The 72089-nt window shown below is 42.6% G+C and overlaps 1 protein-coding gene, 1 long non-coding RNA gene and 2 pseudogenes across 4 annotated transcripts; 3 read left to right on the top strand and 1 right to left on the bottom strand.

The window, feature by feature from the left end:
- Window positions 1–22608: 22608 nt before the first annotated feature.
- On the top strand, window positions 22609–44882 carry Oxgr1 (oxoglutarate receptor 1). 2 transcript variants are annotated; one of them, XM_063274175.1, is made up of 2 exons: window positions 22609–22769; window positions 42272–44882. In XM_063274175.1, exon 2 carries the CDS (start codon window positions 42346–42348, stop codon window positions 43357–43359), a length of 1014 nt encoding a protein of 337 aa, XP_063130245.1. In that variant the 5' UTR covers window positions 22609–22769; window positions 42272–42345; the 3' UTR covers window positions 43360–44882. The 2 variants fall into 2 exon arrangements, with proteins under 2 accessions (XP_063130245.1, NP_997471.1); NM_207588.1 differs by lacking the exon at window positions 22609–22769 and having other exon boundaries at window positions 42346–43359.
- Window positions 33632–39557, bottom strand: LOC108352979 (uncharacterized). 2 transcript variants are annotated; one of them, XR_010058269.1, is made up of 5 exons: window positions 39410–39557; window positions 38071–38410; window positions 37478–37718; window positions 36412–37358; window positions 33632–34914 (listed from the first exon to the last, which is right to left on the bottom strand). It is a non-coding gene; the product is annotated as an uncharacterized LOC108352979 (long non-coding RNA). The 2 variants fall into 2 exon arrangements; XR_001841465.3 differs by having other exon boundaries at window positions 37478–37577.
- A 3073-nt stretch (window positions 44883–47955) lies between the features above and the next one.
- Zcchc9-ps1 (zinc finger CCHC-type containing 9, pseudogene 1) lies at window positions 47956–48848 on the top strand (annotated as a pseudogene).
- A 10540-nt stretch (window positions 48849–59388) lies between these two features.
- Window positions 59389–61654, top strand: Gapdhl5 (glyceraldehyde-3-phosphate dehydrogenase like 5; annotated as a pseudogene).
- Window positions 61655–72089: the final 10435 nt, after the last annotated feature.

Raw genomic sequence — 72089 nt, 5'->3', positions numbered from 1 at the left:
GAGCAGACAGTTACAGTTATAAAGGAGCAACACAAATAATTTTTATGGTTGGGGGTCACTACAACATGAGAAACTGTATTGAAGGGTCACGGTGTTAGGAAGGTTGGGACCCGCTGACCTGGAACGCCCGACTGGTTAATTAATACAAGGAGTGAGAGCCACACTTTGCCACAGGTGTAAGGTTCTATAGTGCTGTTAAAGAATATCGGTGTAGGAAAATGGCAGTCGTAGGTTCTCCTCTAGGTTCTGTGGCCTCAGTAGCTGTGGGTAACCCAACTGGGTGATTTTGCAGTGTCAGGTATGAATTTCCTCCTACTGAGCGGGCCGTGAGTACGATTAGGTGGGCGCGGGTTTCCCCTGAGATCTAAGCACCATTACTGCACCTTTCAGAATATGCTGTGCTCTGGTCATTGTCCTGGTTCATGTGTGTTGCAGCTGGCTGGAGCTACTGATCGCCTGTTTCCCTTGTCAGCTTACATGACTTCAGATACTGTGAGAGCCAGTCGCCAGGGAAGGGGTTTGCGGTTCTGATGTGGATTGATTCTCCCAAGTATCCTGTCCACGGTGCGTCCTATCCACTGTGTGTCCTATCTGCTCAACAGACTCTCTCCTTCTTTTCCTAGAAGGAACTTTCTCATGCTTGACACTGGGGGTGTTGTTAAGCAGTCTGTGGTTAGTGGGGAGCATTGTCTCCTCAAGTGGTGGAACCTTATTTCCTTATTTATTATATATATATAACATATATATTATATGCTTTAAATTACACACATATATTTTATACACATAAACACATATGTAATTTTAAGTAAACAAAATAATCCCCAATGGCCTTTTCAAATACTCTAGTGATACCTACCCCTTACTTTCATCCTTCCCTCCATTTTTTCCTTTCATCTTATAATAGTTTTAAATGACAAGTAAATGATTACTTTGTCATGCAAAACATATAAAATAAAAATCTGAAGGAACTCCTTTGTGAACACTGGCTAAGAATCTGTAGGAAGGAGAGAGCACACTGAGATTTTCATATTTATCAAAACGAGGCAAGCATGAGACTGTTGAGAAACATTTATTTTAAACGGATACCTTATTTTTGTCTTGCATTTCTTGATTTAAAAGCTTCATTACACTGACTGTCAGAAAGTCGGTTGGTGACAGTTCGGGAGGGAATACCTGGACTGCGGAAAATCTCCTCTCCTGGATGCCAAGCTGCAGAGAAGTCATTTAGTGCTTTATAATGTTTCTTCAGTGTGGTACGATCTGTCAACCTTGTTGTAAAACTCATCTTAATGTTCACTTTATAGAAGACACTAATACCTTTCTGAAGGCCATTGTTAGAAGAGGCATTTAAAACATTTTCCACCATAAAGGCAGACAATACGCAGTATTAAACTTCAGACATGAGCCCGCGACACAGCTTAGCTTCAGACACGGGCAGCAACATAGCTTAGCTCTACAGCAGTTCCCCAGCATGTGTGAAACCAGGGCCCAATTCTGCAACCTCAAAAGCAGGCACTCATTGGTAAGGAGGAAACTGAAGCTTTACAGAGCATAAAAGAACGGGGTCAGGGCCGGAATCTAAACCACAGTCTGATAGGGCCATTTCGTTAGGGTTCCATCAGAATTGCCTGTGTTCTTAAAGAGACCTCTCTACAGTACACCTCCCAAGTGCCAGACAGATACTATGGAAGAGGAGGAAGAAAACGGCAAGAGACGGAGGATCAACAGAATTGCCAAGAAACACCGCCTTCTTGAGGTGCGGGCGTTATTGTATTCACAAACACACAGCAGCTGTGGTTGCCTGGTTAAGACCTACCCGAGATCAAGCCAGTCAGAATTCAAGCACAGCTGGGTAGAGACTTCCCAGGTTCCATGCCCTAAGGTCTAATTTTAGCTGCGTTGTTATTGGCAGTTGAATGTGGCCTCTTTTAGTTTGCCTGCATTGGAATGAATGGCTCCACTCTCCTGTACATATGCGCAGCCCTGATTGGACCCCATCCATTAAAAGAGAGGCCGTGAAGCTAGGAAAGTGTTTGATGTGGAGACACTGGGAGGGGTTGGAAGGGGTAGTGAGTCTTATCCAAACCATTGTGCACATCGATAAACTGCTCAAAGAACATAGAATAATTGAAAACAAAACAAAAAACCCAAAATGCTAAACTTGAAAAGCAAAGCTACTTCTGCCAGGATCACCAGGCAGCCACAAGGGGGCAGGCAAAGCTAATTTTGCAACGGTGCCTTCTGGACCCAGGCTGGAAGTCAGATTCTGCAGACCTGATCAGGATTCAGAAACACACCGGAAAGTAATGGAAAGTAACAAAAGCCTCAATGCTCAAAACCAACTTCCCCTCATGGCGAAAGTTCTTAAAATAAGAGCAAGAGCGGCAAAGATTGGCGAGAGCTTGCAGTTGAGCTCAATTCGGTGGAAAACGCTGAACTGTTGGCCGTTCTTGTGTGGATGTTGGGAGCAAAACATCCCAGGGAAGTGTCCCATGTGCCTGGAAATCCCATCTGAAAAGAAGAGGGTACGTAGACACTGACCTGACAGAAGTTTCACACTCAAGAAGGTGACCAATGAGGACAGAACAGCACTTTACATAACCATATGAAAGTCCCATGCAGAAATGTAGCCGGCTCTAAAAGGTAGGGCGATTCTATATGTTTTACATAGTGCATTTGTATAATCTTTATTCTGTTTAAATATATAAATACTCTAGTTGTTATGGGTTGCATTCTGATGATTATGCAAAAATTTTGAAATGCTGTATATCAAAATGCATTGATTATTTCTTTTTTTTGTTTTTTGTTTTTTTTCCTTTTTTTTTTTTATTAACTTGAGTATTTCTTATATACATTTCGAGTGTTATTCCCTTTCCCGGTTTCCGGGCAAACATCCCCCTCCCCCCTCCCCTTCCTTATGGGTGTTCCCCTCCCAACCCTCCCCCCATTGCCGCCCTCCCCCCATAGACTAGTTCACTGGGGGTTAAGTCTTAGCAGGACCCAGGGCTTCCCCTTCCACTAGTGCTCTTACTAGGATATTCATTGCTACCTATGGGGTCAGAGACCAGGGTCAGTCCATGTATAGTCTTTAGGTAGTGGCTTAGTCCCTGGAAGCTCTGGTTGCTTGGCATTGTTGTACTTTTGGGGTCTCGAGCCCCTTCAAGCTCTTCCAGTTCTTTCTCTGATTCCTTCAATAGGGGACCTATTCTCAGTTCAGTGGTTTGCTGCTGGCATTCGCCTCTATATTTGCTGTATTCTGGCTGTGTCTCTCAGGAGCGATCTACATCCGGCTCCTGTCGGTCTGCACTTCTTTGCTTCATCCATCTTGTCTAATTGGGTGGCTGTATATGTATGGGCCACATGTGGGGCAGGCTCTGAATGGATTATTTCTAACGTCCTAGTCTTGCAACACAGCGTACTGTGGGGTATGTGTTGCTTCCCCCGATGATCCAGAGCTGGACTAAGAGCCATGGCTTCTTCCCATTGTCCAGCCTCACTACAGAGTAACGAATCACACATCACTAGTTTGGGAATGATTAGATTTCACAATCCGAGACCTTGCTTCTGTTCAACACATTCTTCTTTCACACTGTGGCAGTTTGTATCTGCTCAGCCCAGGGAATGGCACTATTGGGAGGTGTGGCCCTGTTGGTGTAGGTGTGTCACTGTGGGCTTTAAGACCCTCATCCTAGCTGCCTGGAAGCCAGTATTCTGCTAGCAGTCTTCAGATGAAGATGTAGAACTCTCAGTTCCTCCAGCCCCACATCTGCCTAGATGCTGCCATGTTCCTGCCTTGATGATAATGGACTGAACCTCAGAATCTGTAAGCCAGCCCCAGTTAAATACTGTCCTTAGAAGAGTTGCCTCGGTCATGGTGCCTTTTCACAGCAGTAAAACCCTGACTAAGGTGTACACTATCATAAAGCGAACTCAAATCACAACCCAAACCACTCATAGACAACGCCACGATGGTTGATCTGGCTGGACATAGCATTGCTGAAGATATTGGCGAAGGCATGAATTTTTGTATTTCTGCCAAGGCCTTTCCACAGATAATTAAAGAAGGGCCATGCAGGCAATAGCATCTGTGCACTGGGGAAATGTGCAGAATAAAGGGAAGAGCAGGACAAAGATAACTTGAATTCGTTTCTCCATCCCCAGGTCTCTCACAACACTAACTGCTCTGCTCCATCACTTACCCCTCGCCACGATGGATGGAGCCTCCTCAAACTATGAGCCAGAATAAATCTTTCTTCCCTTGAGCCATTTCCGTCAGATACAGCGTCACAACAACAAGAGAAACATCCACGTTGATTGGTAATTTCCCCTTTAATATCACCCCAAAATTATTTATTGATCTCTACTTCTATAGGTCCAAACATACTACATGAGGTTTCATTCCTGCATGGCTTAAAACCTGGTAGAAGAGAGAGAGAATGAGATAGCTACATAGATAGGCATGTATGTTTGCATATATGTAAATATGTGTGTCTACATAATTCAGATTACAACTGTGAACAAAACGAAGAAGACGAGGCATGGAGAATTGCTGGAGGGAGGTGTTTTAGGCAGCGGAGTGGGTATAAGCTCGTTGACAAGCTCACTTTTTTCCTATTCTGCAGGAGAAGACCTGAAGGCCATCCCAGCAGCACAGCATAGTGCTGCGTATGAAGGCCTTATGCTCTGACTGACGTCACCAATACAGGATCTCAGGGCAGTGCATCCACGTGGGCCTGGGAAGGCAGTGCAAATGGAGTCTAAGGAGATCTTGTCATCCAGTGTCACAAATGTTGAAACACCTGTTTCATTTTGTTTGTTTCTTTGTTTCCTGCTGCATGGACACTGTTCCGAACCTCGGGCTACTCCTTTGGGACTGGGGAGCATGAGATGGGTCACAGGCGCAGGAAATTCCACTATGGCTGCAGTGGCACTGGAGAGATGGCTCAGTGGTTAAGAGTGATGCCCCCTTGCAACTCCCATAGGAAGAACAACAATATCAACCAACCAGACCCCCCCAGAGCTCCCAGGGATTAAACCACCAACCACAGAGTACACATGGAGAAACCCATGGCTCCTGATACATATGTAGCAGAGGATGGCATTGTCTGGCATCAATGGGAGGGGAAGCTCTTGGTCCTGTGGAGGCTTAGGCTTGCTGTCCCAGTGTAGGGGGATGCTGGAGCAATGAGGCAGGAGTGGGTGAGTGGGTAGAGGGGCACCCTCATAGAAGCAGGGGGAAGGGGAGAGAGAGGATGGGATGGGGGGTTATGGAGGGGTAACTGGGAAGGGGGATATCATTTGAAATGTAACAGAATAAAATGATAATAATAATAATAATAATAATAATAATAATAATAATAGTAATAAGTGGTGCTCCATTTTAGAGGACTTTAGTTTCCAGTACTGACAGCTTGTAACCACCGGACTTCATCTCTAGGGAATCTGACAATCTTTTGGCCTCTGTAGACACCTACCTGCATGTGTATACACACAGATACTTAAGTAAGAAAGTGAATCTTCCAAAGAAAGAAAGAGAGAAAGAAAGAAAGAAAAAAAGAATAAGAAAATAAGAGAGTTCATGTTGTTATGTGAGTGTCAGGCAGAGTCATTAGATCAGAGTAATGGCCACAGACGTCACAGTGACAAGGAGTGTTTTCACCAGGCTACCAAGGTACACAAACTTACATGCCTAAATGCCAGACCTTCAAAATACATTAAGCAAATGAAGCAAGTGATAGAAAATACAAATTCAACAATTAACAGCACTTTCTTGAAATTTTACAAAACCAGGCAAAAAAAAAATTAGAAAGCATACTTAAACTCTTAACAACGTTGGTGACCTTGCCTCGTATCCTCACTTCTTAAAAACAGCTGATCATTTAAGACTGTCGGAGCTCGGAATGTAACGCAACAGTAGGCTGGGTGCCTGGCAGTCTTGAGGCTTTGGTTTTGAGTCCTAGCTATGCAAAACAGATGCTGTAAAATGTTCAACAAGATAGACCCCATTCAAGTCCTTTGAGAAAGTGAAAGTTCGGAACATCAAAACTTAGTTAAAACAAAAGCCAACGATGAGTAGGATGGGTCTACTGGGAAAGGCAATGTTTTTTAAACCAAGGATTCAAATGCATCTGACAAAGGTAGATACTGAACATATCCAGTTCACGTATGAGAAATGAAATGGTAGAAATCAGAAATCAGTATAAAGGGAAAACATTAGTTGTGTATTTGGTGGAACAGAATAGCTGAGGAAAGCAAGTTAAGGAAGGAAGAGTATTTTGGCTTAGTTCAAAGGTACAGTTCTTCACGAAGGGCTGCTATGGTAACCAGCACTTGAGGGGGCTGCTCACACTGGGCTTGCTGTTGGGAAAAAGGGTTGAGTATTACTGCTCAGACATAGTTCTGTTTCCAATTCAGTCAGGTCCTCTGAGTGTCCCCCGCCCCGCCCATGGAATAATGATGCCCACAGTTAAGGGGGCCCCACCTTAATCAGCCAAATGCAGACAATCACAGAAGTCATGCCCTAAAATTTTTCTCTGTGGTGATTCTAGATCCTATCTGGTGGACAAGCAATATTAATCACCACGACCCAAAACTGAGAAAATTCAAGTCGAAGTAAAAAGAGGTGTCTGTGTGTGTGCTTGTGTGTGTGTGTGTGTGTGTGTGCCTCTGTGTGCATGTGTGTATGTGCCTGTGTATGCATGTATGTGTGTTTGTGCCTGTATGTGCATATGTTTGTGTGTGTGTGTGTGTGTGTGCATGTGTATGTGTCTCTGTGTGTATGTATGTGTTTACGTGCATGTGTGAGTAGGTCTTTGCATGCAAATGGAGTTCATAGAACAACTTCCAGAAGTCTCCTCTTTTCTTTCACCATGGGGGTTCTGGGGACCCATCTTTCCACCCCCTCCCATTTCCCAATTTTTAAACAGTGCCAGAATTTATTATATTCCACTTCACTTTTTTTAGTAGAATGGCTTAGTTAGTGTTCTATTGCTGTGAAGAGACACAATAACCCAAGGCAAATTATAGAAAATATTTAATTAGGGGCTTGATTGAGTCTTCATATGGTTAGTCTGTTAGCATCATGGTAGGGAACTACAGGTAGAGAGAGAGAGAGAGAGAGAGAGAGAGAGAGAGAGAGAGAGAGAGAGACTGAGAGAGAGAGAAGAAGAAGAAGAAGAAGAAGAAGAAGAAGAAGAAGAAGAAGAAGAAGAAGAAGAAGAAGAAAAAGAAGGAGAAGGAGAAGAAGAAGAAGAAGAAGAAGAAGAAGAAGAAGAAGAAGAAGAAAAAGAAGAAGAAGAAGAAGAAAAAGAAGAAGAAGAAGAAGAAGGAGAAGAAGAAGAAGAAGAAGAAGAAGAAGAAGAAGAAGAAGAAGAAGGAGAAGAAGAAGAAGAAGAAGAAGAAGAAGAAGAAGAAGAAGAAGAAGAAGAAGAAGAAGAAGAAGAAGAAGAAGAAGAAGAAAAGAGAAGAAACTGGGCTTGACCCAGAGTTTTAAAACCTCAAAACCCAGCCTGAGTGACACATCTTTTCCAACCAGGCCACACCTCCTAATCCTTCCCAAAGAGTTTCACTACTTAGGGATCAAGTATTCAAAATGGCCCATCAGGGCCATTCTTATTCAAATCACCACAGAGGGCATAAGAATTTTATCATTTATAGGTCCTAGAGGGTATATACCAAGTCTTGTGGCCACATAGGTCACTAGGATCTAGAGAGTATATAGGGGAGTAAGGAGGGGAGGGGGAGGGGTGGAGAATAAGAGATAGAAGGAGAGAAAGAGATGGAGACAGAAACATGGGTAGGAGGCATATCTTCTTGACTGGGAGTTTACTGCTGGGTGTCAGCATGCAGGCACGAGCTGTACTGCACATCACATCTGCCATGGTGTACTCTGAGGATGATGCTTCTATTCTGTGAAGATAGCCAACTGGCCTGACACAGCTAACCCAGAATCATCTCCTCATCTCTGTATCTGTGGTTTGTCTGGCCAAAGAACACAGTCCATCCGGAGCTCTTTGTGATTAGAACAGGTCATTATTCTATTTGCCACAAATTCTTTTATTGAGAACGATATGCCACTCACTTCCTTTTGTTGAATTTGTTTTGTATTTTTGTTCCTTTACTCTAAATTTTTTATTTCATTTTGTTCCAAGTATGTCTTTATTTATTTATATTTCAAATGTTGTTTCCCTTCCTGGTCCCCCCTCCACAAGTCCTTCACCCCCTCCTCTTCAGTTCTGAGAGGGTGATTCCCTCCCATCTCACCCCACTAGCACCCCTCTTCCCTAGAGCATCAAGTTTGTACAGGGTTTGGTGCATCCTTTCCCACTGAGGCCAGACAAGGTAATCCTCAGAAAAGTATACAGCAGGGGCCGAGGACCAGTCTATTTATGCTCTTTGGTTTGTGGTTTAGTCCCGGGAAGCTCTGGGAAGGGGGGCATCCAGTTATTTGACATTGATGTTCTTCCTATGGGGTTGCCATCCACTTCAGCTCCTTCAATCCTTCCCCTAATTCCCCCATAAGAGTCCACAACCTTAGTCTAATGATTGGCTGTAAGTATCTGCATCTGTCTCAGACAGCTGTTGGTATAGCCTCTCACAGGACAGCCATGCCAGGCTCCTGTCTGCAAGCATAACATGTTATTAGCAATAGTTTTGGAGTCTTGTGCCTGCACATTGGTTGGATCCCAAGTTGGGCTGGTATCTGGATGACCTTTCGTTCAGTCTCTCTTCCATTATTGTTTCTGCGTTTCCTTTACATAGAAACAATTCGGTGACAAAAATTCTAAATATAGGTGGGTGGCCCCATCCCTCAACTGGGGGCCTTGTCTATCTACTTGAGGTGGTCTCTTCTGGTCCCATCTCCCGCTGTTGGACATTTTAGCTAAGGTCATTCCCATTGGTTCCTGAAAGCCTCTCACATCTCTGGTGTCTAAGACTTTCTAGAGGTTCCCCCCACCCAAACCCCCCGACTGCTGCATATTTCTATTAATTTTCTTGGCCCTCTGAGCTTTTCTCCTGTCCACCCCCATCTGATCCTGCCCTCTTTCCCTTCTCCCACCCAGATCTGTCCCTCCCTCTGCCTCTTTTAGAAAGTTCACTTAAAATTTCTTTTCTTGAATAGATAAATGTAATAGTCTCTCAGATTTATTATTTTTTGAAATCATTGTATAGAAATGTCCTTTTCTTTCTAGACAAGTTTTCTCTATTACCATCTCAATTTTCTGAAGCTATTTTCTTCTCTTGGGACTCATGGAAAAGTTCAAGTAGAGAAAATTATGATCTGCAAAATTTTTATCATTTCTTTTTTTTTCTTTAAAGACCAAGTGTTAATAGTTCCTGGAAATCTGACTCTCTTTCCAGACACAGGACTATATTTATTTGGACACTCAATCTGTTTACTTGACTTTATCTTTTTCTAAGTATTTCTAATTTATTCTTTGAGAATTTCATACATGTATACAATATATTTTGATCATGTCTATCCTTCTACAACTCCCAGCCACCTCCAACATGCAGCATATCTGCTTTCTATTCTGTATATCCTGTTCTGATTTTAAAATATTTCACTGAATTCAATCAGTGCTATCCATGTGCACATGAGTGTGGGCCATCCACTAACACATGTAGTGCTTCCATGTGTACATGGGTGTGGACCATCCACTGACACATGTAGTACTTACTACCTATGTGCATATGAGTGTGAGGACATGTGCACATGGGTGTGGGCCATCCATTGGAATGTGTAGTGCTACCTATATGCACATGGGTGTGGGTCATTCACTGACACATGTATTACTACCTATGTGCACATTGGTGTGGGCCATCCATTGGAACATGTAGTGCTGCCTATGGGCACATGAGTGTGAGGCCATGTGCATATGGGTGTGGGCCATCCACTGGAATGTGTAGTGCTACCTGTGTGCACATGAGTGTGGGCTATCTAGTGAAACATGTAGTGCTGCCTATGTGCATATTGGTGTGGACCATCCACTGACACATGTAGTGGGTGTGGGCCATCCATTGACACATGTAGTGGGTGTGGGCCATCCATTGACACATGTAATGCTTCCATGTGCATGTGGGTGTGGGCCATCCACTGGAACATGTAGTGTCATTTATGTGCACATGAGCGTGGGCCATCCATTGGAACATGTAGTGCTGCCTATGTGCACATGAGTGTGGAGACATACAGTGGGAAATGGACAACCTGCCAACAGCCACTCCCCCTCTTCCAGGTATCAGAAACTGTAAATAGATTCATAGGTAGGTGTAGGCCTTCCTGACTTATTTCCTCATTATGTTGGAATGACTGCTGTCTTGATCCTGTACAGGTCTGGTTCAGCTACTGTGAGTGCGGTAGTTTGAATGAGAAGGGTCACCATAGACTCATATATTTGAATGCTTAGTCATCAGAGAATGAGATTGTTTTTGAAGAGTTAGGGGGAGTGCTTTGAGGTTCCAAAAGCCCATGCCAAGCCCATTCTTGCCCCCACCCCTGTGCTACCTTCTGATCAGGATGTAAGACTCTCAACTACATCCATGTGTGTCTGCTTCCTACCATGATGATCACGAAATAGCTCTATAAAACTGTCAGCAAGCACTCAATTAATTGCTTCCTCTTATAAGAGTTGTCTTGGTCATGTTGACAGTTCCCAGCAGAAGGACAGCGATTAAGATAGAACCTGGTATCAGGACCTGGGGTATTGCTATGTGATAAGCCTGGCCATGCTGGTTTTTGGGGGAAATATGGAGGGAGCTGGGATTTCAGAGAAGAAACACTTTAATAGGACTTAACAGTCCCCATAAGTAGCATCATGCAAGATGTGCTGAGGGCACTGTGGATAATGCAGGCCTCGCTCAAGAGGTATCAGAGGGGAAGCTCAGAAGCAGCTGGTATTTGTGGGCTTTGTGGTACTTAGCAAGGAGTATATCTGCTTTTTGCCCTTGTTCTAAAAATATGCCTGAGGCTAAATCGAAGAGTTTTTGGATTGATGGCACTGGCAGAGGAGATTTCAAGACAGCCTAAAATTGAGTCTATTCCATGGTTATTAGCAGCTACACTTACAATAGATCTGCCATGGAAAGGATCAAGCAGGGCAAAGGGAAATACAAAATAAGACAGTTTGAGGATAAAAGACCATCTGGAAATCTAATGTTGGAGCCAAGTCCTGTGCTCAATGAGATAAAGTTTAAAGAAAGACCTGGTTTACAATGGAACAAAGGGAGTAGGGCTCTCAGGGCAAGACCCCACTCGGCTAAGCTCCAACTCATGAAAAGGAAGTAAAGGAAGGCTTAAGAAGCAAAGGGAACCATCAACAGTGGAAGAACTAGCTGCAAGCAAGCCGTCAATTAAATGCGCCCCTTGGTCACGGTGTCTCTGTGCAGCAAGAGAACAGTAACCAAGACAGTGAGTTCATGATTACAGCAGCCTGGGCATATCCACACTACAGTGTTTCCCAGCTCCCCTCGCTGTCTTCTGGCTCCTAATTATTTCTGCTTCTTCTCCAGAGAAGTCTCCCAAGCTTTGCGGGTAGAGGTGGATCTAGATGTCCCATTAGGGCTGAACAGTTGCCTTCCAAAGAACAAAGCCTCTCCAACCAGAGATGAGAGCTGCATGGATGTATGGGCATGGCCACAGATATGTAGAATGCAATTTGATGACTTGATTCTTTTCCTTTAGAAAAATAACAATAGCAGGGTTTTCCTGTGTAGTAAAGTCCATGACCTTCTGCTCCATAGGCTTTTGACCATGTCTACAGTATCAGTCATGAGTTCTTTCCTATCAGTCATGCCTCAAATTGAATCAAAGAGTGGTTGGCTACCCACACGACTTGACGTTAGTCTTGAAGTCTCAGATTTAAAATCTATGAGAATGGTGAAAACTGTGTATCTACTGGAAAGACAGGTGGAACATGAAAATACAAACATCGCATATCTGAGAGAAATATAGAAAGCCACGGGCTAGTGCCTAAATAGAATTTAGGATTACGGTATTAGCTATGCTCACTGTGAGAGTGCAGCTTTGGGTAAGATGATTTGTGGCATTGAGGAATTTCTTCTCTGAAGACTGGAGAGGTGATTAAGTACTTAAAGGCGTTTACTGTGTAATCACAAGGACTGGGACTAGAGCCTGGACCCCAGCATCCACCCACAGAACAAGACGTGCATCATTCATGTCCTTGTAATCCAGGTTCCGAGCGCAGCAGGGGCCACAAGATCCATGTTGAACACAGACAAAATTGATTCCAATGTTGTACTAAAACTTGCTCTCATATTTCTTTATCTACTCTCATTGATGTTGTGTAATGAAAAATTACAACTTTACTTGGATTACCCATTGCAAAAGCTATGTAATTGTTGATTTATATAGTTTCCTTGCAAGTCACGCAGGAGAAAGAAGAACTGAAAGAGTTAAAATAAGAATAGCTCAGTGGTAAAGCGCTTGCCTAGCAAGCGCAAGGCCCTGGGTTCTGTCCTCAGCTCCGGAAAAAAAAGAAAAAGAAAAAGACAAAGGATAAATGTATGCTATGTCTTGTATTTGTCTGTGTATATAAGTGAGTATTGATTGGAAATTCTATTTCCACTTGAATCCAAATAATAGGCCTGATAGTCCTAAGCAATATGATAGATCATAATATTGTTTCTGCTTTCCCCCATAGCATTTATGTGAATAATTCATTGATAAGCAATGGATATACTATATCAAAAAGCCATGCATTGACATCCTGCAAACATTTATTGATGTTCACACTGGGCATGGAATACTCAGATGCAAAGTCTCTCATCAGAGGACTAACCTGCAGGGAAGAAGCCAACAAGTCAGGAAATCCCAGGGTCATGTTTTAAGTGAATGTTTAGATGTAGATACAATGTATTGTGGGAGCGTACATTACAGCTCTAAAATATCAGGGAAAACTTCCCAGAGAGAGTCCAGAGAGACCAGAAAGTAGGAAGAGAGAATTAAACAGGCAAGAAGTTATTTTCTAAATGATCACCTTGGGTGCTGGGAGATTGCTCAGTGGGTAAAGTGGTTTTCAGTATAGGCATGCGGGCTACAGTTTGAACCCTCAGTACCTACAGAAATGTTGGGTAGGCACAGTTTAGAAGTCAGAAACAGGGGATTACCAGAGTAAGATATCCAGTAAGACTGGCCATTTTTGAGTGCTCTGGGTTTGATTGCCAGAACTTGCATTCTGATAAGGTGGACACATGATTGTGGGTAATTTTTAAGATCAACCTTGCTCTCTCTTCCCTCAAACATGCATACACACATTCATGTATACTTCAGAAACATACACAAAGCATGTAAAAGAAACAATGTATACAAAATACACATACGCACACACATATACACACACATACAAAAAGGAAGAGGAAGAGGACTAGGGCAAGGAAGAACTTGGAAATAAAAAACCAAGACATCAATTTGTCTACAAATAGAAACTGATGCCTATGGAAGCTAGTGTAGGCAAGTAGGAGTCCTGGGAAGAGAATGTAGGAGGATGTTAGCAGCACGTTGTGACTGTGGGAGCAGGAAGGCATGATATCCCTGAGTCGTGAGAAACATGTGGGCAAACCATTAGCTTGCTTCGATTGTAGAAGCAACTGGATGTGGTGATTGGAGGTAAATGGCAAGGGCAATGAAGAACAAAGCCTGCATGATGTCTGTCCTTTGCAGGGCATGAGGTACATTGTCCTCAACGAGAGGAAACCAAGAGGGAGGAGCTAATGGAGAAGTGGCTGGCCGCAGTTCTAGTATACAGACTTTGGTAGGATCAGAGCCAAACCATCTGTGTGGCAAGCTGGTAGCTCTGCCCAGAGGCCTTCTTCTAGTCCTACTTTGCCTGTTAGAGACAAGTACATACTTTCCTGTGTGCCAGGCCCTAGGAATATCAAAGATTTAATGAGATACGAATGACTCCTTCCCTCATGGGATTTAATTCCACCTCCAGGACAGAGAGACAGACATCATGATGAAGCACATTAAGTGGCCTGGCTCCATTAAATCCCAGGAGATTTGCTCATGGGCAGGGATCTAAATCACACCAAATTTTCAGGGAATCAAGGACTTTCCTTCTTGTCCTTTTGGTGAATGAACTTCCAGAAGGACAAGACCAACATGGGTGGATGAGGATATTAAAACACAGGTCAGATGAGAGGCCCAGGGGGTATGGGGTGTGGTACCAGCTCCACATGGCTGGCTCTGTAACAGGGTCAAAATACAACTCTAGAGAGACTGTAGACCCCACAGGAGACCCCACTGAGGTTGATTTGCTAAGAGGTCATGGAGTCGAATTTCCTTCTGAATATTTATATTTGTCTCAATACATTTGAGCGACCCTCAACTTCGACCAGAGAAGCGTCTTATTGTAGAGTGTTGTGGTTGATGCCGAGATTCATCACCAGCCAAAAATAAGTGACTGTGCGTGTTCAGACACAGACGGAGCGTCCACATTACCGCCGCCGCCGCCGCCGCCGCTGCCGCCGCCGCCGCCGCCACCACCGCTTGCCTGAGCCACAGACGGAGCATCCGAATCATCACCACCACCACCTGCTTCAGGGATGTCACAGAGAAGACAGACGGAAGGCAGTCTCTGGAGTGTGGGAAAGAGAGACGACATGAAATGGCGTCCTCTGGCCACTATGTGACTCTTGCACACAGGACCTCACTGCTGCTGCTCAGTGGAGTGGTTGAGGCCTTCGGTCAGAGTCATACTGAGCATCGAAGTCCTGGGGAAGAGGGCAGAAAGTCATATATGACCTTCGTGCCTTCAAGTTTATTCCAGGACAAAAAGAGGCGGCCGATCAAAGACACTTGCCCTGTCAACAAAACAGGACAAACAAACCAAACAAAACAGCAGCAACAATGCTCCGACGATGAGCTGACACCTGAAGTTTATCCAGTATTTCAGAAAAGGGATGGAAATAGGGAACTTAGTACTTTACTATCTTGGTTTTCGTGAGGGATTTCGTTTTGTCTACACTCAATACAAACATCTTGATTGCATTTGTAAAGTTCTTCATGGTAACATACGAGGTATGTTGGTGTGTGAATTGTGAGTTTCCGATGACACCTTCTCAAGGGGGAGGAGAGGAGCAGATATGAGGTCAGCGGCAAACACTGACTTGAAAGCTCAGTGGGCACTGCCTCCTCCAGCAGAAAACCTCTCAATTCTGCAGAACCACAAATGGCTGATAAATATGGAACAGCTGGTAAAAACCACTCCCTAAGGAAGCAAATGAAATTATCCCTAAGTGAAGTGCCTGACCATATACAAGCTCCCGGCCCCTTTGTGCATCTGGCTGGCTCCCCAAAATGCACAGAGACGGGAGAGGCTTGGTGCCGAGGCAGCGTTCATTGGTAAGAAGGCCTGTACCTCTTGATTCCAAGCATCTACTTTGGGTAACCCACAACTGTCTGTAACTATAGCCCTGGGGAATCAGATGCCATCTACTGGCCTCCATGGACAAGGTACTCACTTGGTATACACACACACACATACACACACATACACATATACACACATACACATACATACAAATACACACACATATATACACATACAAATACATACACACATATACACATGCATACACATACACACATACACATATACACATACACACAAATACACACACATAAATACACATAAATACACATACATACACACATACACATACATACACACATACACACATGCATTCACACACACACATATATGCACACATACACACATATATGTATACATACACATACACACATACACACATATGTATACATACACATACACACACATACACACAAATACACACACAAACGTACACACACATACACACACATACACATATACACACATACATACAAATACACACACATATATACACATACAAATACATACACACATATACACATGCATACACATACACACATACACATATACACATACACACAAATACACACACATAAATACACATACATACACACACATACACACATGCATTCACACACACATATATGCACAAACACACACATATGTATACATACACATACACACAAATACACACACAAACGTACACATACATACACATACACACACATACACATACATACACACACATATATATGCACACATACACATATAAACATACGCATACACACAAATACACACACACAGATACACATGCATACACACATACATACACATACACACATATACACACATACACACACATACATACACACATACACACATACACACATACACACACACATACACACATACATATACACAGACACACATACACACATACACATACACACATACACACATGCATACACATACACACATACACACACATACACACATATACACAGACACACATACACATACACACATACACACATTAAAAATAATGAAAATATTCTCACAAGAGAGATGAGAGACTAGTAGTAGATGTGAATATATTGATGAAGCATTTAAAAAACAACAGCCAAAACAATAGCAGAGAACCTAGAGCTTTATATGTGCATGTTTTAAATCGTCATATGCTGAAAAGTTAGATGTCGAAGATACGTTTCCAGCAAAACGGACAGTAAAAACCTGAAATCAAAAGCACAGATGAGCCAAAAGGCACCTGGAAAATTGATGTTGTAATAACTGGAAGCCTCCGGCCAGAGCCTACGGAGACGTGTCTCAGAACGTTTTAAGGAATACATAATCACTGTCTCCCACCGATGAGAACCAGTGCAGCTTTCACAGTGCCACGCGGCCACCTTTGAATCTCTGCTGGAAATCACAAACGGTCTAAGTCGTAGTCCGTGTCGAAGACTGCTTCAGTTTTCCCTGCAGCTGGCACATCTGGATCTGAAAGCCTAACCCCGTTCTGGACTTTTGCTTCCAGATGAAGGAGAAGGCCTGGTTCACACTGGGCTGCCTAGCTGCAGGCCCGATCTCAAAGCCTGTGGCTGAGCCCACAACCAGGTTTCCTTCTGGCGCCTTCCTGACCTGCACACAGAGATGGCAGGAAGGGGGAAGGCTCTGCTCATATGCAGCAGGCTTCTCTCGCTCGCTGTGTGAGCTCGGCCAGCCTTTCCAAACACAGGGCAGCAGTCCCTGGCAGCTGTGCGGCTGAGCTCTGCTTAATTCACACGTGGATCAATACTGACAATTCTCAAGACACTACTTTAAGGGACTTACTGTGGCCACAAAAGATGGTCTCCATTGTCTGAATCAGGCTGTTTTCTTATAATGGGATTTTCCCCGGACCCGATTCATCGGACATCGCAGAGAATGTGTGTTATTACTAACCATTAGGACGCCTTCGAAGTTATAAACATTTACTCATTCGGTTCTTTTATATCACCAGCACTAGACCAAAGAAGAGTTCAAGAAGCCAGGGAAAAGGGACAGGGGACCTGGGAAAGGCCCTTTTCCCTCAGATATTTATATCTTAATTTTTTTTGCATTTCAATGCTTTTTTTTATTGGATATTTTTTGTTTACATCTCAAATGTTCTTCCCTTTCCTGGTTTCCTGGATATAAGCCCCCTATCCCATCCCCCTCCCCTTCTTCTATAAGGGTGTTCCCCTCCCCATCCACTCCCTTCCATCCCCCTCAACATTCCCCTACACTGGGGGGTCCAACCTTGGCAGGACCAAAGGCTTCTCCTTCCATTGGTGCCCAACAAGGCTATTCACTGCTACATACGCAGTTGGAGCTATGGGTCAGTCCATGTGTACTCTTTGGATGGTGGTTTAGTCCCTGGAAGCTCTGGTTGGTTGGTACTGTTGTTCTTATGAGGTTGCAGGTCCTTTCAGCTCTATTAATCCTTGCTCTAATTCCTCCAACGGGGGTCCCGTTCTCAGTTCAATGGTTTGCTGCTAGTATTCACCTCTGTATTTGACATGCTCTGGCTGTGTCTCACAGGATATATCTTAATTTCTATCTTAATAGAAGAAAACCGAATGTAGCAATCAGTAACACAACTTCAGATAATCCTTAAGGTTAAAAAAAAAAAGATGTAGGACAATAAGAGAGTGATGTAGGAAGAGACTCAGTGATGTGGGAAGAGTTAAGGAAAAGAGTAAGAGGAAAATCCTTCAGAGAGATTGAGGGTGGGTCAATGACACAGGCCTGGGAAGTCAATGTAAGCAATGTTGTAGGAGACGGAACGTGTGATTCTGTGTGTGTGTGTGTGTGTGTGTGTGTGTGTGTGTGTGTATGTGTCTGTGGTGTGTGTGTGTCTCTGTGTGTGGTGCGTGTGTCTCTGTGTGTATATATGTGGGTCTCTGTGGTGTGTGTGTGTGTGTGTGTGTGTGTGTGTGTGTGTGTTGCTGGGATTGAATCCAGAACTGTGTGCTTGTGTGGCAACTGCTCTACCACTGAGACACATATCCAGTCCCTGTGTTGTGTCTTAACACTAATGTGTTTCTAAAACAACTCATTATCTCTCAAAAATTATTGCAAAGAAGACAAGGTTCTAATATTTGTTCCTAGTTTTTAAAATTTAAATATTTTACTTTTGAAAATTTTATGCATGGGTTCTATTTTTCTATCATTTCTCTCTCTCCCCCTTTTCTGCTTAAACTCCTCAATTAGCATCCCCCAATTCCCTTCAGGCTATGACCTCTTCTCCTATAATACTGTTGTGTGCACACAGCCACAGCCACAGCCACACCCACACCCATAACCCTGGCCTACAGAGCCCATGTACTATTGTTGTTAGGTACATGTGCATAGGGCTCCACTTGGAATTGGACAATCTACCTGCAAAGCTCTTTTACTTGAATTCATTAAAGTTAAATGAGGGACAAAGATAGAGCCAGTGAAAATCCTACCATGGACAGGAGGGGCCTCAGAGGACTGAAAGGCAGGCTATGGCTGCAGAAAATGGGGGAGTGGCTTGCTTTAGGGGGTGTGGCCACATACAGGTCACTCATGCCTCACTGGACCACCTCCCAGTGCATATGGGCAGCATTAATTGGTCTTAGATGCTTATTCTTATTAATAGAGAAAGCAAAACTAAAAGGAGGAAATGCGGTCAAGGGGGAGAGGGGCTTGGGGGAACAAAGGGGAGTCAGAGGGAGATGGTGGTGAATAGATAAGATCGAGTCACATTCTGTAGATGTGTGAAACTGTCTAAGAACCTGGAAATATCTTGTCCAAAGGAAAGACAGGGACAAAAGAATGGAGTAGAGATGGAAGGAAAGGCCACCCAGAGACTGCCCCACCTAGGGGTCCATCCCATCTGCAGACACCAAACCCCCACACAATTGCTGATGCCATGAAGTGCTTGTCAACAGGAGTCTTGTATACTGTCCCCTGAGAGGCTGTACCAGCCCCTGACCAATACAGATGCGGATACTCACAGCCAACCACTGGACTGAGCCTGGGGACCCCAATGGAAGAGCTAGGGGAACAAATAAAGGAGCTGAAGGGGATTGCAACCCCATAGGAAGAACGATATCAACTAACTGGACCCCCAGACTCCCACCCCCCAGGGACTAAACCACCAAGCAAAGAATACACATGGAGGGAGATACATATGTAGCAGAAGGTGGCCTTATCTGGCACCAATGGGAGGGGAGGCCCTTGGTCCTGTGGAGGCTTAAGCTTGATGCCCCAGCATAGGGGGATGCTAGAGCAGTGAGGTGGGAGTGGGTGAGTGGGTGGAGGAGCACCCTCATAGAGGCAAAGGGGAGGAGGGAGAGGGGGATGGGATAGGGGTGTTTGTGGAGGGTTAACTGGGAAGGGGGCTATTATTTGAAATGTAAACAAATAAAATTATATACATATACACATATACATCATCTACATCTATATCTACATCATATATATATACACACATATACATACATATACATCATATACATATACACACATACATACACATCATATACATATACACGTATACATACACATATACATATATAGATAAGTCATCATGAAGTAATTATCACAAGATTGACAAGATTGCTGGGAAAAACTCAGTATCTCACAGGACACTTAGTCAATGATTTTAGGTGATCATATGTTTTATCCATGTAATAAGCAATTATATTAATGTTTTTCTCTAATAGAAGTCTTTTGCCTCAATGATACATATCAAAATGATACACATCGGCTACTTATGTATCTGGAGTCCTGGTTCCCTCCATGTACACTCTTTGGTTGGTGGTTCAGTCCCTGGGAGCTCTACTGGGTGGTCCAGTTAGTTGACAGTGTTCTTCCTATGGGGTTGCAAAACCCTTCAGCTCCTTTAGTTCTTCCCTTAGGTCTTCCATTGGGGTTCCTGTACTCAGTCGGATGGTTGGCTGTGAGTCCTGAAATTCACTTAATGGGTGCAAAACCCAGAGTTTTCACTTAGAATTATGGGTAATCCAATAGCCTTACATGGCTGTACATTTTCCTTACCACTGGCGATATTGATTGAGCTGTTAATGTTCTCACACAACCACATCAACACTTCTCCAGCGCTCAGAGATTTCTTATTCAATTCTGAAAGGAGATCAACAGTTCAAGCATCAGTTCCATTTTCAGGGTTTGCAGACACAAACACTTTAATGCAGTCCTTCTCCTGAGGTCTGATCTTTTTCGGAGTGCAGCAGAGAGAGACTGGAAAGCAACATGATACAATTCATGTGTTAATAGAGTACTAGCTGCTTGCTGTCTGTTCAGTGACTAGTCATGGTCTACAAGTGAAGGCAGGGAGGCCTGGCGGGAGCCGGGCAGGGGGGCTTAGAGGAGGAGGCAGAGGTTCAGTGGTGGGGAGACATGGGATTTGGAGAATAAATACAATGACAGTGGAGTCAGTGTGACTTTAGGGAGGATGGGATGGGGATGGGGCAACTGGTTTAAGGACTGGAAACAAGAATGACACCTATGATTGGGGTTTGAACAATTGAAAATGGAGAAAACTCTGCAGAATGGTAAGGGAAACAGAAAACATTCTTTTTAGGCACATAAACATTGAAATAATATGTACCAATGCTATGTGTTCAGAAACCGAGGGAGGAAGGCTTTCTAGAATGCATTCACACACGGTGAGATTTTCCTAGGGGCGCGGGATGCCGACAGAGAAGATGGCTGAAGATTTAACCCTGGGTCCTTTCAGTCATGGAAGAGCCTCAGAAGGACCCAACGGTTGCAAAGACAAAGTCAGGGATGCTAAGCTCATTGCCAAGAAGCCAGTGTGTTGCTGCAACAAAAGAGCCAGCAGTCGGGTGTGTCCTTCAATCTATGTGCACAGTGCAGGCGGCTTGTGTGTTCTGCTCCCTGCAGCCTCTCGGGTTCTCTTTAGACATTGCTGTCATGTTGACAAGACAGGAGAATGTACATGGTCACTTGTTAGAAAACGAAGCTCTCCTTGGAAAGGACATAATATTCTTCCTTCATTGGCCAAAGACAGCCATGACACCAGTGGTATTGGAAGAGAAACCCCGGGCAATGGTGGTAGTGTGGGCAAGGAACCTGCCACCCCATTCTTTAAGGAATGGAGACAAAAATGACTCTGAAGTTTGGGGCTTGAACAATTGAGTGGATGCTGTTGCCAACCAATGAGATGGAGAAAGTTATAGGTATGGAAAAAATTAGAAAATATTCTTTTCAGAGTGCTTTGGGGTATAGATGAGGAGAGAGTGGGATGTATGTAGCAATGGATAAGACTCTCAGAGAAGCGTTTACAATTTAGTTGATCTGTTGGGCTTCCAAATTAGCAAGGGTGGGTGGCTTTCTTGATGTCATCACCAGTGTGCTTTCTCCTATGACCCAACTCAGATGTTCATCTCAGGCACACAGATAAGAATTCCCAGGCAATCAACCATCCTTGGGCACAACCCAGTGCTTGTTTTTGTTTGCCTCTAAAATTTTCTTTATTATTTTTTCTTTATTGATTTAAAGGAGTATGGAGATACTACATAAATTATTAGCAGACTTCGATAGAATTCTCTTTTAAAATGGGTGTACACTGGAGACATCTAGAGTTCTACATGCTATTTATACATTTGTTATAAACCACATAAGGTAACACTTTCTGAACATAGCCCAGAAAAGTCCCCAAATCATGGTTCTTTCTTACATTTTCTTGGGAATTTCATCATATGCTTCCACAGAGATGAAACCAAAGGGAGTGTGTGCTGACCCACTGGCAGGGTAATATCTAGCCTTCTTTGGTGAAAAGAATAGCATAGGATAATTCTGCATCTGGGGATGAGAAGGAAAATCTGCAATCCCATAAATAAACTCAAATCAAAGGATGCACTTTTAATATTCCTCCAACTTAAATCCGAAGGAATGTAAATGCTTAGTATTTTCAGTACCCTTAGAAACACATTGAGAAGTGAAAACAGAACACACAGTTAAAAGGAATGTTATAGCACAATGTTCCCTGACAAGCATCAACAGCACCAATAGTAAACCCTGGACTGCAGTGTTGCACACAAGCGCTTTCTGCTGCCTCTAACCTGTCTGTGTTGGAATCTTTTATTGCTCTCCGGCCACACAAAGTGAAGGGTCAACGGGGGTAATTTATGCTGGTTTTGTTAAACAGGCTGGGTTTTAAAACGAAAATAATAAAACTGAATATAAACCAGGATCCATTCTAGAAGACAGCCAGATTAAACCAGAGCCCGTGGCTCCAGGAACTAGTCTTTAGGAGGCTACAGACATGCAGGGCAGTCCCATTTCTTTAAGCACATGATTCTTCAGAACTCATAAGAGTTGGTCCGAAGAAGAGGGAGCAGCAGCTTGAAAAGCCAGAAGTCTGCCAAGGTACTGTGCAAATTACAAGGCAATTGATGGGTTCTACTGATGCCTTAGCAGTGTGATCCCCTAATATGTCCACTGACTTCTTGCTTTAACTGCCCCACCTTGTATGGCTAAGGAGTGCTAAGTAATGGGACAGGCAAAGAGAAAAGAAACTCAGACCAGTGTGTAAGACAAATCTTTACTAATCATGAGATCACCTAATCTTTGTCTTCCTTTTCTCCGTCTAACCCCCTCCTTTCCTCTCTTCCTCCCTCTTTCCTCCCTGCCCCACATGTGTGTGTGTGCATGTGTGTATGTGTGTGTATATATGTGTATGTGTGTGTCTGTGTATGCATGTGTATGTGTGTGTGTGATGTATGTGTGTGTGTTTGTGTGTGTGTGCATCCATCATGCATGTGTGTAGAGGTCAGGAGTCAATCTCAGTTGTGACCTCTTAGAGCTCTCTCTGTTGATTTTTTTTTTTTTGAGAGTCTCTCACTGTAACTTCGGGCTCCCTGATTAAGTGGCACTGGCCGGGTCAAAGGCCACAGGGATCTACCATCTGCTGCTTCCCAGCTCTGGGAGTCTGATTGAACAGACCTGCCTCCAGTATCTCAACAGTAAATGAAAACTCACGACAAACCTCATAAAGACATTCACAGAAAATGTTCCATTTTCTGATATCAGGAGTTTTATGGGGTTTCACAGTTGCTGTCCAAGTTCTTAGAATGTTTGGAAGCGTGACTGAGCTGAGATAAAGATAGTCATCAGGGGAGTCTAAAATGGGGCATCATGTCAAGGATGTGCTGATTTTAGCAGAAGTCACCAAAAGACATCAAGTTTTGTCACATCCTACTCCGGAAGAGTCTTACTGGGTCAACTGACATTTTTCTTTCTTTTTAAAAGGTTTATTCTATCTATCTATCTGTCTATCTATCTATCTATCTATCTATCTATCTATCTATCTATCTATCTATCTATCTATCTATCATCTATCTGAATGTTTTGCCTGCAAATAGATATGTGTACCACATAGCAATCTCCAAGGTTAGATAAGAGTGTTGGATTGCTTGGAACTGGAGCTACAAACAGTTGTAAGCCACCATAAAGGTGCTGGGACCTGAACCTGGGTCATTTTCTAGAATGAGCAAGTGCTCTTACACACTTAGCCATCTCTTTAGCCTCAGGTCATCTGTCTTTATTTGTATGACAATTGGTTTTTTGTTTCTTTTTCATGTGTGGCACAAATTTCTGCTTCATAGGATCTATGCAATGGTCCAGAGCTTTTGAGTAAGAACTCATGGGAAAGCAAGTCTCTATGGGATAATTTACTAAAAATGGGATGAGTTGACTGAATACCCTGAATAGATGGGCTGTTGTTGTCTATGTCACAGTTTTTTGAGACATTCTTAGAGAGGTTACCTCCAGTAGGTTTAAGAGTAAGTACTCTATCTTGGGGTTGGGGATTTAGCTCAGTGGTAGAGCGCTTGCCTAGGAAGCGCAAGGCCCTGGGTTCAGTCCCCAGCTCCAAAAAAAAAAAAAAAAAAAAAGAACCAAAAAAAAAAAAAAGAGTACTCTATCTTCAGTGTTGCATGAAGGCGGTCACAAAGACCCATGCATTTTGACAGGCTGACAGATGCAGAGAAACACAGTGAGGATTCGCTCTTATGCTTGGGCTACCTCAGCGCCTTAGCCTACCGCTAGAATAAGACACCAAAGGGGAAGATGCTCAGACAGAAGTCTTGGAAGGCCTAGCACATTGCTCTTTTCAGAAGCAAGTCCGAGAGTCATTGTCTGGATCATACATTTAGTCACAGGAAGAGGGCAGGTCACAAAGCCAAAGTGAAGTCTGAGCTCTGGACTTGGTCTTCATGGGTTTCATAGATTAGATGTATCCTATTCAGTCCCAGCGTGAGGTTATTCAAAGTTTTTGCACCTTATTACCTCACATGTAAGATGAGAGCAGGGATAGACCCAACATCACAATATAAAGTGTATTTGTAGTTAATAATATATACTATATTGATATGAAATAAAATTATGTTGTGTATCAGATATTTCTGGACAACTCTATCATGAGTTTGTTATAGGCAGGCATGGAACCTTGCATGCTTTGATTCCCTATGGCCTGGCTCAGTTATGGACACATGGCATTCTCATGGTCCTCAAAATGGTTTCCGTATGCTGTGTTTTAATATCTGTGGTTTTAAAACGTGTTCTGTCTCTCTACAAAGCAGAAGGAAATTATTTTTTCTTAAGAAAACAGTAATGCTCAGGATTAAATGACTTGCGTAAGGGTCACCCCACTAGGAAAATGCAGCGCCCAACACAATAGCATCGTAGGTTTCTTTTCAACTCAGCATCGTAGGTTTGTTTTCAACTCAACGCCTTCCTTGCTCAACTCAACGGCTCCCTTGCTCGAGTTACTCAGGTACTCTTCAGCAGGATCAATATGCATGACCCACTTTATCTATGGGACAATAGGCACAGAAAACACAAGGTATCTGGGAAGTTTCCCCCGTGGGTTCACAAGACAGAATGCAGATACAACCTTTCTACAATGTCACAGAATCAGCCCTGCTCACTGAACTCACTCTGCTTCAGACAAGGATTCTTTGGTACCCTGCGCATGCAAAGTATAAGTCATACAGAGAGACTTGTCAGGGATAGTGGGGGTCTATGTTAATCTATGCATGCATATGTAGTTAGGGGGTCAGTGCACAAAGGCACAAAGAGGAGGATGGTCAGTGGGACTTTCACCTCGAAACCTGCTCCTATCTGGTGCTTCTGAGAGGGGATGAGGTTTTGTGTCCCATGCTGTTCATGGTGCCCAGGGAAAAAGATGCAGATAGAATGCAGCTCCCAGGAGGAACATGTACATACATATTACTCCTGATTATCTCTATTGATGAGTAGTGAGGACATTCTGTGAAATGACTAAGTACTAAGTCCTTGGTGACTGTCTCACGGTGTCTGAGGACTGATGATTTGTTACATCGCAGTGTCTTCCTTAGTTTGAAATATTTAGTTTTTAAAAATCTTGAATCACAGCTGGGTGTGATATTCCATACCTGCAACTTCAGAACTTTGGGGACAGAGGAAGGAGGACCAGTAACCCATATCTGTCATGGACACATAGGAGTTACAAGGACAGGCTGGGTCATGTGAGACTCTGTGTGTGTGTGTGTGTGTGTGTGTGTGTGTGTGTGTAATGGAAGGATTATAAAACTCCCTTTGTCATAGACTCTGCTTTGGCATATTCCAAACAGTCACTGTGCTGGCCTACAGTGAAGCGGCCATTAGCGTGTCAGCTTTTCAACATGAGAAAAGAGCCATTTGAAGCTTTTGTGAATTGAGAAGCCAGTGGTCGGTTATCCCAATAGCCCTGAGCTTTTCAGATGATTCTGTAGCGTAAGGAAAGGAACCAGAGGTGACAGATGCTACCCAGACAATCTCAGTGATGACCACTTTTTATGTTTTTTTGGTCTACAGAAACAATGTTGCGTGCTTTCCCCACTCGATATTTGTGAAAATGTAAAAATGTGCTTAATTTTGATAGATTCGCTCAGATCAAACTTAAGTCAGCCAAACATGATTCCTTAACTCAACCTCAGGGCTAACTTACTGGTTGTGCAACCTGATCCCAAAGTACTGTGATTAAAATGGTTCTTTGCTTGATTTAATGTTCTGATGCTGTTGTCTGGAAATTCTACATGCTGTCATCTTTTAAGTTAAATATGATGGGACAGTGGGGCATAAGCAGACAGAGCAGGTGAATCCAATGTGCATATCTAGCCCAGTTCTTTACAGCCCTGTTCTCAAGAACCATTCACTGTGCCCAGCGAGCAAAGAGTTCTGATACCACAATGCTTTAGAGTTCAAGGAAACACAAAGCAATTCCCAGGTTAAATATGTGACTTAAGAAGGTACACAGACAGTCTGCACAAGCTATGCTTTCTGTGTAATCCAGTGCTTTCTTTAAATAAAGAAAGAAGCTAATGTCATCTAAGAAATCTTTGTGAGCAAGGATCTGTGTCCTAGCCTGTCTAACTTGTGAGTTCCCTGACTGGACAGGTGATTAACTTACAAAAATAATGGTGACATGGATGAAGGGAAGAATGGAGCAATTTGGAGCTGATGTTGCTTTCAGATTTTATTTACTCATCTGTAAGTCAAAGATGGCCTTAGTGGGGGATGCAAATGTGGAAAATAAAAAAATTCTGCATTGATCTTACATAGTTTTCCCATTATACATGCGTGTGCTTTGGAGAAAGGCTTGCCGTGGTGAGAACATGGTGGTCGTTGGTTAAATGCTTGCATGACAATTTGAGGGTCTGTGTTAGAGGCCCAGGGGAAACCCCAGGTGAAGAACATGGTGCAGCACCAGAGTTGGGGATGTAGAGACAGGAGCATCCCTAGAGATCTCTAGAATGGCAGTGTATCTAGTCTAACCAGTGAAATTAGACCTGGGAGGAACTCTGTGTCAAAGGAGGTTCATAGCACTTCTAAGAGCGACATCCAAGGACCGGCTTCCACTTGCATGTATACATGTACCTGCACAGTTATGGGCATCTGGGCACACAGGAATGCAACACACACACACACACACACACACACACACACACACACACACACACACCAAGAAACATTACTCGTATCATCTTGAGAATATTTCCTGTAGGTTAAACAAGTGGTATCCTATGTACATTTAAAGATGGCACAGCATGGTAGAAAGCTGGGTAGTAAATCGAACATTAATAATTTATAATGCTAGCTTTTCTTTAGGTTAGGATGACATAAAATAAACCAAAATGGGGAAGTGAAGCGCATGATGACCGGAGCCAAGACAGACTGTGAAGAAGAGAAGCTTTGTATTTGATTCTATGGAGATACTCTTCTGGACATTAACCTATGAGCTCACATCTTCATTTCGAAGTTACTTCACTGACCCTGCTCAAGGAAATGCACGGGTCCATGGTCCAAAAGATACCACGTGTAGTCCATTTTAATGTCAGACAAGAACGCTGTCCAGAGCTCAGTTCCTTTGAAGGGAAAGTGGCTGAAAGCCCAGGGTGCCCAACATCACAGACCGATATTTCCCTTTTCATCGTGATTGCTCTGGGAGGTTTTCAGGAGGACACTCTTGCCCTGCTCCCTTTCACCTTCACAGACTCTCATGCTCACTGCTGTCCTCCCTCATGAGAGTCACGGGGACAGAGCCACAGGAGCTACAGGAAACCAGGTTTGAAAGCAGGTCCAAGGGAACAGAGCATCGGTGTAACCCTTTTCAAATGAATACATAATGCAGTAACAAATAGGAATCTGTTTCTTCAAAGAGTAATGCTTTGGAGATTCAGCGACCTGGCCGCCCTTAGTTAAAATTAAAGATTGAAAGCCCAGGTACAGAAGCTAGGAGTACTTCTGAGATCACAGGCCATTAGTCTGCTCTGACATGGGAGAAAGGGTGAGGGAGCTCGGAAGTGGCCAGAAATAAACCATCTTTGGAAATGGGCTTATGTGCACGAGTTGGTGTTCTCTGAGCATAGATTAGCCAAATGGAGCACACACTATGTCTTCAATTATCATCACGCAGGCATAGTCTGTGTCTTCAATTATCACCATGCACTCATGGGCATTTAGCAAAAGTCTGGATTCAGTTAAACTCATAATCTGGATCAGAGCAGGATTTACAATTTAAAAGGATATCTTAAAAAAAAATCCAATTTAGTAAAATGCCGTTCAGAAGCAATGAGGGAGGGAGGAGCAATAAACAGCTTAATAATTATAATTAACAATCATATGTCAGTATTAAAATCAGAAAAAGGGGGTCGAGACTCTAGAGGACATGGGAGAAGTCAGAGAAATCAATAAATGGCTACTGTAATTCAATTACTTGTGTTTATTCGACACATGAACACTCAGACAAACTGTGTTGAGATCGAACAGGATGCTATCTTTCCTTCTGAGTTAATACCAGTCCCTCTTCCAGTCGCCTCATGTTCACATCTGCTCATCTACACCCAAATGGAGAAGGCCACATCATGAGATGGACTTGGCAGGCATCTTGTTCATAAACTCCAGGCTAGTTGAAAACTATTTTGAGTTTCTTACTCAGATCAGATTTCAACTTTGATTTTTCAAAGGTTAATAGGTTGGTACAGTGGTCTGTTATGTCAACAGAGCCCTGGGAAAAAATTAATCATGAAAGCCATACGAAAGGTCAAGAGGAAGAGATTGAAAACCCCCCAACAAAGAAACCACAGACCAGGTTCTGCGTGCCCTTGAACCATTTTTATCCAAATGCAAGACTCGAGGCAAAGACGGTAGTGATGGTGAGATCTGGCTGTGGTCACTGAGGGTGAAAACTAACAGAATGTTAGTTGGGCAGAGAAGTACATTTCAACAGCATGACCACGTGCTCTCCGAAGAGGCCAGTGCAATAGAAACAGAGATGGGATCTCTGTCAACAAGTCTTATTTCAATGTTAGATGAACTTCATGTAGTAGGCATTGGCTACTGTTAGAAAATACGAACACTGGTTATTCTGCACAGGAGGATCTGAAGCGCTGAGCAGCACACAGCGCACAGTGTATTTGGTGGTCTGTTCCTATAGCAACAGGACAGGTGGGGCTACAGAAGCTAGGATGGGCAGCGCTCTGCTTTTGTTGTTTAACTTTTGCCTTTGCCATCCTGCGCTGTGTTAGTAATACAGTTTGTAGCTCACGAACGTCACACATTACTCTTTGTGTATCTTGGTAACGGGAAGAATATGGAGTCAGGTCAACACTGGTGAATGTCTGGGTGTGTAGAGGGTCCTGGAGGCAAAAGGAGGACTGAGGTCTGTTAGTGTTTGTCAAGCTTCCCAGGTAGAAGACAGATTAGCATTGGCTAGTGAATCTGTTCCTCTTCCATTTAAACTAGGTGATGGTTTAAGTAATCCAGACCATTCATAGTTAAAGCACGTGCTACCGTTTCAAACGCCCCCAAAAAGAAAGTAAGTAGAGAAAATGTTAGACCAGTGGAAGGTAAGACACTGAACAGATGACTAAAACACAACATGGAATCTCTATGACTCAAAATGGAAGCAGTGGAAATATACGCATAAAATTATAAATGCAGAGGAGTTGTCTTCGGAATGACAGACGGTCTTAGCTCCTTTTTCATTTCCTAGGACATTGGTGTTCCTCAGCAGAAACTTGCCAGTACAACATTTGAGTTAATAATGTGCTCAGCATATACTCTAGTGGACCAAGAGGTGCTAAGCACATTTGAGATGGCTTTGCTATCCTTCTCCGTCCCATCACTTCTAGGGGATCTCTGTAGACACACTGATGGTCTTGCTGTATCCCCGAATTCAGGGATAATGCTGGCTTCACTGATACTCTGGCTTATACCAGGCTGTAGTCAAGCTGTTGGCTGGGGCTGGGTTTCTGTCAGTGTGGAGGGCGCTGCCACTTAGTGCTCTATGTGTTGTGGAAGGATTCATGACAGTTTAGCTTTTATTGCCAGGATGAGGTGAGAGAAAAAAAAAATCAGTCTTCAAGTTTTCATTGTACCTTTAGAAACTGTCTCTCATAAATGGAAAACATTATTTCCACTTTAAGCTTTCATGCTTTTGCTTAAATCAGTATTGTATAAATCTGCTATCTATCTATCTATCTATCTATCTATCTATCTATCTATCTATCTATCCATCCATCAATCCATCTATCCATCCATCCATCTATCTGAGACAGGGACTGTTCCTATAACCCTGGCTGTCCTACAACACAGTGTGTCGACCAGACTGGCCTCAAATATGCAGAGATCTACCTTCTTCTGCCTCCTGTGTGCTAAGATAAAGGTGTGTGCTACTACACCTGGCTCTGAAATTTCTTTCTTAAAAATCAACTCCACTTTTGTAAAGCCTCTTTAAGACCCATCTCCGATGCATGTTGGGTTCTACTTGTACATGTAACATTTTGGTAATATTTTTAATAAAAAATATCTATCTTTCCATCTGTTTTTGGTCCATTTCAAAGTAATCATCTTTTAAAAAGCACTGGAGGCTACCCAAAACGCACACATTGGTCCTTGGATTGACCAGAGACTTCAAATTCCTTCCTTCTCTTCCTCTTGATTTCCCAAGCTGGTCTATTTACACCCTAGAGCTGTAAATCCTCTTCTCAGGTTGATGTGGACACCTGTCTATTCTGGTCATCAAGTGACTGGTTTTCCCAACTTCTGTCTTTGTGAAAAAAACACAGCTACCCTCATAGTCTGTAGATCTCCTACCATTGATCCCTACCCTCTCTGACTGAAGTTTCAGCCTCAGGTGAGCCCTTTACTCTGTAAGTGCCCTAATGTTAGAGTAGGAGAAAAACCAGAGGGGATTCATTGATATGCAAATCCCTAGGCTTTATTCTGGTGCCTGCAATCCACAATTATGCCTCTAGAGACAAAGCTGTAGACATTTAACCTTGCTTTCTAATTCCAAACCTTCCTCAGTTTCCACAAGTTTCCTTGCCCCGTCTGCCTCACTCAGTTCCCACAGACAATTTACTAGTTCTCACATCTCCATATACCTGCCTGGGAAGCTGGTAGGAATCCCCATATATACCATCTACTTCCCATGCCACTTAATTCAGGTCTTTCTTGGAATTAATTATTTTTTAATTATTGTATAATTATATACAGTAAGCACACAGATATTAAGCTCCTGGCTCAATGAGTACTGACTCATTTTTTTTCTGAGTAATTCATATCATAATCAGGCCATTGGACATTAATTATATCAATTAGAAGGCTTTCTCTTGCTCTTTCCCGTCAACTTTGTCCTCTCCTGGAAGCAACCTCTGTGCTCATTTTTAACTTCCTAGATCACCACCCTGCATCATGATAAAATTAAGATGAATCATACTATTTTAGTTCCTTTGCTTCTGGCTTTTTATGCTCGACGTGATGCTTTTAACATTTGTCAGTGTTTGGCATCAGTAGTCTTTAAAATGTCTATGTCTTTATGATTTGTCGTCCATTACAACATTCTTTTCAATTTGACCTGTCAATTGTGATAACTGGTTGACTGATAATAAATATTAAGACTAGGCCCACCTTCAAAAGTTTTGATTAATGGATTTCTGCAGAGAGCTTAGCATTTGATATTTCCCAAAGCTTCTCATCTAATTCTAATTTTGATATTTTGTGAGGGTAAAGCTTCTGGTTTGGGAGCAGACAGCATAGCCACCTGTCCATAAGACCTTCCCTCTCCTCTCTCCTGTCTCAAAGGGGAGGGATTCTTCCCCTTCCCCTTCCCCTTTTGTTCCTGATCTAGTAAAAGCCATGTTTTATGAGTGTGAGCTTCTCTTGTTGTTTGAAGTAGTCTTACAATGTTCATATTTTACGGTGACTGTGAGAGCTAGTGGAGGATACTATGGAGGTTTAAGGTGGGGTTTGAACACACTCTTCTGATTCCAGTAGTCACACTTCTCTTCTCACTGTTTCCTTCCCTGCATCTGTTATCTTTCCGGCTTTCCACATCCACTGGCTTATTGATCACCCTTTATGTTGAGTAATGCTGAAGTTTCTTCTGTTCAGAGGAAGGAGTAAATTAACTTTTTTCTTTAAAACATGTCAGCCATAAAGCAACATTTTTACTTAGTTTATCTTTTCCAACAAATTGAGTTTCCCCTTTTACCCCTCAACTCACTTTAGAAACTGGCTTTGGGTTCTATCACATGAATGAATGGGTTTCAAGGTCACTAATGATCTCTTAATCTCCTAAATGAAGCATGTCAGTTAATTTTTTCTTCCCTCCTGACTTCCTCCATCCTTCCCACTTGTCTTTTTCGCTCCTTCCTTTTTCTCTTCCTCTTCTTTCTCTTCCTCTCCCTTCTCCTCCCTTTCCCCCTTCTCATTCTTGAGTTGAACCAAGAGCCCAGCACTTCTAGGAAGTTGCCCTACTTTACTACTGAGGCAGCTCTCCAGTACTCAATTTAATTTTTATTATGTTAAGTTTCTTTTATTTAACAAAGTAATCTTTTTAAAAAATATAATTATTAAGTCACAGTAAATCGTTATCGGTTATTTCTGTATATTTTTCTTCATCTGCTCACTTATTGGCCTGGGATGGGAGCAGCTATTTGATGTCAATCAGAAACTAATATCTGAAGAATTTTGTGTTAAAGTCAAAGAGAAAGAATAAGATTCTAAGTTCTAGTTATTTTTAATAATGAAGGGTGATCGTTATTGTATGCTGTTGTAAAAATTTTCTTTCTGGGCAATGTCTATACTCCTAAGGTCTCAATAAAAACTGTCAAGTTTGATTTCAGTCAAAGTCTCCTGGGGAACAAACGAATTTATTAGATGTACTTACAGGGCACTGGTGACCACAAAACAGGCACACTGAAAAGTCGGCATCCAGCACGATGGCTTCCCCACATCTGGGCACACGGAGCTTCCACATCCTTCAGTCTTTTCCAGCCTAGAGACCTGGAGATCATGTGTAATTAGAGAATTACACATGAATGACTGAGAGATTAGCTGGATACTCAGATGAGAGTCCAGTGACTTCCCACCTGCCTTCTAGAAGGAGGCATCAACAATCCAGCAAGTCCTCTGTGACAATCTTTTGCAAGCATGTAACATCTGAACTCAGGAAATTGGAGGATAGAGCTGTGCAACTCAGGTTATACCTATTTAAGGTGCTAGGTAGAATCCACGGAGGAGACTATAAATGGCTTTCTCCGTCTTGTTGACTGGGCAAGTCTTATGTGCATAAAACTATTCTTCGTGCTTAAAATATAAAACAGATCAAAATTAAATAAATGCTATATTTTATGGCACAGAATTCAAGAAAATTAAGTATTTGGAAAGGGAAAAGGATTTCTAGGAAAACATGCTTTATTTTATTAAGTCTGAGAAAATCACATGGCTCATCAAAAAGATAGGGTGGGAGGAATCTTCCGAACAGAGAGTCTGATGTTAGAAAAAGCAAAGGGCTTTATTCCCTGACTAACTTTTGCTTTCTGTGCTTGGGGAAGGTGAGGCTTAACGCATTTTCTGCCCCTAAAAGCAACAACAAATCTAAGGTTATATAAATGTGTTTCAAGGAGGCCAGGCTTCATCCTAAGTGAGCGGCTGATCTTGGCCATGTTGTCTGCATGGTTATGGCCCTTGGGCCATCAAGGAGCTGTAGAATTTTCCTCCAGGATTATGGACAGCTGCTAAGATCAGGCAATGTGTGCAGAAGTGTCCCTGCCTAGAGGTCTTGAGAGACTGGGGCTACATTGCAGTCCTCCACATCCTTAGTCTGTATTTCTTTTTGCTTCTCGTTCTCATTTTCTTCAGGGATGGATCATCTAATAGAGTTGTCCCTGCCTAGAGGTCTTGAGAGGCCAGGGCTACATTGCAGTCCTCCATATCCTTAGTCTGTATTCCTTTTTGCTTTTCTTTCTCCTTGCTTCAGAGATGAGTCATCTAATAGAGTTCTCTCCCAGTAGATCCTAAGTTGTCTGTATGAATCCCTTTGCTATAATTAAGAAGTAGCCACAAAGACACATCAGTTTAGAGGCGTTTATACATGCACAAATGAAGCTGACGGAGGCAGAAGAAGTGACTCATAATGCATGGCAACAGCGTGCTCACTTTCCTAGAAAACAAATCCTTAAGATCTTGTTAGATGCTGACCTCTAGGATCCACTTAGTTTGGAATTACCCTCTGCAGAGTGTAGTGGTTTAAATGATATGGCCCCCATAAATCTTAGGCACGGTTCTGAGATGTCGTGGCAGGTATTCTTGAGGACTGAAAACCCTCCAGCCATCCCCTGTGTGCCTCTCTCTCCTGATTGTGGTTCTGTCAGCTATTGCAGTCTTCCCCCTGCCTCCTCTGCTCCGCCATCATAGACTCTAACACTCTGAAACCACAAGGGCCAGATAAGGCCATCTTTTGGTACATTGCATTGGGCATATTGTTTTATCTCAGCAAATTAAAAGTGACTCATTCAGAGCATGACTTGTCCGTCCATTGGTTTCCTGGATGAATTCAAAGATGTCTGATCAGAGTACATTCTCCCCACGTAGATCAACTGGTTTTCAGCAAAATCTCCGGCCTTATGCTCAATGTCTCCACCCTCGCCAGATCTACCACAGGAACCTGGGATCCATTACAAGGATGAATTTATTCCCTGCTGTACTGTAGATTAAAAAAAAAACCTTAATTTTTCAATCAGTACATTTTCACATAGCATCCACCATAAAGATACTAATAAATGCCACTCAGAATAATCTCATGAGAGCATTTCCTCACCATCACATCAAACACAGCAAAAACTACCAAAAAAGCAAGACTACAAATGGTCAGACACAGTTGGAACACTGGAAACATGTTTAAAGGTCACATAAAAGTTGGGTAGTAATAGATAGAGGAGGGAGAAGCAGACTGGTCCACACGTAGACCCTACCTTCTCTTTCTGTCTCCATAAAACTCAGAATAAAATCTAAGGCTATTTCTCATAGATTAGTCTCCTGTTCTTTCCATACCGAGCCCAGATTGATAATTAATGACCCTTGAGAGAAGGCTACTTAACTTTGCCTTTTCTGCAGAGTTCGGGGAACAGAGGACACTGAGATGCCCTTGCTCTCTAATTAGAGAGGTTGGAGTCTATTGATCATCATGGAGATAAGCCTGTGACCTACTTCAAAGGAGCAATTTCAGCACACAGCAGGTGACACCTGGGCTTCTACAGGGCTGTGACTGTAAGTGCAGGAATCCTGTACCACTGGGGGTTCATTTGAGAGAAGAGAGTGCTCTCTAAATCAGAGCAAGAGACCAATCTTAAATAGGAGCTGTCTTCTACCCTCACATAAATCCTTCACGTTGACCCTCCAATCTTGAGCTTCGTATCTGGTCTAAAAGAATGAAATGATTTTGGAAAGTGTGGTTTTCAAAGATATAGAAATCATAGTTTTCTCTTTTAATTTATACTGATTAATTCTTTCTGATATGGTTTGGGAATTTTGAGTTGTAGGAAGAAGTACTTTTTATATATTATATTTTATATAATATATTTATATATATTATAAAAACATTGAAATTTTTTTAATATTCCTGACAGTTTGTTTAAAGTGGTTGCTTTGTTGATAGAAGTAGTTTAGAGTATTGGGTTACAGTGCATTGTGTCTGATAAAGCAATGTTTTGTTTTGTTTTGTTTTTTTGGTTCTTTTTTTCGGAGCTGGGAACCGAACCCAGGGCCTTGCGCTTCCTAGGCAAGTACTCTACCACTGAGCTAAATCCCCAACCCCAAAGCAATGGTTTCATTAAGCTGGTCCAGATGTGAGAACAGGGGCTTGGTGCATTGGCTTTACATGGGCCTGCATATGGGACTGCTCTACTTTTCATTACCCCTTCTTAAGGGATATATAAACAGTGAGCTTTAATTTTTAAAATTACGATGAAATACATACAAAATTTAATCTCAACTCTCTGAGAAAGATAGTAAGTACATCTGCCCTGCTGTGGTTACTGCCCCCTCTTCACATCCCAGGACTCTTTTTTTCTTGAAACACTGGAACTCCATCCTTCTAATCCATTGATCACCCCCTATGCCCCTTCCTCCCAGACACAGGAAACCTCTCTTACTCTATATGTGTGAACTCTAGGGGACTTAGAACAGCAGAACCACACAGCACCTGTCCTTCATAAGTAGCTGACTTTCTTCCGTGTTGTTATGTCAGTTCTTTGGTGTTTTTAAGGACAAAACACACACCGTTGTCTACACGGCATGTATTACTTATGCATCATCTGCTGATGGCCAGTTGGGTGCCTTCAGCCTCTCGGCCATTGTCAATCTTGCTGCAGTGAACACAAGTGTACAAATATTTCTTCAAATATCTCATGGTGTATATGAAGGATGTAATTCCTGAAATGAAAGTACCAGATCATAACTCCGCTTTGACCTGGGTTCATACATGCTATAGAGAGAGCAGAGAGAGCCACATCCCTTCTTTTACAGGAGCTATCATGAAAGTAGCTGGAGGGAGAGGATGGGGTAGGGGGGAGATAAGAGGAGGACCAAAAACCTAAGTCTGTCAGAGATTTATCTGTGAGGCACATGGGGAAGATTAGCACTACTTACCACCCTGAACTCATACCACTAGGAAGTGTACAATCTTTCAGGGAAAGTTTGTATTCGATTCTCAACCATCACCGCCCTCCAAGTTTGGAGTTGCATGGTTCTGCATGGCTCTGTACTTTGATTTGAATGTGAGAACTGCAGGAAGAACATAGAAAAATCTAGAAGGGTTAAGGCGAGGGATTCCTCCTGAGTTTAAGGATGACAACTCCATGCCACACATTTTTGAGGGATTAAAATCGTTCTTTCCAACAGTTTTCAAATGCGTAGTGGGGAAAACAAAGATGAGCTTTTTTTTTTTTTCCGTGAATGAGGACGGTAACCAACCGTCTCTTTGGTAACCAACATTGAGCCCAGTAGCAGAGTTTCTGAGGCTGGTGGAGGAAGTCAGACGATGCAGGTATTCACCTGCCTAGTCTCCAGGCAGATATCTCCACAGGAAGAGTCAGCTCTGACATTGGAGCAACAGCAGAAACGCTCAGGGTGAAAGGAGACTCAGGGGAGCTGAAAGACATGGTTGGAGAAGGAGTCAGTGTGTACCCTGGGAGAACCACTCGTCAGAAGTGATCTCAGTGCCAGCACAGAGATAGATACTGTGTAGGTAACATGGTAAACTTCCTTACCTAGAGACTTCCAGAATCCCCATCTGTCAGATCAGGGGTTAGGGCATGAGAACAGTGGTTTTTCAGCTGTGTCTTCTGAAATGTGTTTTTTTCAGTCATTCTCGAAGAGGGAAAAAGGTGTCAGAAATAAGGTTTTTCCTCTATAAAATTGTGACGGGTATTGGGTGTTTGCCTTCATTTTCTCCCACCCATCCATCCATGGCAGAATTTGCAGTGTTGACAATCACTGTACCAATATTTCCTGGTAATAAAGAGCTCATTAGTTCCAGGTGGTCAACAGCTTACTCAAATCTGGGAGCCGCCATTACGGCTTAAGAGAGGGCCTACACCTGGCATGCTGCCATATTATTTTCTATACTTCCAAGTTTAACACCAGGGTGCGGACCACCAAACACCTCAGATTTTGGTAGTAGAATGTGCAGGACCCTGGGCTTAGGGGACGAAAAGAAACTGTGACCTTAACCCTGCTCGCTGCCCAGACTGGTTTCTGTGTGCTGTTTAAATGTAACACATGTTTTGCAAACTCAAGACATAATTTTAGGCAAGGTTCTATGGAAGAGTTTCAGTATAGAAGGCAACCCCCATTCTCTTACCATTAAGTCGGCCTCCATTAAATGCCAAGTTGAGTTGTTTTGCAAAACACAAAGGTGGTTGTGTCCACCTATGACTTGCCTTTCTCTGTTATTAAAAATGTCCTCATAACATTGCCTGGGGGTGGGGGTTATTTGGCAAAGATAGGAATTGTAGTTCTGTCCCTCTCTTTTTGTTATTAAAGAGCCAGGTTCTGTTTTTTAAGTGACAGCCATTTCTCCTTTCATCTTCAGCGTTTATGAGCTTTGCTGATGTTGTGATCGCTCTTTAACATCGCCGACAAATGTTTGTTGAATCCCCCTGAGTATCTTCCTGTCAGGCACAAATGACGTGATTTGTGTTCTGGGTTGAAAGAATTAACAGGTTAACCACCAGAAATTTCCCTTTTAAGTCCTTCCCCTTCCCTCTCTCCTCTTACCTCTCCCCTCTCATCGCCCCTCTTCCACCAGCTCTCCCTCCCTCCCTCCCTCCCTCCCTCCCCCCTCTCCCATTCCCTTCCCTCCTTCCTCCCTTCTTCTTCTGCCCTCTTTCTCTGGAGCCAAATTTCACTGAAAAATCTATTGGGTGCTACAAAAACCAGCTTTACATATTTGCTCCAGAAAGAATCTGAGCGGGTTGGTGTCCATTTGATAAGAACTCTACAGGGAGGGAGGGACTTCGGAGACTCCAAGATGGGAATGATTTCTCCCAGGTTTGTGCATCTGATGGGGGAGGGAGTACACTGCGGTGCCTTTCTTTCTAGCCCCAACATTCTTGCAGTTCTGTAGCATCTGATTCTGTGGCACTGGCTCTGTCAATTCCTCTCCATTAAGGTTGAGTTCTCCATCCCAGGAGAAGCCTTCCTTTTCTGCTGGCAGTACAGGACCTCAGGGGCACCAGCCTCTGTTCTGGGTCCTAGCACCAACCAGAGGCAAATCCCCTGTCTCTGGACAGGTCTCGCTCCAGCAGAACATAGAATGGAATTAATGAATCTAAAAATGCTTTCTGTTCTCCCCTCTGCTCTCCCCTGGACCAAGTGAGGTCTGCAAGAGTGGGAATGAGGCCAGATAACAAGGGAGAATTCTGCTGATTCCTGCTTTGTTAAGCCGGCCGGTCTTGATACACTTTATACAGTCAGTCGTATGGGGAAATGGCTGATGGAGTAGATGCAGTGTCAGATGACAGTGATGTCAATCTCAAGCACTGAGAGTTTCCACTTCACCAGGAGCCAGACACCCTACTAAGGCTTCTCCCAGAGAAATAGGTAGCCAGTTACTCATATTTAGTAACTCATATTTACTCTATGTCACACAGTTTCAATGTTTGGTTTCCCAAGCTCTTCTGGGACAACACCAGCCTTACCTTTGTTATGTGGCATTTGAGAATGTCTCCTTGCCAACTGACTGAGACACAGCCAGGGCCTGTGACCAGTCTGTCTCAGTGTAGATCCTGCTCACCATCAATTAGCGGTGACCTTGACACATAACTGTCTCCTTTACGTCTCAACTTCTGATCTGTAAAATGATAGACTGTCTCAGCACTACATTAGCTGCCGCGGCCATCAGTGCTGCAGCCGTAATTATTTTCCTTATCTGCCATTCAGTTTTTTAAAAGACTTATTTTTATCTTTAAATCCCGTGTGTGTGTGTGTGTGTGTGTGTGTGTGTGTGTGTGTGTGTTGTATTCCTCTGGAACTGGAGTTACAAGTAGTTATGAGCCCCCCACATAGGTTTTTGGGAACCCAACTCAGGTCCTCTGCAAAAGTAACTGCAGAGTCATCTATCCATTCCCTAGTCATAAACACACACACACACACCCACACACACACACACCACACCACACACCACACACCACACACACATGCACACACACCACACCACACACCACACACACACATACACACCCCCCACACCACACCACACACCACACACACACATACACACCCCCCACACCACACCACACACCACAAACCACACACACACACACCCCACACCACACCACACACCACACACACACATACACACACACATACACCACACCACACACCACACACACACACACACACACATATCCCACACCACACACACATACACACACACATATACACACACACACACCACACCACACACATACACACACACCCAATATCATACACAAACACACACACACATACCCCATACCACACACCACACACACATATACACTCACACACACACCCCACATCACACACCACACACACACATACACACACATACACACACATACACACACACACACACACACACACACACACACACCAATCCCCTAACATAGAATCATCTAATGTCCTCTAAAGTAGCAGCCTGTCTTAGATAAGACTTTTTTTTAAAGATAATACATCACAAACAAAAGCAACTTAGGGAGGAATGGGTTTGCTTGCCTTATGTATGCTGAATCACAGACCACTGAAGGAAACCAAGGCAGGAACTCAAACTAGGCAGGACCCTGGAGACAGGAGCTTATGCAGAGGCTGGGGAAGAGTGTTATTACTGGATTTCTCCCCATAACTTACTCAGTCTGTTTTCTTATATATCCCAGGACCAGCAGCCCAGGGGTGGCTCCTCCCACAATTGGCTGGGCCCACTTACATGGGACGCTTATTAAAAAAATGTCCAACGGCATTTTCAACACGCTCTTGTGGAGAAATTTCCTCAGTTGAGGTTTCTTCATTTCTCATGGCTCCAGCATGTGCTCAGCTGACATGGAAATTAGCTAGCACACAGCCATTCTGGGCTACGAGGACCATGGACCTCCTGAAATCTGCTGCATCCCAGTACCATTGTGTATGCAGACCCATTTCCACTAGATGTTATTCCTTCCTCCTCGGTGTGGTAGTTAGAACGGTAATGGCTCTTATAGACTATGTTTAAAGATGAGTCCCTAACTGGTGGAAATGTTTGGGAAGGATTAGGAGATATGGGCTTCTTGGAGGAGGAAAATCACTGGCTGTGAGCTTAAAGGTTCTAAAGACAAAAGAGGGGCATTCCAAGTTCTCTTCACTGCTCCTTTACTTTGCCACCACAGACTCTAACCCTTTGCTAACATAAGCACCAAATTGAACACGTGAATGACTTGCCTTGGTCATGGTGATTTGTCAAGGAAGTAGAATCCCCACCTGAGACATTTAATTAGAAAAAAAAGTCTCCTTCTTGCTGGATTCAGATAAAATATTCCCACATCAGTGACTTTTCTAAAGTATCCTCTTTCTCTCTCTCTGTCATGTCTGTAGTCTTAACCTATGGTCTATCCATTGATTTACAGGTTAGCAATCATTTAACATCATTGAGTGTTTGTTATATTACTGGATATATGCCAACTGTCTTTCTTGTTACTTTAAAAAGTACGTATGTTTGTTACCTGTTGTATAGTTCTGTGTCAGTTTCCTGTGTCAGACTTTGATACATTTGCATGCATTTGCCTGTATTTGTTTAATACATTTGTGTGTATTCATTTTCTGGGAATGAAAAGCTGCTGAATTAGTACATAGTGGTTACCCTGCAAATGTGCAAGTGGACATAGTTTACATCCAAGACATTACATTCATATAATAAGATCATAACAACTCACTTCTCCTTTAATAATCATAATGCTACACTTAATTTGCTGTCAAACTTTTCAAAGGAAAGCCAGAGAAGCCAGAACAAAGAAGTTAGAATGGTGTCCTACCCAGACCTAAAGAGCAGAAGAAAGCTTCTTAGGGGCTCACAGTGGCAAAATGGCAAAGGTAGACATCATCCACGTGACTTTTGTGTCCAGGTTTTTAACTGCCCTGAGGAACCTACTCATCGACACCCAGACACACTTCTTTGAAGAAATGAAAACAGATTGGGAGAGCTGAAATTTGACTTTGGGTCAACCCCACATACAGTGCTGCAATTTGTGACAGCGTCATTTTTGTGATTCTGCGTTTGTGTGTACATATGTGTATGTGTGCCTTCGTGCACCGGTGTGCCTGTGCCGTGGAAGTTAGAGGTTAAGTTTGTGGGTGTCCTTCCTCAGACACCATTAACCTTCTCATTTTGTGTCAGGTTATCTTGTTGACTTGGACCTGCCACCAATACCATCATGGGATCCAGTCTCTTCTCCACAGGTTCTCTCTAGAGACTGAAGAGAAAGGAAGAGTTGGGTGTTAGAGCTATGCCCACGAGTCCATTGTTTTCATTAATGCTTTCTGCTTTCTTTCAGCTAGTTCATTTTCGCAGGACTCCCATGGCCAAACCAACCTCTTCCATCTCCTTGCAAGATGAAAGAAAGGAGCCATGATTGAGACACTGGACAGCCCAGCCAATGATTCTGATTTCCTGGATTACATAACTGCTTTGGAAAACTGCACTGATGAGCAAATCTCATTCAAGATGCAGTACCTTCCCGTCATCTACAGCATCATCTTTCTCGTGGGCTTCCCGGGAAATACGGTGGCGATTTCCATCTACGTTTTCAAGATGCGACCTTGGAAGAGCAGTACCATCATCATGCTGAACCTGGCCTTGACGGACTTGCTGTATCTGACCAGCCTCCCTTTCCTCATCCATTATTACGCGAGCGGTGAAAACTGGATCTTCGGGGATTTCATGTGCAAGTTCATCCGATTTGGCTTCCATTTCAACCTTTACAGCAGCATCCTCTTCCTCACCTGCTTTAGCCTCTTCCGTTACATTGTGATCATTCACCCGATGAGCTGTTTTTCTATTCAGAAGACTCGATGGGCGGTGGTGGCTTGTGCTGGGGTGTGGGTCATTTCTTTGGTAGCTGTCATGCCCATGACTTTCCTGATCACATCAACCACCCGGACCAATAGGTCTGCTTGCCTTGACCTCACCAGCTCAGATGACCTCACTACTATCAAATGGTACAATCTCATTTTGACGGCTACCACTTTCTGCCTGCCCTTGCTGATAGTGACACTCTGCTACACGACGATTATCAGCACCCTGACTCACGGACCTCGGACCCACAGCTGCTTTAAGCAGAAGGCTCGGAGGCTGACGATCCTGCTCCTCCTTGTGTTCTATGTATGCTTTTTACCCTTCCACATCCTTAGGGTCATTCGGATCGAATCTCGCCTGCTTTCAATCAGCTGCTCCATCGAGAGTCACATCCACGAAGCTTACATTGTCTCTAGGCCATTAGCTGCCCTCAACACCTTTGGCAACCTGCTGTTATATGTCGTCGTCAGCAATAACTTCCAGCAGGCATTCTGCTCCGCAGTGAGATGTAAAGCCATCGGGGACCTTGAACAAGCAAAGAAAGACAGTTGCTCAAACAACCCCTGAGTCATACCATTTCATCAAAGCCAGGGAGATGTCTCAAAGCTCTTGACATGCAAATGTGAGAATCTGAGATAGAATCTTTGGAGCCCAGTTAAACTGTGTGTGGTAGCAAGTATCTGCAATCCCAGTGCCTCTGTGGTGAGGCGGACATGGAGCTAGGAGAATCCCTAAAGGCTCAAGGGCCAGCTGGCCAACTGTACACAATGACTAACCTCAGAGACCTTGTTTCCCAGGAGACAAAAGGGGAGGTTTCCAATGCCTAAAGCTGTCCTTTGAGCTCTAAGTGTGAGCTGTACCCTGTATTCACACACTGACACAAACAGCCATGTGTCATTCACACTTACATACTCATCAAATATCAATCAACCCATCTATCCATCACACATATACATTCATCAAATACCAATCAATCCATCCATGCATCAGTGAATCAATCAATTAACACCCCCTGATAATTTGTATATAACTTCCAAGAAATCCTGAATACCACCTCTCAGTGGAGCCCCAAGTAACTACAGAGTATTCAGGTCATTATGAACCAAAGCTATAGGCAAGGGCACTTGGGAGATCTTTGTGATAAGTTTTTTGAGAACTTTGGGTAGAGGATGAGATAAAAGAGTGTCAAAGTATATATAAGATTAGAAACTATGAAACTCAGAAATTTTCTGCTGCCACGAATTAATTGCTTCCACATAGAAACTAGTGTTTGCATACCAGCGCCGGACCTCCTACTTCTTTAATGTCAAGATGGGAAGACCCAGACAAACTAGAACCAAGCAAAAGTCAAGAGTATTCTTCATGCCCAGTTTCCTGTCCTTTCAGACTTTGGGGCCTATGTTCACTGAAATCCTATATTATCCAAAAGGGTCATGTCTTTTCTCAATATTTTTTTTATCTTTACATGTCTTTCTTCCTTTAAAATTTGAGATTGTTGTTCTGAGTTTTCCTCTCAGCTCTGGTTAGTTCTTTAGACTGAAGGAAGACGTTAGGACACAGAAGGCGGGGGGGAGCTGGGGAAATGGCCCAGCCCAGAAAAATGCCTGATGTACGAGCATGAAGGCTTGAGTCTGGTCCTTGGAACCTAACCAAAGGATCCTGGTGCAGAGAGGAATGCACTTGGAACTCCAGCTCTGGGCAGCAGAAACAGGCAGGTCCCTGGAGCTTGAGGGCCAGCCAGCCTGGCCTACTTAGTGAGCTCTAACACAATGAGAAACCCTGACTCAACAACTGAGGGATAGAGCTCCTGATGAATGACATCAAGGTTGTCCTCTTGGACACTTGGTGTTCTCAGTGCTGTAGGCCACTTTAACAATCGCTTAATTTGTAAATCATATTGAGTTATATTGGCAATTGTCAACATTTCCTGGGGAAAAAAGAGACATATTGATGACATTGAACTATGTTTAAGTATCATCTATATATGAGGTGCTAAATCAAACTAACATTGTTTTAATTTCCAGGGGGAAATTATTATTCTCTTTAGGCATTGTAATCTTTTAGTGTTATAATAAAAACAATACCTGTAGAAACTGATGAAGTCATTCTTGGACTATGTGTGTGGGCTTAAATTATCAGTAAATATAAATCGGTAAATATAAATATTTGAGGAAATACCTGGTTTAGATCTTTTAAACCTTAAAGAATATGTTGATATGACTAATAAACTTAAAAACAATTACCCTCTGGTTATTTGTCCCATGAAAATGCAACTTATTCATTAGTATATTGACAGCAATGGTTAGAGAGAAAAAGGAAGCTTGGAAACCAGAAGTTGAATACAGCTGGGGCACAGTACTTCTGCACCAGAAAGGGACTATCATCAGATTCTGTAGTTCTGCATTTCACCCAGCCTCGGGGATATGGGAGTGCCAATGGACAGACAAAACATGGAGAGACTCTAGACTGCATTTACCTTACACCTGCTGTCTGGTGCTGGGCTTGGGTGAAGAGATGCAGCGGGTGGGAAAACACAGTCGAAGATGTGGGTGGCTGAAGCTAGGGTTCCCTGACTCCTGGGCATCCAGTCTCTGCTGGAAACCATGCAGAGGCATCAGAAACGAAGGGTTGGTGGTCCATGGGCCTGCGGTGTTGAGCCCAGGGCCAGGGGCTCCCAAACTCCTGGACAACCAAATGCTACTGGGTCTCAGGGAGTTGGTAATGAAGTTGGGTCCCTGGGAAGGAGAACTCTGGCTTAGCTCATGGGCGAGTGTCCTTAGTTTAGCAGTAGTAGTCTGGGAGGGCAGAGGGGCCTTCCAAGAGGGATTTAGCTTAGACAGTAGTGTGAGTGTGTGTGTGTGTGTGTGTGTGTGTGTGTGTGTGTGTGTGTGTGTGTGTGTGTGAAGGGCTCTATAAGGTTTTCTCCATGCTCCCCATGGTGGTGAAAGAGACAGTCCTTGGTTCCAAAGGGTTTGCTGATTGTTCATGGTGGAAAATGGGTGCATACCACCTCCTCAGGGTAGACTAGAGATTAAATACCCTTTGCAGGAAGGAATATCCAGGAAGGGAAATGCATTGGCAAACTCTCAGGGCCTCTAGATCATTAGCATGGAGACCTCTGTTCTGATCTATGTGACCATAGTTCATGTTCCTATGTAGGGAGTGCGGCCTGGTTGGAAGCCTGTGAAGCTCCTGTCCCCTCTGGGTTCCAGGGCTTCTAACTCATTCAATCTTACCAAATTTCCTGGCATGGTCCACTGCCCCACAAGATTCCAGTGACCTTCACGATTTTCTAGGACATCATGTCTGACTTAGACCAAAAGATACCTATCAAGATCCTCTGCCAGGCAAGTGGATAGGATGGGGAGGAAAGAAGGCCTGGGCCTCTAATCATGAACATCACTGGATGAGGGCAAGCAGGCTTTTCTAATGTGGAACAAGTTATTACAATAGAAGCCCTAAGTTACCTCTCCATGGTGGCTGCACAGCCTGGCGTAGTGTGACCAGCGACCCACTTGAACCTCCCAGCTTTCTGCCTTTCTTTCTTTCCCCTTGAGCACCAGCTCAGCCACTGGACAAACTTTCACATAAGGCTACGTGAAAGTATCTTTTTCCTTTCTGAAAAATTTCAACTAACTTATAAGTCCTACCAAAAGGTTATTTTAGGTTAAGAGGTAGGTGGAATCTATACCAAATGGCTGTCTCTAAATTTGGTTGTTTATATAGTTATATATAAACTATAAATATGCATATGTATGTGCACACACACACACACACACAAATATATAGAGAACTTCTTCGATCCTCTTCTCTCTTCCCACCAAAGTACAGGAATATAAACAGTTTTTTTTTCTTCCTGATACAGATTAGCCCACTGCACTGTATCTCTGGCCTTATTTTGTTATTTCAGGAACCTGACTCCAACATTTAATCCCACTTTCTTCAATTTTTAACATTTTTATTACCAGGGATAATTGACCCAAGCTCCGGGGCATGCATGATTTTCCATTATCTCTGCAATACCTCGCTTGATTCAGCTTTCTGTCACTCTGTTACCTGACCTGTTTCCCGAGGGGACGAGCAAATACTGATGACAGTCTGCCCTCCAAGGCCCTGCTTATTGAGTATAACCACAAAGGTCCAAGCGAAATTGAATTCAAAGAGTTGGTTTTATTTTCCAAAGTATCAGCTTCTGGACTAATTGGGCTAGAGGTCGCACTTTGAACTGAATCCCCTCCCCTGCAAAGGGGCAGGTAATGGTACAGACTTTTCGGCCCACAGTAGGACCATCCAGACCTTTCGTCTTACAGACACTCACACACAGAGGGAAGATAGGAACAAAAGAGTAGGGAGCAAGCTGTGTATACGACAAGGCTGTATCTGCTTAGCCGTGAGGGGCGTGGCGCTCAAGTCTGGCTGCACCTGAGAAAATCCAGAATAAAAAACTCTCAACGTTGAGACACAATAACATGCCCATTTTGATTGTATGAGTGCCTCTCGGAAATGTTCAAAACCACAGAGTTAGAGGAAAACAGAAAACTGACATTGTACCTTGAACACACACTTCACAGTGATTAATGTCCTAGCCTTTTGGTCTTTATCTGTCTCGTCCTATTTCAATGTATTTAGTTTTTGCAACAGTATTCAAGGACAAGATGTGTGTGTGTGTGTGTGTGTGTGTGTGTGTGTGTGTGTGTGTGTATGTGTGTATCTATGTGTATGTGTATATGTATATGTATACGCATATGTATATCTATCTATCTATCTATCTATCTATCTATCTATCTATCTATCTATCTATCTAGAGATCGAGAGAGTGCTTTTCTTCTTGAAAGTCAGTGGTAGAAGCCAGGTATGGTGGTACGTGCCCCTAATCCTAGCACGTTTAATTTTAGGCAGATGTTGATGGATCTTTGAGTTCAAGTCTCACCTGAAGAACACGGTAAATTCCAGGCCAAAAGCAGGACTGCATAGAGACACCTTCCAAAATAAATAAATAAATAAATATGTAAACAAGTATATTGTGACTGGTCGAAAATTCCCTGGTATTCTATGAGGCCAGACCACAAATAACTACTAACTTTTATTTATTACTAATCCATATTTCAATTAAAAGTATGTTTTACAGTCCTCCAACTCAAATGAAAATAGGATACGGCGCCTTCATCCGGGTCTGGGCTTCTCTGGCTCGTTGTCTCAGCTGCTCTGGAGGATTCAGACGCGATTAGTTAGGTACCTCTGATCCGACCATGCCCAGGTGGACTAGAGTTACTACTTCAAATAGTAAGAGACCCTTGTCAGCAACATCATGGGAGGACATGAAGAAGGGATCTGCAGAGGGCGCAAACAAAACCCTCCAAGTCATAAGCGATGTCCAGTCAGTGGGCTGTTTCTTAGAAACGACACACCTCGAGCAAAACAGAAAAAGAACAAAAAGAAAAAAGAGGATTTGAATGAAGATGTGAATGGGTTCATGGAATACCTGAAACGGAGCCCATAGGTGCTTCACAATGGACAGCTGATAGCAGCCGACAGCAGGAAGTGAGGGAAGAAATTGCAGTGGCTTTAAAGAAGGACAGTCGGCGGGAAGGAAGGCGGCTAAAGAGACAGGCGGCAAAGAAGAATGCAATGTTTCCATTGTCGACAACCTGGCCATGGAATCGCTGACTGCCCAGCTGTGCTAGAGAGTCAGGACATGGGCACCGGCATTTGTTACCACCGCGGGTCCACGGAGCACGAGATGACGAAGTGCAGAGCTAACGTAGACCCTGCGCTTGGTGAATTTCCTTTTGCAAAGTGTTTCGTCTGCGGAGAAATGGGACACCTGTCCAGATCCTGCCCTGAGAAACCAAAGGAGTCTATGCTGACCGTGGCGCTGTAAACTCTGTGGCTCCATGGAACATTTTAAAAAAGATTGCCCTGAAAATCAGAACTCAGATCGAATCGTTACAGTTGGTCGCTGGGCAAAGGGAATGAGTGCAAACTATGATGATGTTCTGGATGTGTCCAAACCGCAGAAACCTAAAACGAAAGTACCCAAAGTAGTTAATTTTTGATAAGAATTGGCACAGTTGTTAAGTACCATCTCAAGGTTACTTCCCAAAGAAGGCCTTTAGAGATTGAAGCTGGCCTGTGAGGTCCCGTATTATAGACACGACTCTGACCTTGATGGGGGCCAGGCTGCCTGCAATCTGTCTATTAAGGAGTACAGAGTGATTGATTATACTCTCTAGACCTGTGTGTGTATGTGTGTGTGTGTGTGTGTGTGTGTGTGTGTTCACGCGCGTGCGCGCACGCGCACGTGTGTGTGTGTGTGTGTGTCTGTCTGTTTCTCTGTGCCTGTGTGTCTATCTGTATTTGAAACAGAGTCTATGTAGCCCAGGTTGGCTTCAGACTACTAACCCTGCACCAGCGTCCAGAGTTCTGAGATACAGGCAATGTGACTAAGAGCTTATTTTATCAAATGGAACTTAGAAACAACTAAGTGCCTCTATATCTCATGGTGGCAGTCACTGCTATAAATGTAAATTATGACTCAAAATTGACCCCTAAACAAAGCAATGCATTTCAGCTTGTGAATAAATAATATGTTATATATTCTTAATTCAGAGTATCAATTTATTGTAATAGAAATTTGTTTGTATGTTGTCACAAAATCTGTAATTTTTAGTACTGAATAAAATTATATCAGCTGTTAAAAAAAGAAAGAAAGAAAGAAAATCAGGATACAAACAAGTTCCACAGGTTGCTTTTGGTAGCCCCCTCCCAAATATATATATACATATATATATATGTATGTATATATATATATATATATATATATATATATGTATTGTGTGTGTATGCATTTGGGTTTATGTTTGTGTGTGTAGATGTATGTTTCTGTGTGTATGTGAAAGCATGTGTGTTCGTATGTGTGTGTGTGTGTGTGTGTGTGTGTGTGTGTGTGTTTAACTTGCATGGATAGGTGCACCTAGTGGCTAGAAGGTGTCAGAGCACCTGAGGCAGGAAATTTAACATCTTCCCTTAAGGGCCAAGTTCTTGTTCCTCTGGGGTTAACAACTAAGCTCAGAACACCAGGGAGGGAGATGACTGCTTTTCTGTTCCATACTTCCTCAAATCCACTTTATCCCTTAGTGTCTTTTTGCATTCTCTTCAACCAGTAAAGGGCATTTTAATTTTCCTCAGTCTAGTTCAGAGGAGTGGGATAAGACATCAATTAACTCCAGGGTCTCAGAGCACTGAGGCTAAACACTTCCTGTGCCAACTTGCCTGATACAGAATGAACATCGATGCTGTGAGAATGGGAACATAAACATGTTTGGAGATGAGAGATTCTTCCAACATGGAGATTCTGGAGGAAAAATGCATCATAATATGCACTGGTATACTTTAAAAAAAAAAACTACTTCCCTTAAATTGTAAAGAAGGACCTAGCTACATTGATACAAATTGCAACAATGTATTTTAAGGACCTAGCTATATTGATACAAATTGCAACAGTGTATTTTCTGTTGATCTGTCTTCCATTTCTCATCCAGTCTTAAACTTGCTGCCAAATGCCTCCACTGAATTTCAGATATCACAGGGTTTTGTGTGTGGAGTACAGAGATGACTCTCTCTGTTAAGTGAGTGGATATGTCTCGCTTTTAAGCTGTCTTGTCCACATACTATATGTTTCAGAATGGGGTTTTATTATTTTTAAGGAACCTGTCTGCACTTCAAAGATTTGGATTACTTCCATGCAGGCTTTTATTTTGCATATTTTCCTCAAACATATTGGCTACATACAGTGGTCTTGTTTGACTATGTTTTCTTAATTGAATAATGGATTTTTGTTGAATAATATCTAACTTCTCCAGGACCTGCCTCCAACATGGCTCCCTCTCAACTTTATGTCTATATTTTGTTTTTTGTTTTAGCCCCTGAGTCAAATTCTTGCTGCTCCTGTGTACATGGGTTGAAGACCATCCATTAGACCAAGAGCAACCTACAGGGAACCATACCCTCAAAGGAAAATGACTTTCCTTCCACCTGGTACCATTGGAAACTCGCGTTCATATTTCTTAGCATAATGTTGGTGAATTCTTCTCTAGGAAAAAGGAAAATACAGCAATAACAGATCTTAGACAGTACTAAGGATGAGCTGGGCTTTTTCCGAAACTTCAGACTTCATGTATAGAGCCATACCACTACACTGCAGTGCATAGGAGAAGAGATCTCTGGATGTTCACAATAATGGAAAGACACAGTTACTCAGTTCACAGTGATGTCCCCATTTGAGATCTGTGGCAGCAAAGCAGGAAGCCAAGAGAAAGTACGAAGACTAACAAAAGAAAGATTCAAATTGGCAGAAAGACTGGAAACTCCTGTCTATCAGGGCTACCTCTAAAGAACAGAGAATATGCTAAAAAGGCATGCATTTTACAATTCAGGAGGAGGCACCATTATGTGAAGGACCTACAGGGGCTCACGGATTTGTGAGCCAGGAGCTTTGGAGCCTTGGACCTGTCTTAGCTCCTTAGACCATTTCTAGTCTTGGGAGTGTCCTTTTTTTTTCTTTACTCATGCCCTGTATTTCTATTATTATCTATGTGTCTCCAGTCTAATATTTTTGTTTGAGGACACAGGAATCTGGAAATCTCACTGTGCACCGCTGGAGTAGAGTCCACACTTGTAACAAGTCAATTGACCTGACGGTCCAGGTTCTTGCTGTCCTCTTGAGGATAAAAGCAAAGGGTCAGGGATGGCCAACTGACTGAGGAAAGTCAGTGGGACAGATTAGAGACTCCAAAATGAAAACAAAGGAAAGAAAAATTAAGAAGTTATAAAAGCAAACAGTGCAGGAGACAGAAGTACCACCACCCAAAGATTGTAATTAACATTGTCAGCGAAAGGCTTGGAGCAGAACAGGAGCCAGAATGAAAATAAAGTTCTGTAATATTGAGCAGGGGAGACTGGGGTCTTGCTAATGTCCTCTGCTGATTGATTGCCCGTGGTCAGATGGTGCGTGTCTCTGTCCTGGGGATCTGTGCTGACTGCCCATAGTCAGATGGTGCATGTCTCTGTACGAGGACTCAGGCCTCCTGACAACTTTGGCCCATTTGTTCTGGCTGACATTTAGAAGGGCATTTTAGAAGCTGGTAGACGCTGGCAATGTTATTTCTAGACTTCAGCTCAGAGGAACAGCACTGGTTTATATTATTTTGTATGCGATTCAGGGTTTTAGAGGAATGGCGTTCTTTTGTAAATGTCCCCCACTGTCCTTTTTTTTAGAGATTCTCTGTCTTCTTATTTTTATCTCTGTGACTATCATGCCACAGGGCACATATGCACTCACACCATACATAGCAATGTACAGTTTATTTTCCATGATTTAGAGGTGTGCCTGTCACCTAACACACCCGAAAGTGGTCAATTGCACTAAAGCAATGTTTTATAACAATGCTTTGAGTAATCATGGAAGCCTGGAACTTTTAAAAATCCAAACACAGAAGCAGGAATTTTGTTTAGTTTGTATCATGGCTTTCTCTATCATGCGATTTATAGAACAGAGAGGTGCATGGCCTGCATGCCTCGAATCACAACATAAACTTTAACTTCTAGCCAGCATTAAAATCCCTACTATGTGCAAAGTACTGTAGTACACCCTGGAGATGCTAAGACAGGTTCTCAAATACTTCATTATCCGTATCTACCTTTAGGTTGCAAGTTTGTTGAACACTGGTCTAGCAAAAGTCAATGGACTGTCGATCCAGCTCCTTCTGCCATGGTGACCCATTATGATTCTGTTTGTGAATCAAGAAACTTCCCAGAAAGACCTATTGCAGCAACACCCTGGTTTATCTACCCCCTCCCATCAATATCCAAGAAATGTGTATCCCCACTGTGCACAGAAACACCTAGGCTGCTGTTCATACATGATTAATTGTCCCATTTCAATGTTGAACCTATGCAGGAGATAAACAGTAGGGGAGTATTTGCAGTTACATGTGTGGTATTAATACATCATGGGAAGCAATATGATCTGGTTTGGGATCCTACAAAAATCTACATATGAACCACGAGCAATGCTCAAACAAGGAACACCCCCTTGCAAAGTAATTTCTGATTCACATGCTGCATTGAAAAGTGTAAATAGCAATGTTGCAATTTTTTTCCTTTTAAATTTCAGGGCACACTAAGACAGTTCATATTAGGGAGTTAAAAGTAGGCTGGTGCCTACTTGAAAACAATGGTTGGGTCCAGTTCTTGTAGTTTTCCAACAGTGGAGTCCAGAGATCACACAGCACACATCTTAGTATTTCGGCAGCAACTGGGGGCACTTAGCATGCAGGGCTGGGGTTAACACTGTTCCAGCTTTGTGTGTTCCCTGCCTCTCTGGTATTATCAACATCTCTGATGCGTGGTCACATTTATGTTCTTGGCATATTGCAAAATCCTGGAAAATATCATTCGTAGGACCATAAGAAAGACGAGCCTCTGTTAGGAGGTGGAACGTCTGCATTTAATCACAGATTTCACTTTACTGATTGATTCTTGGATCTGGAACATTCACATTTAAATCGAGTCTTGCCTTTGAAGATGGGAAAGGAAAAGGAAGAAGATATTTCCATTTAGGTAATGTCCTGGATTATGTCTACCGCATGCCGTTCCAGTTGGAAACAATGAGAATGACTAAGTAAAATATTTTTTTATAGATATGGATAAAAATGTTAACTGAGCTGGTAGAACAATAAAATAGTCCATGAAGGGTGGAAATCTAGAGTCAGCTGGAAGCAGAAACACTGATTATTTTCCTCCAAGCAGGGTCAACAAAATTCTATCCGCAAAATTGGTGATTTTTACCCTAGATTTTGGTGTCTGATGTTACATAAAGGGTTAGCCTATGTCCTGATTTATCTAGGATGACATTTGCCTGTGCTACTTTTCCTGGCATAAGTATCAGTGGGACACACACTTATTCACAAGTGGCTGGAATGATGTCTGCCCACCATGGGCAAGTGAAGGATGCAGTCCACAAAGGTGAGGACTCTGGTAGGAGGCTCAGCATGTAAATGGACTGCATCCTCCCTATTGGGGTGAATGATAAACGAAGCTTCAAGTAGGGAAAGTTGGGTATAAAAGAACCTCCATTGACTTTGACATAGGTTAGAGAGAAAATGAATTTGCCTCTGAGAGATCATAGCATGTAGCTTACGTGTGAGCGTGTTGTTACTTATGTAAAAAAAAATCAAACCTCAAGGGAAGAATTGATGTTAAAGTGATTTCCAGGTGAGCTCTACTGCCAGGTAACTGTAGAAGCCTGTGCAAAACCTCTTCAACGGAACACAATTTTAACCCATGTGTGGTGGTTTGAATATGCTTGGCCCAGGGAGTGGAACTATTAGGAGATGTGGTCTTGTTAGAGTGAGTATGTCACTGTGGGTGTGGACTTTAAAACCCTCATCCTAGCTGCTTGGGAGTCAATCTTCTCCTAGCAGCCTTCAGATGAAGACAGAAAACTCTCAGCTCCTCCTGCACCTTGCCCGCCTGGATGCTGCCATATTCCCTCCTTGATGATAATGGACTGAGCCTCTGAACCTGTAAGCCAGCCCCAATTAAATGTTGTCCTTACAAGAGTTGCCTTGGCTATGGTGTCTGTTCACAGCAGTAAAACCCTAACCAAGACACCATGTATCAAGGCATCCCCACTGGCAACATTTCCAAAGACAATGAGAAGTTAACATTAAAAAAAGAAAACCTAGGGGTTGGAGAAATAGCTTGGATGATAGAGTTCTTGCTTAGTATGCTCGTGAAATCCTGCTTTTAAATTCAGCACTACATAAACAGTGGGTGCTGGCACATGACTGTAACCCCCTCCAGGAGGTGCAGGCTAGGATCAGAAATTCAAATCCATGCTAAATTATGCATGGTGGAGCATGCTATAGCCAGCATTCAATAGACAGAGTTTGAGATCAGCTTGGATAGCTACACAGAAAGTAGCAAGGTCTAGGCCAGTCTGGGCTGCAAAGCAGGTGAAAAAGGAAGGAAGGAAGGAAGGAAGGCAGGAAGGAAGGAAGGAAGGAAGGATGAAAAGAAGAAAGGAAGAAACAAAGAATATTAACAGAAAGGTGTAGCGCAGGAAACAGAGAAGGCATTGACAGAATATTAGAGCTAGTCCCTGGAGTATTTCAGAAACAGGAAAAAAAATTGTATACCAGGATACTTATTGTATTTAAAATGATGAAAGAGATACTTGAATAAATGAGCAAATGCAACAAGGGTTTAAAATTAAGTAATTTGAAAAAACTCAGAATTATAGAAACAAAAATATAATAAATGGAAATAAATTTCAATAGATTAGTAAAAGAGACAATAGAGCACACAAAGAATTAATGAGCTGGAAGGAAGAGCCACAAAAGCTGTTTGAAATGCTCTTAAGTTTAGAAAGAAAATAAGAACCATGGGCAAGAACAGATATGGAGTGGAAAGTCAGAGAAGCCAACCACACATAAGCAATTTTTTAGGTGATAGAGGAGAAAATAAGGTTGAGGGTGGCAGGTTGTTTTTGTCTTTGTTTTCTGTTGCAGTGAGGAGAGAGTTTGACAAAGCAACTTCAGGGAGAAAGGGTTTATTTTGGCTAACAGTTCCAGGTTAGAGTCTATCACGGTAGAAATGTTACATAGTAGCAAAATCTTGAAGAAGTCATTACATCCCATCAACAATCAAGAACGGAGAGGAAAGAATGTATCCATACGAGTACTCAATCTACTGCCTCCACTTTCCCAACAGTCCATAATGCACTGCCTAGGGGGTGGTGCCACTCACAGTGGGCAGACACTCCCACATCAATTACAACCAAGATAGTTATCAACTAGCACCAGATGCTCATTTCCCAAGTGATTCTCACTTTGGAAAGTTGAAAGTTAACACTGGTTAGTCATTGTGGAGCGGTGTGGCTTGGAGGTAAGATGTTGTCTGTAGTGTATTCACAAATACTTGCTCCGTAACTGCTGATGTTGGGTGGTGTGGGTCTTGAGGTTTTATGGTCTAGCCTCACATCCCATTCCAGCTCTGCTCTCTTACTCTGCATGAAGGGTGAGCAGTTGGATTCTTGCTTCTGCTACCCGTGCTTCCTGTCAGCCAGGATGTGCCTTTCCCTACTTAAACTGTTTTAGATATTCTACACAGCAACAAGGGAAACCACTAAGACAAGGACCCAGCATTTGAAGACATAAGTGCTTGATAATTTTTCAGAATTATTGAAAGATTGATCTGAGCCAACCAAGGAGAAATGGCCAAGATCTCATGGGTGAGTGAACGCAATGCTGAAGCAGATCTTCAAACTTCAAATTGTGCCATAAAATGGTAAAAGAATCTTTTCAAAGTGGTGGAAGTATTTGTTTACCTAGGATTCTATCTACACAAAACAATTTGTTTTGAAGGGAAGACAGAATGGTCAGTCCACACAGACTTCCAAAGTACAAAATTCCAAAGACTGCGTTTTAGGGAAAGCGGCATATTTTCAATTGCCATCTGAGAGATAGGAAAGAACATTGAATTCCAGAATGTTTCTATTTATGGGGAAAAGCGTAGGTGAACATGGACTGCGCGAACTGCTCATGTCTACGCTGTGGGTTAAAATACAGATGGGAAGGAAAGCACAGAACCATGAGACTTAACTTTCCTGGGAAGAGTGACCTGGAGGTAGTCTAAGATAAATGCCGGTTGTTTTCAAGCGGTAAACACATCAAAAATGTTTAGGGGTGGTAAATTTCAGCGTGAAAAACAGAGCATTTTTAAAACTCTGAAATAATGGGCTCAGGAAGATATACAGTGCCCCCAAACAAGCAGAAGGAGAAAGCAATCTAGAGCACGGGGAGAGTTAGTCATGGAGAGTTAGTCATGTCATTAAGGAGCCAAGGTGGCCATGAGTGTCTCTAGAGACAGGCAGAGGCATAAGCTAGACAAAGGGACATTTGGCAAAGACATGGCAATGAGAACCCTCACAGACCAAGGATGACAATCATTCCGATTTTGCCCCCTTGAAGGTAGTAAAATATGGTTAACACTTGGCCAGTAGAAAAATGGTATCAATTAATTAGTCTACATGGAACTAAAAAGGGAGAAAAGGAAACACAGAACTGGTGGCAAACAGAAACCACGAGGTCACATGGAATGCTAGCTGCAAATATGCCATTAATCATGATAAATGTAAAAGGAATAAACATTCTGGCTTGAAAGTGGCTTCAAACAGACTGGGCATGGTGACAGAAGCCTTTAATCCCAGAACTCAGGAAGCAGAGGCAGGCAGATCTCTGTGAGGCCAGCCTGATCTACAGAGTGAGTTCCGGGACAGCCAGGGCTACACAGAGAAGCCCTGTCTTAAAGAACAAAACAAAAATCAAAAATGGCTTCAAACTATTCTGCAGGTATAGATTTACACGCGTTTGTAGGTTTTGTCTGTTAACTCTTGGCACATGTAAAATATAAAAAGTAAAATAAAACACGCCAGCAATAACAGAGAGAAAGTCAAAGCTCACACAAGCTTGACAGGAACTTCTGTCAGATGTTTAAAAAAAGCAGATTATTTCATTTGTGCTCCAAATATGAATAGAACAATAGGGGGTAGGTTAGCTTGGTTAGAGAAGAGAAGGAAAGGAATAAAAGGGAAAAGTTACAAGTTAGACTAGCTCTTAAAGACATATGTCAAAGGGTCAAAAAAAAAAGCTGAATTCAAAAAGTATACTTTTGAAACATAATATTATAAAACAACCAGAATGAGATTATTTTCAAGAATTTAGAATTAGATTCGATTTTCAAGCAAACTCATAATTACTTTGTTATTGAGAAAAACGTGAAAACAATATAAACTGCTTAGTAAGCATAGAAATTTAATAAATGCAAAAATATTTCCATGATTCACATACAAATTTAATAAAGGCAACATACTGTGATACGAACTCTTGGAAACTTCTTCAGCCTGGCTCTCTACTGAGAAATCTGATATATGACAGACAAGACTGGGTTAAGCCTGTTTGGAAATATACAAACGTTTTGGTAAAAATCTTTCTGTGAATATATGTTTTATTTTTTTCTGGAGTACATGCCTAGAAGCTGATTCCTTCCTAGAAGCCAGTCAAGATGTATTTGCTTTGATTAGAAGCTGGCAAACATATTCAAAGTGTCGTTATGTTTCCTCTATATACTCACGTGATGTGAGATTGCAAGGTTTTGGAATTTGGGCAGTCAGACTAACATTATGTGAGTCTACTTGATAAAAATCACTGCTAACCACATCTCTCCCTGCTCTTATTTTTTGCTTTTGAGGTGCAGTATCGCTGATTTCCTTCGGCAAGCCTTGAGTCTGCCATCTTCCTGCCCCAACTCCTGAACAGTGAGGGGAATCACAGGTCCACATGAGGAGGCTGGTTCTGTGATTCAGTTAATTGTGCATCTTATTCTATACAGCTTATCCAGTTGTTACAAACAGCTTTTCTGTCTTTTATGAGGAGAAAGCCATTTTAGTTTGGATCCGGCTTGATTGGCAGGTGTTGTCTGTATTTAATTGGCAGTTGTAGTTTTTACTTCCTGTTCCCTTAAGAAATCAGTGGTTACAAAGTTTTTCTTGTGTTTGGTTTTTCTAGAACGTCTAGGTTCTCCCCTATGCTTAATTAAGCTAATTGAATCTTGTGTCTTATGAACCATTTCAAGTTAATTCTTACGTATGGTGTGAGGTAAGGATCAAGGTTCCTTATTTAATACATAGATATCAAGTCAATAGGCAAAGACTAGTGAACACATTACCTGATCTTCACTTAATTACCTACTCATCTTTGTAAATAAGTAATCATCCTTCTGGGCCCATTCAATATCCTATTCTGTTCTTAGCCATTCTGCCATATTTGGCTAGGACTCATATTGACATATTAAGACTCATATCTGCATATTAAGACTCACATTGACATATTAAGTCACTTTGCAGGAAAGTCTGAAATTACTTAAGGTCTTCCCAAATTATTGTTCAAAAGTGTGAGTCTTTTTATCTCTCCATATGGATATTAGAATGACCTTATCAGATTCTCTAAAAGTCCTACTAACATTTTAGCTGAGATCGCATTCAATTAATTGTTTAGGAAAGATCAATAATATCTTTGACAATATCTAACCTTCTGATCCATGTGTTTTCCTTGTTATATGCATCATGTTTAATTTCTTTCTGAAATCTTTTCTTTTATATTTTTCAGGATACATGTCTGCTACTCTGTCCTGAGTAGAAATCAAAGAAACACTGGATTCAGCTGCAAAAACGTAAACCGGACAAAGCTTATAGAAGATGAAGACAGCGGGGAGGTCCCCGAAGGACATAACTGTGCAGGAATGATCCATCTCCACTGCAAAGCTGCACAGATTACAACAGCCATGCCTTGGCTCAGGGGCAGAAACATGAAACATTAGAATATCACGGGAAGTCTAGAGGCAGTTCTCCATGTGTTTGGAAATTTGATCTGAGTTCTAAAAGTGCATTGTTATTGTTTAAGAACTAAACTTGTGGCTCTCTGCTCTTCCCTGTTCCAGAGACAGCCACATCTTCTCGTGCAGTGCCAGCCTCGTCCCAGAGACAAGATGGTGAAGGTCGGTGTGAATGGATTTGGCCATATTGGGCAACTGGTTACAAGGGCTGCCTTCTCCTCTGCATCTGGCAAAGTGGAGATTGTTGCCATCAACGACCCCTTCACTGACCTCAACTACATGGTCCACATGTTCCAGTACGACTCTACCCACGGCAAATTCAACGGCACAGTCAAGGCTGAGAATGGGAAGCTTGCCATCAACGGGAAGCCCACCACCATCTTCCAGGAGCGAGATCCTGCTAACATCAAATGGGGTGACGCTGGTGCTGAGTATGTCGTGGAGTCTACTGGTGTCTTCACCACCATGGAGAAAGCTGGGGCTCACTTGAAGGGTGGGGCCAAAAGGGTCATCATCTCCGCCCCTTCAGCCGATGCCCCCATGTTTGTGATAGGTGTAAATCACAAGAAATATGACAACTCACTCAAGATTGTCAGCAATGCATCCTGCACCACCAACTGCTTAGCCCCCCTAGCCAAGGTCATCCATGACAACTTTGTCATTGTGGAAGGGCTCATGACCACAGTCCATGCCATCACTGCCACTCAGAAGACTGTGGATGGCCCTTCTGGAAAGCTGTGGCGTGATGGCCGTGGGGTAGCCCAGAATATTATCCCTGCATCCCCTGGTGCTGCCAAGGCTGTGGGCAAGGTCATCCCCAAGCTGAATGGGAAGCTCACTGGCATGGCCTTCCACGTTCCTACCCCCAATGTATCCACTGTGAATCTGACATGCCACTTGGAGAAACCTGCCATGTCTGATGACATCAAGAAGGTGGTGAAGCAGGCGTCTGAGGGCCTACTAAAGGGCATCCTGGGCTACACTGAGGATCAGGTTGTCTCCTGCGACTTCAACAGCAACTCCCGCCCTTCCACTTTGATGCTGGGACTGGCATTGCTCTCAATGACAACTTTGTAAAGCTCATTTTCTGGTATAACACTGAATACGGCTACAGCAACAGGTTGGGGAACCTCATAGCCTACGTGGCATCCAAGGAGTCAGAAACCCTGGACCACCCACCCCAGCACAACAAGGATACTGAGAGCAAGAGAGAGACCCTCAGGTGCTGAGGAGTGCCCATCCCGACTCAGCCCCCAAAACTGAGCATCTCCCTCACAATTCCAACCCAGACCCCATAACAGGAGGAGCCTAGGGAGCCCTCCCTACTCTCTTGAATAACATCAATAAAGTTCGCTGAACCCACAAAAAAAGAACTAAACTTGTGTGTCCATCCAACAGTTACATATAAGTAAGGATAACTGTGACTACAGGCCAATGCAAATATAAACTTAAAACACTATTGGATTTTTTTTTTTAATTTTTGTGAATTTTAGTGACTCGATTGGTTCTCTGTTCTGAACTGTACAGGTGACAGTGACCTGTCAGACTGTTCACTATGTGTGGAAGGATAGGCTATCTGGCTGTGTCCCTACTCTAACACAGAAAGGCTAATATGTTTAAGAGAGACACCTACTAAGCCTGGCTTTGAAAACGAGGAAAACAAGGAGATAACACTCACAGGGATTTCCAGATTCTGCATGGTAGGTATTTTGCAAACCTTTCCCTCTTGTTCTCTTGGCTGTACTGCAAAGTGGGTGATATGGATTAGCACCCTGACCCCTACTTTCTTTCCATGGTTTTCTACTGTGCAGGAGGCTCTTCCTGACTCTACCACCTCTAAATCAGTGGCTTCAATAGGAAGCTGGAGAGCTTGCCTTAACAGGGTGCCAGGCTCTTTTCCTAGAACTTTTGAGTGAGTCCAGCAATGTACACTTCTAACGACTTCAGTGCTTTGGGGCCATACCCGAGAGTCATTTCCCAAGGTTCCATTGGAAACGAGCTCTGAGAATTATGCCCCACTGTAGTGGGTGCAGTTTTCATTCTTCCCTTTTGGCCAGGGTCAGTTTGGTGGTATGACATGATTTTATCATCCCAGGTTTTTAACAATGCCTTTCATGTAGCAATGCATTTCCCACCAAAACTTGGTAGATCTCACACTTTTCTGTTTCCAGTAAATTCCATGTGTGAGTAACCAGAGTTCTTCTCTGGATATAATTCTCATTTGATTCGTATCTTTGCTCTCTGCTCTCTACATCCTATGGGCATCTCTTTCAGCATGACACAGGTCCCTTTGGGGCATCTCACAAAAGAGCCCTGAGTTGGAGAGAAATCGCCTGGGTTTGATCTTAGCCCCAGAGCTCCCTCTTTCTACAGAACCATCACCCCTGAGGTGCCCTTGCTGCTCTAAGTGTTTCTTTTGCTCTGACTTTGTATTGTTGGTTTAGAGGCTAGAAATCGTTTTGATAATTTTTTTTAATCTCTTAAACTTTGGAGTCTCTCCTTCCCTTTCCACCTCTGCCCTCAAGACCACCTCTTCATGCTTGGAAACAGTTTTTCATACACTGCAATAGCGGTAAGGTCAATGCAGCACAGGAGCCAAAGGATGGTAGCAGCACTCATGACTGATTCCCAGAGCCCCTTCTTCACCACATGAAGTCTGCTTTCAGAATTACAGCAGGCAACATTTTATGCTACTGCACAATAGATCTCTACGTTTCTGGAATTTCCTTTTCCTTTGTCCAGTGCCATCTCCCCTGAAAATGTCATGTATTTTAAGAATTTTCTAAGTTAGCTTTCCCAATTTTACTATTTTTACAGCTAAAGAAACAAATACCCACCTCCAATTTAGTGGCTGATACAGTGGGGCCCTTTTCTTGTTCAGTGGCTGCTCATTAAAGAAATCCTGGGTGGTAATGTTTTATCGTAGGCGATAGAACAAGTGACCATAGACTGGGGAAATTTCCGAGTTACAGATGTGTTATCTCTCCCCATTCTGGAGGGTTAAAGTCCAAGATTAAGGAGTCAAAATGGCCGAGTTCTATGAGACTTTGTTTCTTGGTGATAAGTACCATGTTCTTGCTGGATGTTCTTGAGCTCTTCTTTTTCAAATTATCTATCTATCTATCTATCTATCTATCTATCTATCTATCTATCTATCTAGAAGGTTGGTCTGATGTTGCTTGTATTCAAATGCTAAATTCTGTACCCCAAGTTCTGGTTGCCCCCCCATGAGTAGGTCCTCAAGGACAAGGAAATCCTCACATATACCAACTTTTGTTGCATAAACTTTGACCCCCTCATGTTGTTTCTGAGTGGTTAATAAAGATGCCTACAGCCTGAGTTGGGCAGAAGAGATGGGTTAGAGGGAAGGTTCCCAGGCTGGCTTCTCAGGCAAAAACCATGAGGAGAGAGGAGGAAGAAGGCAGAACTCACCACGGGATTGGTGGATCATGAGCACATGGACATGAGTGCTGGCCAGTTGGAGTAGGAGCAGCCTAGGCTTAACATGTCAAGTGATTTCTTGGGGTTATTGAGAGGAGAGTAGACGAAAAGTTGGTATTTGCTCAGCTCTAGTGCTTTAAAGCTTATTATAAATATAAAGGTTTTGTGTCTTTTCTTTCAGAATTATAGGATCTAAGTGGGGTAAAAAACAAACCCAAAATAAAGTTTGTCGCAATGTACATATGTAGGTATGTATGCATGCACACACACACACACACACACACACACACACACACACACACATCTATCTATCTATCTATCTATCTATCTATCTATCTATCTATCTATCTATCTTTAATCTATCTCTTCTATGAAGACGGGGTCTCAGTCTGTAGCCCTGGCTGGCCTGGGACTCATGGCAATTCTATAGCCCCAGCCTCTCCAGTGCTGGGATTGTGGAGATGAGGGACCCTACCTAGATGGCAATTTCTGTTATAAAGACATAGATCAGACCTTATGACCCAAACCTCTACTACAAGGCTCTCTTCCAAAGGCTTTTGGGAGTTAACACATAGCTTTTGGTAGTTACAGACAGGACATTTATGGCCAAAGGCTATTCATTTGCGTGCAGTGACTCAGACTGTTTCTATCTCTAACTGTGGCTCTACCAGCCCTTAGCATCTCAGATTGCTTACATATTTATGGAAAAGGGTCAAAATGCAAGCACATACTTCTTATATGTGCTTCTATATCCCTTACATTTATGTTCTGTGGAGAAGAATTAACCACACAGCCTCTTGTAGGTGCTGAATCAGTGGCTAAGCAGGTACTTCTCACAGCCTTTGGGTGTGGTGGGCAGAAGAGGGTGGTGGTGACTCGTTAGCTTTCTGGGCTGTAAACATGACAGTACAGTAACACTGCAGATGATCGAAGACATGATCTGTAAGGCTCTTTTTTCACCCCAATAAGCCACAATGAATATCGAGAAATTCAGCTGCATAAAAACATTGAGTTTATATTCATCAAAATATACCACTAAGAGAATAGAAAGATCTTGAGTTGGCTGTGCAGATGATGTATAGAATATATGAAGGTTTCTTACATGAGTAAAAAAAAACCAATGAGTTCAGAAAAAAGCATAGGTAAAAATCATCAAGAACAGAAAGTAAGAAAAATGTAAACATAAGACGAAAATAAGAAAAGCTGCTCATACTTATTCAAAGTCACAGAAACGTGAAATAAGAGCCGGTTGCCTGTGAAGAGAGAAAAAAAAAACACTTAGAAGGGCAACACAAGGAGCTTCAGGGGTGGTATCAATCTATCATCCATCCATCCATCCGTCTGTCTGTCTGTCTGTCTGTCTGTCTGTCTGTCTGTCTGTCTGTCTATCTATCTATCTATCTATCTATCTATCTATCTATCTAACTCTTCTATGAAGACAGGGTCTCAGTCTGTACTGTGCACATCTCTTGGAGGACACCTTGGTGTTAGCTCACACACGCAAGATGCAGACACACACAAACACACAGACACACATATAGACAAACATACAGACACTCACAGACAGACACACTCACAGACAGACAGACACACACACAGATACACATACATTCCACCTCATGATCAATTCCACAATATAAGCAGTTAAGAAAGTAATATTTTAATTATGATGCAAGAACTGTAGAAACGTTTTGTTTTTTTTGTTTTATTTTTTATTACTTTGTTTGGTTCCTCCATCCCGCCATGTCCCCGAGACAGGGCTTCTCTCCATGTAGTGCTGGCTGTCCTGGAACTAGCTCTGTAGACCAGGCTGGCTTGGAGCTCACAGAGATCTTCCTGGCTCTGTTTGTTGCTGTTGCTTTGTTTGTTTGAGGGGGTCAAACTGTCTCTGCCCTAGAGACATTTTGTCACTTTGGGCCTGCTCTGTTTCCACTGCCTGTGCAACTTTGCTTGGGTCCTGCGTTCCTGTATCTCTGGGATGCGATGTCTGTCTTATCACAGATCAATGGGAAATGCCAGCTCTGAATGTGCCCACATCATCATTTTTATCCTTTAGGCGTTGCCAAGAGAGGTTGGAAGTGCAGAGCCACACAATCTTCTCCACTCCACCACCAGGCCTCTGGAGGAAGCACGCACCTTCTGTTTGTGTCAGAGGGGTTAATTACCAAGAGCTGATGTCACTTCCAATAATTACTAGAAATCAAAAATATACGGAAGGCACCACGAGGGCCTGGCAGCTGCACCAAAATCAGTCTGCCTCTGACGACGTCGTGCAGCTGTTCCCTCTGTATGCTTCCCAAATCACCTTGAGTTTTGGAAAACCAACTACAAGAACCAATGGATTCCTAGAGAGCATGAAGGAAAAAAACCTAACAGTACAACCCTGCCTTGTAGATCTGTCTGTCACCTGCATTACTCACATGACTGTTTCCATTTTCTCGCTGGAATTTGTTTCTAAGACTTTTCTCCAAGAGACAAAATGTAAGGGAAAAAAACAGACAAACAAAATCCAGACCCTTTCCTGCTCTCTTTCTGATGGAAATCATCCCTCCTTGTAATGGAGTATGACTTTGAGCCTAAAGGAACAGAACATCAAGCAGCTTCACGCTGGGGGACACGGGGAAGAGGGCAGAAAAGCAAAGCCTGTCTGTACCTGCGTTTTTTGGAACTAGAATCCACTTTGTCCTTAATGGCTCTCCAGAAATATCTTCAAGTGTTGCAAGGAGAGACCACAATTCTTCCTGTTTCCCCTTAGGCAAATGTTGTTCCCCAGTCTTACTCTGCCTTGACTCAAAAAGCAAGAAACAAAATGACCAGTAGAGGGCAGAGAAAACCATACTAGAAACACAAGTACCTCTGCTGTCAGCTACTCCAGAGAAACAGAAGGTTGAAGAGCTGCCTTAGATACAGCTGAGAAGGGCAGGAAAAGGCTCCATTCTTTATATGTTTTCTCTCTGAAATGCATCTCTCCATATGGACCAGGACCTGAATAGGTAAAATTAGTAAATGTATATATATTTGTCCATGGATGTGAATTGATTCTTTATTTACTATACAACTTAGATTAGCCCAAGTCATCAGATCTTTTATATTGTTGTTGTTTAAATCTTTACCCATTAAATTTCCTCATGAAAAGCCATCTATGGCTGGCAAGCAGATTGATTGGTAAATGTACTTGCTACCAAGACCCTATGCCAAGGGTCCATAGAGTGTAAGGGGAGACTGACTCTGGCAAGTTGCTCTCTGACCTATCCATGCATACGGTAGAATGAGTGGATACATATATACACAGAAGTAAGTCTATAAGATGAATATAATGAAAAATATAATCTTCATAGTAACCTTAAAGATGCTTCAAGATGCCCCCACTTTCCTAATTTGCTTTGGCTGGGGAGGAGTCCAAGGGAGTGAAAAGAGGTGGTGGGGTGTCCTGTACTGAGGTTGGATTTGAGAGGATAGCCACATCCTGGTTATACTCCTGTGGCCTGGGCTTGCTGGGATGAGGGTTAAGGAATTCTTGTGGTTTGCTGGTCTGGTCATTTCCATCTCTCATTTGTGTGGATGCAAAGGGTTGTTACTGGGTGTTTCAGTTTTTGTGTGTCTTCCCAAGAGAAACAAGAATGAGTCTTAAGAGTCCAGTTGCACCATGGGTAGAGTCCAGATGCATGATGGGATGCACTGGTAGAAACGTTACATATTTCTTTGCTAGAAACATTCCCTCTGTGCCTACTGAAGTATAAAATACCTCCATATGATGAAAATCACTGGGAACTACTAGCGGACTCTAATAAGCATTGGTGCATAAAGAGAAAAATAACCTACCCGGAGGCTGCACCTGCCTGGGAAAAGGATAGACCAGAGCATGAGGGCTGCAAAGGAGACAGAGGGAAGGTTTTGTTTATTCTAACTCACAGCCATTAACTTCAAATCTGTAGGAAGAATAGAAGTCGAGAGAGAAATTGTCAAGAAAGAAAAGAAAATGGTCTTGTAAGTTATTTGGTTAAATGGAGCTTGTGACAAATTACAAGGGAAAACAAGCCTGAAAAATGAAGTAGACAATACAGCCTGTTTTAATAGTGCACATGGTAGGACTAGAGGAGACAGCCTGTTTTAATAATAGTGCACATAGTGGGGAATTTCTTCATGCTAATCACTGCTGTGTTCTTTCCTCATGAACAGGAACATAGCTAAATTAGGTGGGGACTTTTGGATTAGATTTCCATCTCTAGCAAGCAGTAAGGCTTTGGGACCACAAAGTTTAAGGATTCTCGCCTGCAGTTCTAAGTGGAGAGAAATTACAATGATCAAATTCCAGTGAAAGAAACAGTTCACGTCATTAATTCTTTACTTGCGCATGGCTTGGAGCCTTCTACAGTGAACACATTTCAAGTCAGAATTCACTAAGAGTTATGAACCTAGATGATGATGATGGTCATGGGTATAGTAACAGAGACCACACAGCAGGCATAAAAGCAGTGCTTTGTAGGAACACTTTGCATACATGTACTGAATTAACCTTTACAACAGAAGACTTCTCTGTAGAAGTAGATGATATTACCATGATTGCAGATGGAGCTCAGACACAAAGAGATAAGGGACCTGTGTAAGGTCACACATGGCGCCGTGGAGTTGAATTCACATGGTTTGTTCAAGGTCTACAATTTTGGTTACAGGTTGAGCTGCTTCTGTAAAGCAAGGATGATGTTCATTAGCATGTATTGTTCCAGCCAACCAATGTTATTATGGGAAGGAGATGAGGTCATCCACAGGGCCGTGTTCTCAGGTGGCCCAGATTAGACGTGAATCCCTACAGAGGTCATGAAGAATTCCACGCAAAGCCCACACTAAGTAGATGATGACTCTCACTATTCATGGTCCTTACCTTCCAGATTGTGGATCTGAGACTACGCAGCATTACTGGTTTATTTTGAGGAAACAGATATGCAGTCCTCCAAGTCTTTGCAGGTTCCAGGCGCCTGGAAGATGTTGCTTGAAGCCCTATCAGGAGGTAGAGTTGAGCCCTGGCCTGATGGACCTGCACTGCCTGCCCCTCACTTCAACCTCACAACCTAGATGTTTCCTTAGAGCAAGTGATCATATAAAGCTTGTTTTCACTCGGACTTCAGTTGGAGGGATGTCTGCCATAGGGTGCTGAGTCTTTCTATCGAGATATGTTTTCCTCCTAGTCATCATTTTAAAATCAAAGCTTAATTAAAAATTCTGTGGCTGTCATCACAAACCAAACCCAAAGAAACTCCTTAACCAGAGAAGAGTGTGGGCGGCGGGCTGTGGCAACAGTGTTTGCTTGCACATAATTCGCTCATTATAGTGTTCCAGTCCCTAAGTTAAATACTTGGAACAGTCTCATATTGAATCAGATCGTCGGCACTTGGCCCTCGGCTTACCTGGTTTATCTGGGCACTAGCCTGAAACAGTTTAATGATTTGTTTGCCATGATCCCTTAAGCCTTGACTCCAAGGCTGTGATCTGCAGATCTGGACTTCTATCTGGGAGTCTAGCAGTCAAATCTGTGTTTATGATGTCACTTCTCAGAGTGTTCCATTTATTCTGCAGATGTAAATGTGGCAATAAGCTATAAGTAGTCATTGCATTTTTATATGCATATGAACTTGAAAGAGGGAAACGCCCACCTCATCAAGAATGCTATTTACTAAGCAGAAAAATTTCTTTTTCCTCTTCTCCTCCCCCTCCTCCTCCTCCCTCCTCTTCTAACCATCATTTCCAAATTGCACCTTTAAAAAAAATGCTATTTGGACCAAATTGGGGATGATGTAGAAAGAGCTTCAACATTCTGAAACCCATAGCTGTTTGTGCAAATGCTTGAGTTGCAAGCTGAACTATCCACTTTCCACTGAGCATCCCTTTCCCCAGAAAGAACCACTGATAGACAAATTTCAGCTATTTGGCACTTGTCAGACTTTTCCTGATAACCATCAAAATGCACCGGTCATTTCCAGAAACCCAACCGACAATGCTTACTTCCAATGATAAGGTTCAAGCTTTCAAAGGAAAATTAGACTATAGACAAGTTATATTTAACAGTGTCTTGAATCATAAAGGTGTTTTTATATTCATGGTAATAATAATATACAATAGCTTTTTGTAGAGAATAACAAAATGAATCAACAATTGGAAAATGTATAAATTAGTGAATTTCTAACTGGCTGACATATGAATTCAAAAGTCAAAGGTGAAGATCCAATTTAGCCACAGATGGACTCCTGGGTTTTAATGTAAAAGAAATGAAAACTTTACCAATAATTTGGGAACACCCCAAATTATCTGAAAAGTCTTCCGAAATCTGCCTGTCTTTTCCAGATACATATGTGTGTAGATGGATGTTCTTTATAAAATTCAACAAAAATAACATATCAAACCACATCAAATCAGAGACTACTGTCTTCCAAAAAAGCCAGATATGAAAGAGGTTTTACAAACACTGTAGAATGGGCCTCGTTCCCATTATCTTCTACTTTGGCATTTATAACTATTTTACGGAAAATGCATTGTTAGTGTCAATGTGTGGGAAGTCTCCTGGCCTGGAGCAGGTTAAAGCAGGACACAGAGTAGGACTCTGGTGTGCTTTAAAGAATGAGGGCCTCTGGATGTTCTACCTCTCTAACTATACTGAATGCTCAAGATAATTCTAAAAACATTTAAGAACTTGCTTGCTCTTTCTGAGGGTTAAAAGCCACTGGCTTAGGTGATTAACAGTTGTAGCCTAACAGATAGGTATTAAGTAATGTAGCCTTTGTCCTATCTCTGCAGGAATTGTGGCTCTAACTTTCAGCCTGCCAGTTGAAATCACAGGAAGAAAGAGGGACACTTTGAAAGTGACTTTAGCAGTTTATTTCTCTTTTTTTATTGGATTTTTTTATTTATTTACATTTCAAATGGGTTCCCTTCCATAAACCCTCTATCCTGTGTGCCTTCCCCCTTCTTCTATGAGGGTGTCCCCCACCCACCACAACCCACCCCTTCCTGCCTCCCCATCCTGATATTCCCCTAGACTTAGGGGTCCAGCCTTAGTAGGACCAAGGGCTTCTCCTCCCATTGGTGCCAAACAAGGCCATACTTTGCTACAAATGCAGCTGGAGTCATGGGTCTGTCTATGTGTATTCTTTGGATGGTGATTTAGTCCCTGGGAGCTCTGGTTGGTTGGTATTGTTGTTATTATGGGGTCGATAACACTTTCAGCTCCTGCAATCCTTTATCTGACTCCTCCAATGGGGACCCCTTTCTCAGTTCAATGGTTGGCTGCAAGAGTCCACCTCTGTATTTGTCATGCTCTGGCAGAGGCTCTCAGGAGAAAGCTATATCAGGCTCCTGTCAGCATGTACCTCTTGGCATCCCCAATAGTGACTAGGTTGATGACTGTATGTATATGGGCTGGATCCCCAGGTGGGGCAGTCTCTGAATGGCCATTTCTTCAGTCTCTGCTCCAAATTTTGTCTCTATATCTCCCCCTATGAATATTTTTGTTTCCCCTTTTAAGAAGGACTGAAGCATCCGCCCTTTGGTTGTCCTTCTTCTTGAGCTTCATGTGGTCTATGGATTATATCTTGGCTACTTTAAGCTTCTGGGCTAATATCCGCTTATCAGTGAGTGCATACCACGGGTGTTTTTAGGTGATTGGGTTACCTCACTAAGGATATTTTCTAGTTCCATTCATTTGCCTATGAATTTCATGAAGTCATTGCTTTTGATAGCTGAGTAATATTCCGTTGTGTAGATGTACCACATTTTCTGTATCCATTCCTCTGTTGAAGGACATCTGGGTTCCTTCCAGCTTCTGGCTATTATAAATAAGGCTGCTATGAACATAGTGGAGCATGTGTCTTTATTATATGTTGGAGCATCTTTTGGGTATATGCCCAGGAGTGGCATAGCTGAGTCCTCAGGTAGTACTATGTCCAATTTTTCTGAGGAACCACCAGGTTGATTTCCAGAGTGGTTGTACCAGCTTACAATCAATGCACCAACAATGGAGGAGTGTTCCTCTTTCTCCACATCCTTGCCAGCATCTGCTGTCACCTGAGTTTTTGATCTTAGTCATTCTGACTGGTATGAGGTGGAATCCCAGGGTTGTTTTGATTTGCATTTCCCTGATGACTAAGGATGTTGAACATTTCTCTAGGTACTTCTCACCCATTCAATATTCCTCAGCTGAGAATTCTTTGTTTAGCGCTGTACTCCATTTTTTAAAAAGTGTTATCTGACTCTCTGGAGTCTAACTTCTTGAGTTCTTTGTGTATATTGGATATTAGCCCTCTATCAGATGTAGGAATGATAAAATTCTTTCCCCAATCTGTTGGTTGCTATTTTTGTCTTAATGACAGTGTCCTTTGCCTTACAGAAACTTTACAATTTGGGGAAAGGAAGAAAGATCCTAAGTCGGGCAGGGGAAATGTGGGTGCCTTTCTTTGTCTTCAGCACTTATACATCTTTAGAATACACAATCACATGTTAAAAGTTCATCACAAGTTTACACATAAATTCAAATCATAAATTGAAATAGAAGTTTACAACAGAGAATGTTTACAAGTATATCCATTAGGAGTAACTACCTGGTTAAACATTCATCGCCTGTCATAGCTGCACAGGCTCATTGAGAGTTAAAAAAACATAACTAAGTTAGTTATGTATAAGTAAATTTTGTATAGATAAACCCACTCAACATTTTATCTTTTGTCCTAGCACCTATAATAAATCATTAGTTCCATTTTTATGACCTTTGGTTAATTGTTTTACAACCTCATAGAATGTGCTGAGTAGGAGAAATCCTGGTTACTATCTAAGGGCAATTAACTGGTGATACATGGCAGAGTTCTCATTGAAGTTTTGACTATCAGAAAGTGGGTAATAGCAGTCCCACTGTAAAAGAGCTTAATAATCACTGATATAATTTCAGGAATTCTTATAGGATCATCATTAAGACTTAAGAAGTCATCTATTTGTCTATATAGCATCACTACAAGAAAGTGCATCTTCATAGATCTGCAGAGATCTGCTCAAAAGGGTGGGGCTTATACATAGTAATTGTCATATATGTTTAATAATAACAGGAAAGACCAATAATAGCAGGAATCTTTCCTAAAATAATTTCTCCTGGGCCTTGCCTATGAGAGCAAATATGTCATATTATTTTAATCAGAGGGAGACAATCTCAGGAAGATCACCTGCTAGTTATTAGCTTGTTCTGTGATCATTATGTGATAGATCCCTTACAGTCATTCTAAATAAATAATTAAAGATACTTAACAATGTCAATTTTAATATCCAAGGTGCTTTATCCACATCAACAAAGCATTTTTAGGACCTAAATGCCACTTTTATGAGACAAAAGTTCTAGGACTTTTGTGGAGAGCTGGCTTTTAAAA

The sequence above is a fragment of the Rattus norvegicus genome, chromosome 15 (genome assembly GCF_036323735.1).
Source record: "Rattus norvegicus strain BN/NHsdMcwi chromosome 15, GRCr8, whole genome shotgun sequence".
Lineage (NCBI taxonomy): Eukaryota > Metazoa > Chordata > Mammalia > Rodentia > Muridae > Rattus > Rattus norvegicus.
This window is presented reverse-complemented; position numbering and strand designations above follow the sequence as displayed.

What these genes read in the sequence shown, in the direction of transcription:
- Oxgr1 (XM_063274175.1), top strand. Translation starts at nt 42,346, where the DNA reads ATGATTGAGACACTGGACAGCCCAGCCAATGATTCTGATTTCCTGGAT.